The 70235-nt window shown below is 40.8% G+C and overlaps 5 protein-coding genes across 22 annotated transcripts in view; 2 read left to right on the forward strand and 3 right to left on the reverse strand.

Moving 5' to 3' along the window:
* Window positions 1-5191, forward strand: part of R3HDM1 (R3H domain containing 1) — an 82310-nt gene extending 77119 nt beyond the window's left edge. For 16 of the 18 annotated variants that reach the window (XM_015634617.2, XM_015634610.2, XM_033515883.1 and 13 more), the window contains one exon: window positions 1-5191. This exon is cut by the window's left edge and continues 49 nt beyond it. In XM_015634617.2, coding sequence (XP_015490103.1) covers window positions 1-301 — 301 coding nt within the window. In that variant the 3' untranslated portion in view covers window positions 302-5191. The other 2 variants (XM_015634623.2, XM_015634621.2) reach the window with 2 other exon arrangements.
* Window positions 5192-8313: 3122 nt separating this feature from the next.
* On the forward strand, window positions 8314-22911 carry UBXN4 (UBX domain protein 4). The gene is made up of 13 exons (XM_015635235.3): window positions 8314-8443; window positions 13853-13955; window positions 14814-14842; window positions 15683-15801; window positions 16392-16557; window positions 16999-17101; window positions 18640-18694; window positions 18824-18988; window positions 19770-19897; window positions 20617-20719; window positions 21055-21186; window positions 21508-21716; window positions 22281-22911. Exons 1-13 carry the CDS (start codon window positions 8365-8367, stop codon window positions 22417-22419), a joined length of 1530 nt encoding a protein of 509 aa, XP_015490721.1. The 5' UTR covers window positions 8314-8364; the 3' UTR covers window positions 22420-22911.
* Window positions 22451-40211, reverse strand: LCT (lactase). Its single transcript, XM_015635233.2, has 17 exons — window positions 39536-40211; window positions 38556-38635; window positions 37241-37324; window positions 36455-36557; window positions 36020-36095; window positions 34598-35285; window positions 33561-34206; window positions 30715-32277; window positions 30113-30381; window positions 29676-29966; window positions 28657-28855; window positions 27817-28019; window positions 27349-27458; window positions 26688-26822; window positions 25549-25772; window positions 24435-24671; window positions 22451-23691 (listed from the first exon to the last, which is right to left on the reverse strand). Exons 1-17 carry the CDS (start codon window positions 40209-40211, stop codon window positions 23480-23482), a joined length of 5796 nt encoding a protein of 1931 aa, XP_015490719.1. The 3' UTR covers window positions 22451-23479.
* Window positions 40212-41898: 1687 nt separating this feature from the next.
* MCM6 (minichromosome maintenance complex component 6) lies at window positions 41899-54943 on the reverse strand. Its single transcript, XM_015635534.2, has 17 exons — window positions 54779-54943; window positions 53782-53928; window positions 53122-53232; window positions 52399-52648; window positions 51576-51741; window positions 51347-51492; window positions 50322-50472; window positions 49782-49923; window positions 49359-49500; window positions 49110-49217; window positions 48371-48526; window positions 47201-47329; window positions 46210-46371; window positions 44999-45134; window positions 44563-44730; window positions 43554-43693; window positions 41899-42914 (listed from the first exon to the last, which is right to left on the reverse strand). Exons 1-17 carry the CDS (start codon window positions 54889-54891, stop codon window positions 42801-42803), a joined length of 2481 nt encoding a protein of 826 aa, XP_015491020.1. The 5' UTR covers window positions 54892-54943; the 3' UTR covers window positions 41899-42800.
* Window positions 54944-58943: 4000 nt separating this feature from the next.
* Window positions 58944-70235, reverse strand: part of DARS1 (aspartyl-tRNA synthetase 1) — a 37017-nt gene continuing 25725 nt past the window's right edge. The window contains exons 8-16 of the mRNA XM_015635154.3: window positions 66829-66940; window positions 65277-65411; window positions 64248-64395; window positions 63181-63327; window positions 62143-62185; window positions 61434-61514; window positions 60863-60974; window positions 60385-60456; window positions 58944-59580 (exon numbers count right to left, since the gene is read on the reverse strand). Of these exons, the coding sequence (XP_015490640.1) occupies window positions 59489-59580; window positions 60385-60456; window positions 60863-60974; window positions 61434-61514; window positions 62143-62185; window positions 63181-63327; window positions 64248-64395; window positions 65277-65411; window positions 66829-66940 (942 nt within the window). The 3' untranslated portion in view covers window positions 58944-59488. The remainder of the gene's footprint in view (window positions 59581-60384; window positions 60457-60862; window positions 60975-61433; window positions 61515-62142; window positions 62186-63180; window positions 63328-64247; window positions 64396-65276; window positions 65412-66828; window positions 66941-70235) is intronic.

The following is a 70235-nucleotide window of genomic DNA, read 5'->3' on the forward strand; positions in this document are numbered from 1 at the left end:
TATGGAAGCAGAGAAACTCTTTGGAGAACTGTTGAAAGTGGGTGCCAAGATCCGGTGGCTGCGGGATTCCCAGTGCCTGCAGGCGCAGCAGCAGCGGCGGTTCTGCGGGGACGGCGGCACGGAGCCCTCCCGCGCCGGGGACCTGGCGTCCACCTACACGGTTCTGGCCACCTTCCCCAGCATGGCGGCCGCGCAGAGCGCGCTCAAGAGACAGAGCAGTACCTCAGTGAGCAAGTTCCGCCTGAGAACCAGCAAGAAGCACTACGACTTCCACGTCCTGGAGAGGGCCAGCTCGCAGTAGCAGTTACACCGCTGGACACTCGGCCTTTGCTACTTCCATGTCCTCCCTCCTCGATTGGTTTGATGTCATGGGGTTTCTGTTCTCTTCATAGAGACTCCTGGGATGTTTTGTCACATGACATTTGCCATTGAAGAATAAATAACCCAGTGAATCCAGCAAGATGAAAAAAATTTACAGAGTTAATCCCAGACAATAGCAAGGAATCATCTTTGCGACAGGCAGCTTTCTGTAAGGAATGCTGCTGAAATGCCCCCTACTTTTATAGTAGTTTTGTTTTATATTTTTGAAATCTTGTATCAGATCCAAAGTTCTATTGTACAGCAGATGTTCATAAAAATCCATATGCAGATTTGTATTTTATAATCCCTTTTCACAGCCAGCACACAGCTATCCATTCCAAGGCAGGAACCTGAGGATTGGTGGAGGGGAAAAGAGAACCATTCTTAAGGAATTATATTAATTTTCTAGCAAACTACCCAAGATCTTCAAGTTAACCTGTTCTTTGTCCCTTCTGTGAGTTTTTTTTTTTCTTCTTTTTCTGTTGTTTTTTCTTTTTTTAAAGAAAAAGAGATTATCATTTTAGTAACTGACTCCTTAGGTGGTCCTTGTATTTTGCAATACATTCAAACAATGTCAAAAGAGATTACAATTTTGTACCCTTGAAGAATTTGCTTCTGATCCAGCAAGCTTAATAATTACTAGAAGGGGATTATGAATAGGTTACAAAAAATGTTCACTGTATCACATTTTAATATTTCTTTTTAACAAAAGTGTGAAGAAGCTTTATGTATCTTCATACAAGTGACAAAATGTTTGCACTTTAATTGTGTTCCCACCAGTATGGGTCTCTTTCTCTTCCTTTTCACGCTAAGATAATTGTGTTTGATAAGTGCTGGAAACCTTTTTAATGGTTTAAGTTTTCATCATTTGCAGATGCTCACTGGACATTAAAGATTCATTGCACATAAATGAAACAAAACTTTTTTCAACTTGTGTAATTTGCAAGTCTGTACAATGTGTGCTGATGCAAGCCTTTTTCAGTTCAAAAGAATAAATGTTTACAAACACAAACTTTTTCAGTGCACTTGTTTAAGCTTCTAGAAGTTTTCTGAAACCTGGATGAACTCATATTAATGGCTGGCATTGTTTCAAATGTGAGAAAGGAACTTAAACCCACAAATATTAGAACTTCCTAAAAAACCACCTGCTGTTCCTCCTATGGCATTTATGTTATCCAGCCCTTCATAATATTTAAATGTTTCTGTATAAAAGTAAAAAACAGAAATTAATCAGATGTTGTAAGGGAATGTTTCTGATTTTTTATTTTTAGCTCAGGAACTGATTTGCTGTGTAGACAGGCAACTACTTGGTCGCTTCATAAGGCTATCATTTTGTGCATTTGTGACTGAGGAAACTCAAAGTAAACTTTGTGTTTAAACAACATTTTTCAGGGGATAAAGGTGAAGAATTAAGGTGCCTAAACCAGCATTAATTCTCATTGTTTATACAAATTTTTCTATCCATAAACACCCAAACAGTGCTGAAGTACTTGGAGGAAAACTTAGACAGCTGACCTGTCTGGGAATAATGTAGCCTAAAAAATTAGTTTTATGGGACTTGATCCTGTGAAACGCTGCAGCAACACATATTTACTAAAGGTAAACTTAGATGCTCCCCTAAAACAAAGAGGAGGATGTTCAGCTTCAAGTCCCCAGATAAAAGACAAATGTACTCATTTGAGTCTGCTTTTCTAAAAGGATGGTACTTTGCATTCAAGTTGTGCTTGACTGAGGATGTATTTCTTGCTGCTCCTTGGGCTGGACTGCTGCAGTTTACTGCACCCAAACCCAAAGTTGGTAAAAGCCCAGTTTATCAATTACTCCCTCCTCTAAACAGCACAGACACCATGACTACTGCCTGCATTCTGTGACTGGCTCCTGCTGATTCCCATGCTAGTTTAGGACTGTGGTTTAATCCTGTAAAAGCAGCTAAGAGATTAAAAAGATGTAAGGACAGGTGTTTCAGCCCAGCAAGGCAGCTGCCGCCTGTCATTAACTCATTCCACAAGATTCTTCTCAGATGTAGAAGGGTAGGCAGTAGCTGAGAGATTCCATCTATTCTGAATGAGCCCAGAACTAAATTTTGCATCACATCAAACCCTTTCCAAAGGATGTTGCATAGCTTGCTGCATTTCATAAACTGTCCTCACAATAAACAGAAAAGGTAATGGGAGGCAAGTATAGAGAATGCAGCCCTTTGGGAAGGGAGGGATACACTGGTTATGAACGAGGGACAGAAAATATTTAATTTTTACAAGGAAGTTGTAAACATGAATGCAAGTTACCCTAGAAGAAAAAGTTAAAACATAAAAGAAGCCAGTTGTGTTCTAATCCAGAAACCAATCCTTCACAGTTACTACAGGTATGCCATCCTTTCTGAGGATGTTTTATTCTGTGTTAAACAGGGACAGGTAAAGTTTTTTATCGGTGTGCTGATATGAGCCACACAGGTACAATTCACAGGACTTGAGCACTGGCAGAGGCTTCTGATGTCTACAGTGGGCAAAGTATTAAAATATTTCCACTTCACAGTTGTGTTTATTCCTGTCTTAGTGCTATTTTGTACTTTATCTAGTAAGCAAACAGGATGCAAACACAACTAGCCAAGTGAGCTTATACCTTCCTGGCCTTTATACTCTCCTGCCCCTTTCGGTTCCTTAAACCACATACGCCAGGTACTGTGTGCAAAAGCCCTGGAACTGCATTTGTTCCACAGATTTGGATCACGGTCTAGGAAGCAAATAAAAGCACTTTATGCATTAAATAGATGCACATAAAATGCATTCTCATGTTCTCAACAAATCTTTTAGTACTCCAGTGTATTTGAGCTTCCTCTCATTTACGATTAAAGCTATTTTTAAAGCAAATAATGGCAAAAGGAATTAAGTGAGGACTTCCATTGCAGCAATATAGTATGTTTTGTTTTACTGAGAGCATGTCTTAACTTTTAGAACTAAGGAAAAGCACTGGAAGAATAAGCAGAAAAACTGAACAAATGTGGCCATTATCTACTCCACCACAAGCTACTATTTCTTGATTTTAATTATTAATTAACACACATTGTAAAATCCCTCCTGAACTGTGAACACTTCATATAATTTCTGATATTACAGTCAAAAAGATAATTAAAACTTAATAAATTTAAGCCCCATACATTGAGGACTCCCCAAACCCCATAGGCCTGGATGCTGGAATTGGTTGGATCATTCCAGCACACCCTACAATATCCTCACAGCTTGCATGTGCCTGCCAGGCCGTGGCTGGTGTGTTTTGGTAAGGCATGGTTGGTTGGGAACAAGCATCTTGCATCTTCCCTTACATTCCTCCCTGAGCAAATGTGACCTGTTCTAATATGAAATATTTTGTTTTCACTCACATACACTTAGAAAAATGACATGAAAAGGAGCAGAATGTCTGTGAAGAAAGAAACCCTGCACTGTGGTGCACACAGACTGTAGTGCTTGGGTGTCTCCACCTGCAACCAACCCTTTCGTAGGACACATGATTTTCAAGATCTGGGTGTAGAGGGCAGCTCTTTGCAGATGGGGTTTTATCAAAGCACCACAGGAACTGTGTAGCTCAGTGAATCCATTATGGTACTTAGGTACACAACACACCTTTCACAGGAGATCATCTTACCTATTTCCTATCTCTGCAGGCCAGTTCCCTCTCAAGGTGGAATGAATGGTTATATTCTCATCCTATGACACTCATTTGTGCCTTAAAACTTCACACTTGACTTATCTGTTGTTTTGAATTAACCTTGTACTAGCTTGGATGCCTGAAAGGGAGTTAAAATTACAATTTTCTATAAATACTATTTAGCTCCATGATACTTTTTTTCAACATAAAATTGATGCAGGCTTTAAGTTCCTGTATTTAGCCTTGAAGCAAAGAATGTTTAGATTAAGCTTTGGAGAAAACTGACCAAAAACACTTCTAAGTTACAGGTCATGAAAAATTATTGTAGCTGGAATTTTAATACATTTCTAACAATGAAAGGAATTATTTCAATCCCTTCAATGTTCCTACATCTTGATTTTCATGAAGGTTGATGCACTGCTTCTCCTCAGTGTCCTACTCCTATTAACATTTAAAACATTTGGGATATTTTGGCTACTGATGTCAGTAAGTATAAAATTAAAGTGCACAATGTTAGTGTGGCTTCATTTTGGAAGCTTTATTTCTTGGATGTAGACCAGAACCCTTAAAAGGGCCTGATTTCCAGAACATTCTGAAAATTAAGTCCCTGTAAGTTATCTTATTCTGGAACCTAAGACTAAAGTCACCATTCACATCCAAAACCTTCAGTGTAAATTAAGTTGTCTCTTGGATTACTTGAAAATGTGTGCAATTATGTTCTTACCATGACATGTATGAGCCTCCTCTCACTCCAGTGTCTGCCTTGTATCCTCAGACTTGTAGGGCAGGAGTTTGGCCCTGACTCAGTTCAGCAGCCCTCACTGTAAGGTTTATTTTTTATCCTGCTTGCAACTGCTTGATGCTTTGCGTTGTTTGTCAAAATTTGTTGGGTTGAAAGTGGATCTTGCTAAAGACATGATTAAGCATTAAAATTTGGTCCAGGACACAAACACTTTAGTGTTTTTTTCAGTCTCACTGGTAAAGCTCATGCACTGAGTCATTATATGGGATGCATGCAGCTGTAATGGGGATTGTGCCTGCACTTGGGAAGAGAAACGGAATATCAGATGAGCCCGGTGCTGTAAACCAAAGAGCTGTAGAGGACAACTTGTGTGTCACTGGCAGTTGTATGCTTTTAAAACTGGAATAAGTTATAAAAATAAACTGTGTTGCTGTGGCTAATGCTTAACAATGAAGTTTATTTCTTAATTCAGCTCCTGTGTCCCAGTTAACTGGGAATCTGAATTAGCTGGGGATTGATGACGATCCATGGTGCTGACAGCAGTGGAATGTTTCAGACACAGGCGAGCAGAGGTGGAAGGCACGCTCGATGCTGGCTGGGGTAGGGACTGACTTCAACACCAAGGGATCTGTTACACTCGATCTCCCAAAATTACTTGACAGTTTAAAAAGAATATTTACAAGCAATATTGCACATCATACTTGAATTACAGTGGCCTCAGTTTGAACTTGACAGGGAGACACTGGCATTCTGCTTTTTTCTAATATCCTAACTTTTGCCCTAGCTGTGGGGTTAATTAGCTTTGCCCTTCTTTGGTTTTCCAATGTAGTTATTAAGAAACATCATTATTAAGTGTGCTCTGATAGTCTACCACACTGATTTATAGTCTGTGAAATACACCAGACCTTGACTCCACTGTTGCTCAGATTTGTTGACTTTTTACTGGCTTAAACTGATAACTGATTTGTTAATTAACTGTTGATTTAGGGTGAAGCAACAATGCAATTTAAAATAGGAATTCCCTAATAAAGATAATTTCCATTTTAATCCAGATGGATGTGTCCTGGTTTTGGGGAGAAAAAATTAGTCTCTTAGAATGTGAATTACTAGCTTGCATTGTTTCCCATGCCAATAACTGAAAACACAGAAGACATCCCCCTTCAAAGAACTGAATCCCAGCTATGTTCCAGCTGTCAAACTATTTTTTCTTATTTCTCAATAAAATGTTCTACTTACTAGTTATCCTTTGCTCTTCTAGAAGAAGAAGACCTCTGTTGTTTCCAGACACTTGTGCTAAAGGCTGTCAGATGAGCAGCAAAGGCACATCCAACAGCAGCAAGTCTACAGTTGGAGAATTCCACTCCTAAAACTGTAATTCTTTGAGAATGTAATAATAATAGTTCCTGAGCATGTAAGAGACTGTACACTTTCACAAAAATTACAGGTCCAGTCAACAGTAAGCCCTTCTTTTTCTTCCTTGTTTAAAGTAGTATTAAAGAGTTTGAAAATCATACTTGCAAAATAATTTTCAAAACATACAGTGCTCAACATTTCACTCACCTTTCTCGTGAAACTTGGCTTCTAACTTAGGGTTCCAAATCAGATGCAGTAAATGCAAACTAAGTTGCTGGAAATGTCAAGAGAATTAGTGCAACACATCCAAACTTATTAAAGAATTTAAGATACTCCTCAGAATCTACATGCACTTGTGTAACAGAGACATCTCTTTGTCTATCTCCAAAAACAAATTTATAGTTTGATACTATCCAACCTTTGGTATTGTCCTTAAATCTGTTTTGTATAATGAAGAAAAAAAATACAAAAATATATAAAATTTTTACAAATTCATCTCAGAACCATGTTCTGATGGTATTTCTTTATGAAACTTTCAGAGGCACGACACACATGCAAAGCTCACCCAGTGAGCAGAATTACTGTGACACGACTTCCATATGCTGCATCTTGAGAGAGTAAAACAGATCTTGTACACTGTTGACAGCACTGATTTGCTTCCTTTTCACTGTAAGTTTGTAGGATTTTTTAGTTGTTATTATCCAGTTACAAAAGGTGCAACAGTAAAAGCTTTCCAGACTGAAAGACTGTGCTTTTTGGCCTTTCAACGTTTGAGTGTCTGCCTCAGCAAGTTACCCAGTACACACAGTCACAGTCCTAGTGGTGTTTTAGAAAAGCTCAAATGCAGTGTTCTGTCCAAAATGTTATCATTAGAGCACTTGGCATCAACTGTCCTGTCCCCATTGCTGTGAAATGTCGACCAAGGAGTCCTTCTGCCGTGCTGGCTGTGCTGTGCCAGTCCCTCACAAAGCCTGGGAGCAGGGAGGATGGCCTGGCTTCACCCTCTGCCTCGTGGAGGATCACTGCACACCACATTCAACTTTTGTTCAATTTAACATAAATTTCTGTCATTTCCTCCATCACTTTCCCCCCAGTCACGCCCTTGCCTCCCTCAGGGTGAGCACTGGGGCAGGGATGGCTGTGGCCATCCTCACGGCCCCAAGTGCAGGAGGTGACCCTTTCTCTGGCAGCTGCCTCACAGAATGATGGAACTGTCAGGGCTGGAAGGGAGCTCTGGACATCACCCTGTCCAAGACAGGGTCACCTGGAGCAGGTGGCACAGGAACCTGGCCAGGTGGGTTTGGAATGTCTTCAGAGAGGGTGACTCTACACCCTCCCTGAGCAGCTATTCCAGTGCTCTGCTACCCTCAATGTAAAGTTCTTCTTCATATTGAGGGGAAATTTCTTGTACTGCCATTGCTGCTCTTCCTGTCACTGGGCACCCACCACTGAAAGGAGTCTGGCACCATCCTCTTGGTACCTGTGTTTGAGATACTTATATTCTATCTATTTATTGAGCATTACAGAATCAGAGTCAACTGGTTTAGAAAAGACCTCTGAGATCGAGTTCAAACTGACCAAACACATCAACCAGAACATGGAACAGAGTGCCACATCCAGGTTTTCTTTAAAGAGCAGAGGAACGGTGACCCCACCACCTCCCAGGGCAGCATGTTCCAATGTCTCGCTATCCTTTCTGTGAAGAGATTTTTCCTGATGTCCAAACTAAAGCCACCCTGGAGCAGATTAAGACTATGTCCTATCATTCTGTCGCTGGCTCCGTGGGAGAAAAGCTCGACTCACACCTGGCTCCACCCTCTTGTCAGGGACTTAAACAGAGCGCTAAGGTCCCCCTGAGCCTCCTTTTCGCCAGGCTGAGACACCCCCTCAGCCGCTCCTCACAAGACTTGTATAAACGAGATCCCCTCTCAGCCTTCTCTTCCCTAGGCTAAATCCGGGCAGCTCCCGCCGCCTGCCCTGACGCCCCGAGCCCGTTTCGCAGCGGGACAGCGCAGGGGGCGATGCACGGCTGCGGAAGCACTCCGTTCTCCTGCCAAGATGGCGGCGTGCTGAGGGGGGGCGGCATCCGCCACCGCCCCCCGCGCGCGATCGGGAGGGGACGGGCGGGGCGCGTGCCGCACGCGGCCGCCAATCAGGGGGCGGAGGCGCCGGGCCGAGCGCGCAGGCGCGCGGGGGGCGGTTGGCGCGGCGGCGGCGCAGGCGCGGTGCGGCTGTCGCTGAGGGCGGCGGGTGCCGGCGGTCCCACGATGTGGTTCGGCGGCTCCGTCCCCGCCGCCATCGCCGCCGCCAAGGAGCGCAGCTCCGTCTTCGTCGTGTTCGTGGCAGGTACGGTACGTCCCGGGGCCGCCCGCTGTCCCCCCGGCAGGGCCCAGCAGCGCCTTCCCAGCTGTGTCCCGCCCGCCGCCCCTCCCGCCGAGCGGGATTTGTGCTGTGTCAGCCTCAGCCCTCCGTGTCCGTGTCCGGCCCCCGCCCGCCCGCTTGTGAAGCGGAGTCGCCCGTCCGATGTGTCGCCTTCCCCTCCGTTCTGCTCTTCTGCACTCGCCGGTGCAGCTCTCCGGGCTGTTTGTTGTGTTTTGTTTCCTTTCCTCGTACCGACAGTGCGTGTTTCATAACACTGTAATTAGAACCTGTAGGAATCACATCGTCTTGTGTACGCTGCCTTCCTCTATGAAAAAAAGATGGGAAAGAGGAGGCGGTCTTGAGCTGCGCCAGGGGAGGTTTAGGTTGGACATTGGAAGGAATTTCTTCCCAGAACGAGTGATTAGACAGTGGAACAGGCTGCCCAGGGAGGTGGTGAGGTCCCTGGGAGTGTTTAAGGGAAGCCTGGACGTGGCACTCAATGCCATGGTCTGGTTTACAAGGTGGTGTTTGGTCATAGATTGGACTCGATGGCCTCAGAGGTCTTTTCCAACACGATTGAAACTGTGATATTCTGTGATTAGACCATGCTCTTTAACTTATTTTGGAGCTTCTGCGTATCTTTGTGTGTTGTTTCTTAAGATTTTACTGTTGCCTTAAGTGTTCCTGGCTTGAAGTTTTTCGGGTGCCTCATGAAGCAACAACGATGTTAAAGGTGTGACTTGATGTTGTTCCCTTAAGAACTGTTGAACTGTAGGACTCACGTGGCTTCAAGAAGTTCACTCCCAGATGGGATGTGAACAGAAAAGTGTAGTTAAATTCCTTTTGTTGACACAACTCTCCATGCGCTTGGAGAACAGCATTTTCTGCTGGATAGTAAACGTACTGATAGAAATCAAGGTCTTGTGAGACCACAGATTGGGCTGTGTTGGTGTTGGAGTAAGGGATGGGATGGAGCAGCTCTTGAAGAACCACAGCCCTTGGGAAAGAGTCACATTGCAGAATTTGGGAGGGACCCCATGCTGGAAGAGTATGAGTCCAACCCCTGAAGAGGAAGGAGCAGCGGAGACAGGGTGTGAGGATCTGACTGCAAGAAGGGTGGGGAGGAGATTTGTTTTTATTTCCCATGATCCTGCTCTGGTTTTTGATTAGTAATAAGTTAAATAATTTTTTCCCCAAGTCACATCTGTTTTGCCTGTGAAGATAACAGGTGAGTGATCTATCTCTTCCCATGAGCCTTCCTCATGAGCCGTTCTCTCCCCTGCCTGGCTGAGGAGGGCAGTGACAGAGGGACTCTGGTGGGTCTCTGAGTAGTTTCAACCTGATATATGAGGGGCAGAGAAGTGCATGTTGTAACTTATGTTCAGTATTTTTTATTAAACAAAGATTGTGTGCAAAGTGGGGCCTATTAGATGCTGATGTTGACTGGGTGGATATAGGAGTATGTAGATGTACAGGGGAGAAATAAATTTCTGGTTGCAGGGCTGTAACCTAGTTTTGTCATTGTGTGTGCTGTGAGGATTTGTTTTGTTTGTTCTTATGAGCCCTGGAAAAGGCAGAGCGTGACTTCAGCCAGGCACATCTCTGAAATGGAAGAGTTGGGAGAGTTCTGCCGACACCCGGTCCACCCTGGGCCCCGTGAGATCAGGGCAGCTGACCCATGGCAGAGCTGATCATTAAACTGTTCTGATACATGTGCTGGGAAAGGGAGTTGGGAAGCCCAAGAACTTTCTCACAGTGTGTGAAAGCAGCTGTGTTTGAAGGATGCGGGGTGCTGAAAGAATAGTCTGGTTTTGTGTTAGCAGAGATTGGGTTTGTTGTTTGGGTAGAAACACGTTTCAAACTTCACAGTGATGGTAACTTTGAGCCTTTACACTCCACACTTCCCACTGGAGACAGGCATTTGAGAACACCTGGAGAATAGGCTTTCAGCAGTGTTTGATTCTGTACACTTCATCCAGTAATATCTATGGGAAAGAAATGAATAAAGGGAAAAAAAAATAATGAGAGAAATGGAAAATGTTAGTTAACAATCATTTTGGGGTGGCCATTGTGGTGGGATAGCTGTTCTGATATGTCCATCTGTGTTTGGTTTCTGCCACCATCTGCCTGTCCCTCTCTTCCTCTCCTCTGCACTTCACTTACATTTTCTCTAGAAAATGAAGAAGTGGATTATTCTTTCTGCTTCCAGAGTATTTTCTAGTCAAGCAAGGAATAATGTGTTTATTTATCTTAAAAATGAGGTGGCATTTGTGATGGTAAGTGTACATTGTTCAAGCAAGTTTCTCCTAAAGTGTTTTTGCTTGCAGCCATAATCCCAACATTCTTGAGCTCAGTGTTTAAAACCTTCATGGCACATTCTGGTGACAGGATGGTGTAAGGGTATTAAAGATCCCATTGAACTCATGGGAAGTTGCAATAAAAGGGATTTCTCTGTTCTCCCAAGAGAGCATGAGGTGAAGCAGGTCTGCCTTAGGAAACTGGTTTGAAATATTAAGGTGAGATGTTAGAGGCTTCTGGACACACCAGGTAAGGGGCTTGTGTTGGGGGATTGATGAGTTACTTTTGGCATCAAGTAATTGCCAGCAGCAGTTTCTCTCTGTTGTTGCACAGTGAGCCTGTTCCTGACACTGAGACAGGTCTGGCAACGCAGGTGCCCCAGGGGATGGTGTGAAGTTGTGTCCAGGGAGGTGTAAGGCTGGATATCAGGAAAAGGTTCTGTCCCCAGAGGGTGTTGGGCAATGAAACAGTCCCTCAGGGAAGAGTTCAGGATGAATTTGGAAAATGGTTTTAGGTACATGGTAGGATTTTTGGGGTGTCCTGTGCAGGGCCAGGAGTTGTACTCGATGATCCTTGTGGGTCCCTTCCAACCCAGGATATATTATGATCCTATCATCATCCCCAGTACCAGTTGGTAGCTGTTCTGTAGATGATTTTACAGCCTATAGAGGTAGAAAAGCCTTTGATTCTTTGAGTCTAAAGTTAGTAGTTCATTTGATGCAAAACCTCATCTGTTCTGACTGAGGTGTTTAAAATTATTCTTTCCGAAGGTTAGACATGTTCTGATCATGAAAATACGAGGCCACTCATAAAAAGTGCTTTTCAGAGTGAAAAAATGAAGGGGTAAGAGTGTGACAATAAAAAGCTTTCAATTAAAATGTTTGTTTCTTTTTAAGAATGTTTGTAGAAACCCTCCTCCCTTTGTTCATAACATAAGTATTATTTTAATATTTTTTTTTTACAAAATGGTAATTTGTACACATAAGCTGTTAGTTATTTATGTGCAGCCAATATGTATCAAGTCACTTTCTAAGTTAAATAAGTGAAATGATGTGGAGGAGGAGGAGGAGGTGAATGGTTTAATGTCCTGGCTTCCTGGCATTTCCAGAATGGCAATCCTCTCTTACTGAGTAGTTATGAAGTGTTGGATATGGGAAAGTCAGGCTTATCTCTCTCCTGAAAGGAAAACACTTCCCTGATGACTGTGTGCTGAGGGGAATTAAAGTCTTCTGACAACCTGTAATGGTATTGAGTAAGTTCCTCATACAGGAAGTAAATTATTGCACAAAAAGAGTCTTGTCCAGTATGTGAATCACTTGAGAAATGATCTATGTTTTCCCTATGTAGATTTACCTGATCAGATTTAAGAGATGAGGAAGTGTGACTGTGAATTGTTTACAAATCATTCCACTAAGTGAAATAAAGTGATGTTTGTTTGAGAAACAAGAAACATGAGAGTTTTGGGATCTAGAATTTTGAGGCTGTTGTTCTGGCTCAGTGTTAAGCAGAATTATGAATTATGTCAAGTTCTGTTACACTTGACCTCTTGACTTTTCTGATGTTTTTCCTGTGATCTGGCAGTTTTGATTTTAGGATACAATTGCTACTACAAAACTGGAATAAATGAACCCTAACCCCTAAATGAGAAAGGGTTATCAGACAAAAAGATATATGAGAACAAGCAGCTGTTCAGTGGGCAGTTACAATATTAATCAGTGCATCATGGCACAGAGCTTTATAAAACGTGAGCTATCAGCATTTTCATTCAGTCATTCTCAGACTCTACTGTGAGCAGCCTCTGCCCTGTTCGTGTCTTTCAGCATTCTTTTTTCTCCAGCAGTTGGTTGTGTGGAAAAGTTAGTGTTAGGCAAGTATTTAGATATTTTTAGTAGCCTAATCGGATGAGCACATGTCCCTTTGCAACAGTGTGTGGTGAAGCAGCTGCCTGCCTGTGAGCATTTGGAAACAGGAGAGGAGGCTGAGCCGCTCTGGGCACAACAGCTGCATTGGCCACACTTGGAAGCACTGCACTTAAAGCAAGAGGAAAGGTTCCCACGTAAAACAAACTAAATATTTGCTTGCTTATGCAGAAGAATAATAATAGAGGTAGATACTTTCTATTTTGCTCCAGTAATGCCAGGGGAAATTAAGACACGTGGTTGAAAACCACTTTTCCAAAATTGTATTTTTGATACGTGCCCCTGTGAGAGGCCTTGTGACCAGATAGCAGCACTTCACTGGAAGATTCCAAATGTAGCTCCTGATCTTTAACAAGTCAAAAATATTGCATGGAATGGCAACTGGGATGAAACAAACAAGTGGTTTGTTGTTGTCACTGAATAATGGACTACTATACTTCCATACTTGTGACTCAGATTCTTCATCAAGACTGCAGTCCATTCCAAGCTGCTAGGAAGTAATACAGATTGAAGAAAAAGAAATGGTTGCAGGCCAGTGTACTTGTTGAAAGATGGTTAATATTAATCAGAATCTATTAACCCACACCCTCACTAAAATGGTGTTTTGGGAGATAAATGTACGATGTAAGATTGATATGTTTCATCTAATCAAAATAACACCTCTGAATCTGTGGACCCTGAACAGCTTTTCAGTTTCTCTTATCCAAGTAGTTCCTCTGCATTTATTATTCTTGTTCTCTGCTCCTCACACCTTTTCCTCCACTCCTACTGTTAATGTTCATGTCAGGAATTCAAAACTAAGTTATAAATAATCTGCAAATAAATGTTTCTTGGTTTAGGGATTTTTTTTAACACTGTCAAACGGTGAAACCTTACCTGTTGAATTACGTATTTACACGGAGTGAAGAACACAGCTTTACCTACTAGCAGCTGATGTACTAATATGTAATTAAATTTATAATGAGGGGCAATCAGAACATAGTTTTGACATGTTACTAAAGTGAACCAGCTGGAGTGAATTGTCTCCAGATTATTAAAAAAATAATTATAAACTGACTTGAAAATAATCCCCAAAGTGTTTTACAAAGGTGTTTTCAAAGGATTGAAGCAAAGCTAAAGTCAGGCAGAAACAGCAATCTGTGGTGGGTTTAACTTATGTGTGTGCTGTGTCTTGCAGGTGAAGATGAACAATCTACTGAGATGGCTGCAAGGTGGGAAGATGAGAAGGTGACTGAAGCAGCATCAGATGGTTTTGTTGCTATTAAAATTGACACCAAAAGGTTTGAGCCTATTCTATTTCTGTCTCTTAGACAATCTTTCATTGATGATGATGATGAGTGAGAGGCTTTTGAAGTCCTCACACTGATTAGGAGATAGCGTAAATACTTGGTTCCAGAGCAGAAGTGAATTCAGTACTCCTGAAGTCCCTAGAGCCTGAGAAAATGTCAAATTTTATTGTTGTGTTCTGCACATACTCATTGTGTATTTCAGACTGTATTCCAGTACGAGTAATAGAATGCTTGAAGTTGCCCTTTCTCAACTGGAAGAGACACAAAAATGCTATTAAAAATGCTGTAATAAAAATGCAAGTGCTAGAGGCAGTTCTTGGCTTGCCAAGTTACATAATGAATTAAAAACCTTTCATGAATTCAGAAAGATAAAAATCTGTAAAGCCCCAGAGAAAATGTGTTTGCCTCCATTGTAACACATAGAATGGAGACGCATTTAAGTTCCTGGGTAAATTACTCAGCTATTTTTGTTATGTTTGTGTTCCAGTCCATGTGCACAAAGTGCACTGATATTTCCCCAAATTGTATTATTTTGAAATGCTCTACAGACATGTTATTAGATTTACTACATTATTTGTGCTCAATAGACTAGATTTCTTTTTCCTGAATTGCCTCTTAGCATTGCTTTCCTTTCCTAACTCTTATGTAGTCAACTGTGATAACCAAGGATTGTCACCATGTCAACACTTTTGCAGAATGTTAATGATAAGATGCAATGCAAATTTGCTTTTAGTGTTCTCTCAAGTATTTAAATAGTTTTGTAGGACAGTTATTTTTATGATGAAAGACTTAATCTGAAGTTGTTGCAAAATGATTGCTACTCCTAAATGAATATTTTCTTTTTAACAGTGAAGCATGCCTGCAGTTTTCTCAAATTTGTATCCTTTGAGATCCGTTTAGATGCTACATTATGATTACAGATAATTGCTCTATACAAGTTAATACCCTTCTTAAGACAAATACTTACAAGCAATGCTATTGAAAATACTTATTTTGGCATAAAACTATGCAATAAACTGTGTAGTTAATAGATACCATCTGTGTATTCAACTAGCTGTCAGTTATTAGAGAAAGTGAGCAAATTGGGTTTTTTTATGTTAATTCTATGTAATTCTCTAAATAGAAAATTATCTAAAGCTTTATATAATCTAAATAACCTGTTGGTCCTACTAATCAGCATTAGAAAACAAACAAGAAATGCTTTAAATTTTCATCTGGGGCTCAGAGCTGCAGAGGAGGAGGAACAAGCTTCCAACCCAAGGATCTGGGTTTTGTCACATACACAGGTGTGAAGTCAGGTAAACCCCTGCCTGCCTTACGGAGGTCACTGCTTATGGTTCATTAATTCTTTGTGATGCTGGGAATTCTGTACCTTAACTTGGATTTCCTTCATGCTCTGGAGATTTCATTACTGTCTACTTAAAATGTTGTCTGACACTAAAACAAAATCATTCTCAAGTCAAATCATAATCAGTTGCCTGGAAAGTCGGAGAAAAATACTTTGGCCTAAAGCAGTACAAAGAAAAGAAGAAATGCTTACCAGTTGCATATAATGTTTGCCAGCATATTTTTTTTGCTTCCTCTCTTGGCCCTGGCTACTGGTGAGCAGTGGGAGATAAGGGCATTAGAAGGTCCTGTAGGAAGGAGGTCTGCTTTACCCTGTAAAGTTACTCTGATTCACCTTCTGTCATTCACCACCCTTAACTGTCACTGTGCAGATCCTGTCGTGTGCGTCCCATCCAGCTTTTTTATAGGAGACAATGGAATCCCTTTGGAAGTTATTGCTGGCAGCGTTTCTGTGGAAGAGCTTGTTACCAGAATCCATAAAGTCAAACAGGTAATGCTGACAGGCTGGATCTTCCAGATGGAGCTGGTAATGCTCTGGACAGTGAAGACCCTGGCCCTTCCTTGTGCCTTTGGGAAGTTACTGGTGAAACTGGAACCAGTGAGTTACTGGTTCTGTCCTTTCAACAATAAAATCAGCAACCTTGAATTCAGTACACAGGTTGGAAACACTGTGCACAAGTGCTGCATTAATTCTTGTTTTATTCAGATCATCTGTGTAAACCCATAGTACTGAAGAAATGTGTCAAGAACTCTAAACTGGAATGACAAAATGTGACAACTCACCTTTAAGGGGATTACTCTTCAGCTCATAACATGGTTTTGTAATATCGTTCTGTAATGTGGATTTATGAAGTTATAGACAAGTGTAGGTTGCTTTATCACTTTGATTTCAAATGCAAGACTAAAATTAGAAAAAAATATGAAATGCATGATTGTACCATACTCAACAATATGTGGTAATTCTAGTTTTATATTTTCAATAGGACTGATTCTTCAACAATAATTCAGTCTTGACCTTTTAACCTATGAAAAGTATTTGAACTTTCATAGGCTCTATTCTCTCTTTTCCCAATTTCTTAGATGCACACAGGGAAAGGGCGGCCTTTGGAAAATGGCAGTCAGGCATCTGCTCCCTGTCCCTCCTCTCGGTCTGATGGTGCTCCAGAAAGTGCAGAATCCAGAGCAGGGGTTTGTGACTCTCCTAAGGCTGTTATGCCTGAGACAATAGCATCTTCTGCTGGTAATGGTTAGTGTTCTGACACAAATGCCACCTCATTTGCTTTGGAAATGGTTTTTCTTAAGTTGTTACATGATAGTACATAAAAGGCAATATATTGAGCAGACTCACTGAGGAAGAGCTTGGGATATTCCAGAATGCTTTGCACAAGTCTGGAGGGAAGGATAACTTGTCATTCTGCATAGTTTTAATAAGTGAGGAATCTAGGGTTTATAACTCAATAAAATTGTGTATGCTCTTCTGAAAAATGATTAAATTAAAGAGTTTTTTGGCTTAGTAACCTGAAACCAAATTGTTGAGGGGGGGAGTCTTAAGTAGCAGAACCTCATATGTCCTTGAGATATCCCAGTTGCTGCAAATTGTGGCTAGCAATGAGCCTAATAACTTTTATGATAAGAAATAAATCTTTCCTTCTTTCTTATGCATTATTTTCTTGTAAACCCCTTGAAGATGAAGCAAATTCACGTCAAGCAAGCCAGGAAGCAACTAATTCTACAGATGTGCAAGCAAATGATGCTCAGCCTGTGAATGATCTTACACGCAAAGTAGAAAGGCAAGTCTTCTTTTGCAGGCTTTTTAATGAGTTGTATTTGCTTCTCAGGAAGCAGTTTTGTTGTGTTTTGGGTTGTTTGGGGTTTTTTTAACTAATACATTTAATTACAGGATTTTGCTCCTTAATCTGTTGTCATCTGGCAAATATTTAAGTAGTCTTATTTTGTATTACGTGTCTCTGACAATATTAGGGCTGATACCAAACCAGGTTTTTTAATTAATATAATTTCTCATGTACTTTGTAAGAAAGAGGTAATCTGGAAAACTCTAAGTGTTCTTTGATATAACTTCAATAGAGATGATATGTTTGCTGCAAGTTCTTGAATGAATTGAAACATTGAACTCAAAGTACTGGAAACTGGTATAATAAAATGCTAACCTAGGTTTTGTATAGAGATGTCATAGTTTCTTGCTGATTCGATGACTTCTTATAGTGTAGGGATATTGAAAAAGTCAGTGGAATCCTATTCTGAGACTCATGCTTTGATCAGTGAACAGTAATGAGTTGAGTTTAGTTTTTTGAAGTATGGTGATCAGAAACACCTGGCTCAAAATATGATTAATTCATTATTCATTGTTTTTAAATAAGGGATATTATTTCTAAACTTGTTTTTAATAATATTGATCCTATTTGAAATATCCTGTCTAAAACCATAAAACAAGTTTAGCAAATAGGAATATTCATAATGCTAAAATATATTTTAAATATTTTTATGCATATTTCAGTGTACTTCCAAAGTTATTGGAGAAGAGGTATATTTTTTAGTTACCACTGATCAGACAATGCAGTCAATATTTTAATACAATTATCAATGTTCCTTTTTAAAAAATGCATTTATCTTACATACAAATCTGGCATAATTTATCTACAGCATATTTTTTGCAAGGGGGAAGAAGAGGCCAAGCTCAGTTATGAAAACAGCTACCATACAAACATTTTTCTGACTATATGACTTTTCACATTGGGTCACGCCTGCCCTTTCCCCAGACTTCAGATATGTTGGGATTTTATTGTCAATCTGAATTGAGAAATTTACTTTGTTCTTTTAAGTCAATCTTTATTCTGAAGCATTTTTCTGGATAGCTAAGACAGATGCATGTGCATCTATGTCAGAGCTAAATATTACTTGTGTTCCCTTTTAGGAGGTGATGTGCAGAAGAAACCAGATGGCTTAAATATCTAAAACGAGATTGAGATTTAGTGTTTCTGTTGCCACAGATCATAAATAGTATTTGCTTATTGTATGTCTTCATAAGTTAGTTTAACAGTAGGAATATGTAGGATTCTTCATTTAATGAGTGGAAAAAGGACAAAAGGAATATGTTAGAACAACTCTAAAAGTGCAAAAGGAGGTGGTGAAATCACCACCACCCTTTGCATGGATGGTGCACCCGCATGGGAATGAATCATTGCTGGTACACAAAGTATTAGCACTGTGCTACAGCTCATTTTCATGTGTTCTCCTGGGCTTGCAAATGCTTCATTAACATTTGAAAATACTGCAATGATAAGACTTTTCACTTTGTTCTTAAATTTAGGTTAACAAAAAGGCTTGAAGAAAGAAGAGAGGAGAAAAGGAAAGAAGAAGAACAGGTAACACAAAAATGTAAAACCCCTTGCAGTTGTTTTTTTTATATACCCTTATTTGAAATAAAATGTTTAATTCCTTCTTAAACAAACATACTTCTGTCTTTTGTCCAATTTTTATATCTCTCTATTCAGAAAGAAATTAAGAAAGAAATTGAAAGAAGGAAAACTGGTAAAGAAATGTTGGAGTACAAAAGACGACAGGAAGAAGAATTGACCAAACGTATGTTAGAAGAAAGGAACAGAGAAAAGGCAGAAGAGAAGGCTGCTAGAGAGCGCATAAGGCAACAGATTGCAATGGTAAATTTTGCATTTTGGAAGAAAGCTTGCTGTTTCTCTCTCTCTCAGTGTACTAAAATGATAAATTTTCTCATTTGATGAAGCTTTGAAAGATTGCTCATTTTTCCATTGGGAATCCTGTGGCCTTGTATAGTAACGATTTTTGTGTTTGGGGAGTATATAGCATTTCCTGTGTATAAAATGAAACTTCTGCTTTCATCTTTACAATTCTTTTCTATCTGAACAAATATTTGTCATATTGCTTCAGCCTAGTGGAGAATTATCATATAAACATAAAAATAATTGCAATTTAGGCATGGTACTAAAAGAGAAACACAGTGAGTATTTAATTGTAGAACATACACAAGAACACTGCTCTCAAAATGACGAATAGGATTATTTTCCAAGTTAGTATATATGTGTGTGCATATATGGATGTAAATAGGTGGTAACAACTGGAATTCTTCCTCATTATTAGGTTTTGGTATAGAATACTTAGAATTGCAGTCCTGTAATTTGTCTTAAGTTTTTTGCCTTTATCTTCCCTGGAGTGTTGAGCTCACATGGGAGGATCATCTATTAACAACTGGTTGTGGGAAGTGACTCAGTGATCTTGGCTAATGACACAAGTTTGTGCAGTTTGGCAGCGATTAATTCTTCACAGTTCCACTGTCTTTTCACCATATGGTCTGTTTGTATCTGTGCAGTTGGTTCATGAGTATCGATCATAGCTGTCTGTTTTAAGGAATGTTAAGTAACAAGTTAGGTTAACAATTAAGGTTTCCCTTTGATCCTTCCACAGGATCGTGCTGAGAGGGCAGCTCGCTTTGCAAAATCGAAGGAAGAAGCAGAAGCTGCAAAAGCTGCAGCTCTTCAGGCTAAACAGGCTGAAATAGAGGCCAGAAAAGAGGCAGCTCAAAGGGAGCGAAGGTGAGTTGTAGAAGACACAAGTGTGTATCTTGGGGTGGAGAGGTAAAGAAACCTTTTTAAGAGAGTTAATGTATATCCCAATCTCTTAATCTCTTGGCAACATGTTGCTGTGTTGAGCTGTTTAAATAGTAACACTAAAGGTAGCTATTTACATGAACATTATGTTCTTTGATAGCTTTCATCCTTTTGGCATTTGTGATCATGAAACACTAACCACCTTTTCTCAAATGTTATTTTAGTTAGATAAGAGCTTTTAGTGTGTGAGCTTTGATTTAAATACCAGTATAATGGAGCTTGGTGGAGTCCTAGGTAAGGTGAGACTGCAAAAGATATTCTGGACAGAATGACTGAATAATGTCAGCGTGCTGGGCAGCTCACTGCAGATCCAGGTGCTGTGGGTCCAGGGGCTGTGTGTGTGGATGGTTTGGATTCAGCAAGGCTGGGTTGGGGCCATCAGCTGCCCGTGTCAGGGCTGTCTCCTGCTTTGCACAGCACTGCTGGTTTAAGAATTATCTGAACCTATGGGGGCCTTATATGGAGTTATGGAAGAGGTGCATTGTGACAGATCAGCAGGTGGTTTTCCACTGTGAATTCAATCTTATAACCTGGGCAGGATGACTGTCACTCTGTCCTCCATTTCAGTACTACCAAGCCTAAGGCCCAGGAGCCTTTGTCTGTAAGTGTTCATGTCCTGACTGACCCCAATACGTGTCCCACAGTGCAATAGCCAGGATTCAGTTCCGCCTCCCCGATGGATCTTCCTTCACTAACCAGTTCCCATCTGAAGCACGGCTAGAAGAAGCCAGGCAGTTTGCTGCACAGGTAAATGGGCATTTGTTTCTCAGCTATGTGCTGATTATGATTTGGTGAGCATCAAGTAGTTGTTGATGGTGGTGGAGTTGTCATCAACTCCTTTCCTTGTTGGGTATTTGAAGAAAGTTTTGGTAGCAGCCTTCTCCAGTTCCACCAGCTGCCTTTGGATTGCTGCAGTTTATCATTAGTAAGAGATAGAGAAAAATGAAAGATATTTCATATCCTGCTCTGAGGATGAGTGATAGTTTGATACAGAACTCTTGTTAAGGTATAATCAGCTAGCAAACATGCAGTTGTTTGAAAATAAAGGTATAAATAAAATGTTTTCTTTTTGTGCTTCACAGACGGTTGGTAACACTTATGGCAATTTTTCACTGGCAACAATGTTTCCCAGGAGGGAGTTTACCAAAGAAGATTATGGAAAGAAGTTAGTAGAACTCGAGCTAGCACCCAGTGCTTCAGTAGTGTTGCTGCCGGTAGGTGTTGGGTTTTGGTGTGTTTGATTTTTCAAACAGCAATACAGTAGCTGGATAGTTGCTGTTAGTCAGCCATGATAGTATTTGGCTTGAATTTGGAGATTCTTTGTCTAAACAGATTGCAAAATTATTCTAGTTTTTGTCAGAACTGATTTGGAGAAGTTTTTCTGAAGCAGATAAATGGTGGCAGAGATACTAGTCTAATGTGTAACCAAAGTTGTTCCTTTGTGTCTAATGAGCTTCAAAATGTTGTGTGAAATACTCTGTCTGCAAGAGCAGGACTTTAACACCTGACAAGTTTGCTTGGTGTGTTCATGACAGGCGGGAAGACCTGCGACTTCTGTTGTTCAGGCTTCAGGCAGTGATCTGTGGAAGTTCTTGGGCACAATCCTTTATCCCCTTTTAGCGGTTTGGAGATTCATTAGCAACTTTCTGTTTACGAGCCCACCTCCCTCACAGCCCTCTGTGAGATCAGCCCATCAGCAAGACCACTCATCTCCCTCAGCGTCGGGCAGCATCGAGCAAAGCAGGTAAGGCAAAGCGTTTAAGGCAGCTGTTTTCTCAAGCTTCTTGCTGCAATTGTTTTAATCTTGTAGTGGGGAACTGAACTTCCAGTTACACAGTAGAAAAAGCATTGTCTTGCAGTCATTTATGAATAGGGAATTCAGCTGTAACTACAAAGGTGAGCTTCACTTCAGCTGATACTGTTTGGAAGATAAAAATGTTAAAAATGAGATATCAAACTGTTATGGGATGGTTGTTCAAGTAACAGAAGCAGATGGAGTCTGGTTTTGACAGGTTTTGTATTGCCTAGAGAATGAGATCTCCCGTGTACCAGGAGAGCTGCTCAGCTGTTTCTGGTGAAGAATCTACATCTTGCTTCAATGACAGGGAAAATGAGAGTCTGCCACTCTCTCTGACTGCTAAGTGACAAATTTTCACCTGGGTATTGCTTCCCAAGGAAACAAAGGGATGAAGAAAACTATTATTGAGGATAAGAGAAGGATGGATGATTTGTGTTTATTGCATTTGCTGCTTCTCTTGTGTAATTATTACTGAGGAAACTGTCAAACCTCACTGTTTTTGCGCCCTAGGCAAGCAGTCAGGAAACGAGTAGTGGAAAAGCGGGGGGAAGACTTCAAAAAAGAAGGCAAAATATATAGACTGAGGACTCAAGATGATGGAGAAGATGAAAACAATACTTGGAATGGAAATTCTACACAACAAATGTAGTTTTGAGTAACTGCAGTTACTATCAGGCTGCTTTTTTTTTCTTTTTTTCTTTTTTTTCTTCTCTTATTTGATCTAAGTCAACTAAAGCTTCTGGACAAGTGGGGCTTATTTTACACTGACTGAATTACTTAATTCTTATTCCTGTGGTGGATTATGGAATAAAGTCACCTATGTCAGAAAAATCAAGTGGGTGTAAGTGGAAACTAGTAAAAAGACTGAAAATCTCCAACAGCTTTCATAAATATTGCCCTATGCCATAGAAAGGCACTTTTTAATCTATAAATATTCTGCTACATAAATTTAAGGGCCAGCTATGTTAATATAAAGGTCATGGTAGACAATGACTGATTAAAATGAGGGTTTCAGAAGCACTCTAAGTAGCAAATCAGGTAACTAATTTATGTTTAACTTTTTTCTTGCTTCTGCAACTGCAAGCAAAACCTTGTAGTTTTTAATTCCCTAAGCACTCAATAAACTATTTTCCAGAAAACATGACTGTCTTGTGAAGTTCCTCTGATGTTCTGGTATCACAAGGAAGCAAGCAGGGTTATGCACTGAAATTTAAAATATAGCAGACAAACATTTTGTTCCAGTTTAAATGACCTTACTGTACATGAAATAAAGGAAAAGGGGAGGGGTGAAAATCCAATCTGTACAATAGCTGCAGTATAACAGTTTTCACCAGGAGAGACACTAATTTGTCTTAAAATTCTAAGAAGCTGGAGAACTTCCAGGGGTCCTTTCAGAACTGTTGATGATGAAGCAAGGACAGATGCCAGGTGACGTTCAGAATCCTTATATGTAGACAGGAACAAGCAATTTTACTTTGATCTTTAAGAAATCAAATCAGTAATGCCCATGAACAAAAGAGACGGTTAACATAGAAAAATAACTTTCCTCTCCCTTTTTAAATTGGAAAGCAAACAACAAAATGCTGGGGAGCCATCTCTGAGGCAAGACAGAAAGCTGCAATACTGCAAGCACTAGTTTCTCTTCCTGGTGCTATAGACTGGTTTTTTTTAAGAAAAAACAAACCAAAACATTTTATGAGGTGGAAATATTACATTTTACTACTAAGTTCCATGTGTGATTGTTTATGGGATCTTTTGGACAATTTTCCATATTTGTATGCAAAAAGAGCCAAGCTCAGTGCTCCAACTGCAGAAAGAGCAAAAAGCACATAGAGTGCTATTTCTGCATCTTGGGATGTCAAATCCAATCCCAAAAAGCACACGATGTCAGCTGTTCCTGGAGTGGGGTCTGTTGGTGTCACTGAATGGGAAAAACAATGAGAAAGTGTTAGTGCAGAGCCTTGGGGAACTGTTCCATGCAGGTGTGAGTGCTGCTGTTTGCTGCATCCACCAGGCTTTTAACTGTGTTCAGTACTCTGGCAGGAGCTGTAATTCTGGGGATCAGGGATTGATACAGTTCTAGCTCAGAGTAAAGGCACAGCTGAGGCTGACAGTGCAATTCCTGATAGTAATGGTGATTCTCATTCCCAAATCCCCACATTAACACTGGTTGCTTTTCATTGCACTACTCCAGTTGAGAAGACAGAAATAGTGATAAAAGATCACTATTTCCAAAGCCATAACCAAAACAAAGATTTGGTATAAAGTATTCAAAGTATAAAGTATTCATTTTTTTTCTAAACAATCTTGTGGGAGTATTGAATCTGTGTGGTTTGGAAAATATCTTGTCAGTTCTGCCCTTCAGAACAGGGCAGTTCTGTTGGAGAAAAGTCTAATGGAATAACTTTTGCTACATTTTTAAGATAGGCATGTGTTGAGGTGCTCTTGCACAAGGTTTAGCTGCTAGTCTGATTTTGCATAGGGAAGTGACATTGACTGACTTAAAAAAATACTTAATAAATAATAGAATATTTAATACTGAATAAAAATACTTTAAAAAATACTGCAGAAAATGGTGGTGTCTCTAAAAACCTTAGACTATGGAATTTTTGGGATTAGGATTAGATGCAAACACACAAGCACCATTTCTGCTGCATCACTTACCTTCTGGCTTCTGTTCCAGACAGGGATGTGGGCCCGTTGCTGGGTCTGGAAATCCATTGCAGTTTATGATCTGTGAGTAATACTTGGCTGAGGCCTTGGGGCGCCGTGGCAAGGCAGGGTCTGAGAAATTCACATGGTAGAGGCCAAACTTCTCCTCATAACCTGCTGCCCACTCGAGGTTGTCCATCAGTGTCCACGCAGTGTAGCCCCGTAAGTCGACACCGTCGAGTACAATGGCTGCAGGCAGGAGCAGAGAGGAGAGAGAACAGGTCAGTGGTTCTGAACCCCAGAGCAGGAAGGTGCTCCAGAACATCCACACATGGCACACAGAGAGGTTCTTGCCACTTGGGACTCATTGGTTTTGTTCTCCCTATTCCCACCTCTCTCCTGCCTTGACTTGCCTCAGCTGCTTTGAGGTAGCTCAGCTGCCAAGTTAGAGCCAACAAGTAGCCAGGGTAGTTCACTCAGTGCCCAGGACTGGACACTGCTTTTCTCTGCTCCAAAAATCAAAGCTTTTGTGCAACAACCAAACATTTAGGAATAGAGAAGGAAACCCATTAAAGTGCAACCCATTGCCTAAACAAGTGTTTGTGGGGCCTTGCTGCTACAAGGCAGTAAAAGTCTAAACACCTGGCTGTTCCAGTACATCACAAAAGCAAACTGAAAAAGCCCTTTCCTGAAGTTGTTTGACCACTGCTGTAACTGAAACCAGTTTGGGGGTTGGGTTTTTAGTGTTGTTTTTAAAAAAGATGCTGTTTTTAGACACAGCAGTAGTCAAGACTAGAAGGAGTTAAGGAGTTCATCAGGTACTAATACCTTCTTTCAGGAGGTGCAGCAAATCAGGGAACCTGCAGGTTATCCCACTAAACCCAGGGTTTGTTCTTCCTTTAGATCTTCTTTCCTGGCACATTTTTGACTATCTGTGGACAGTTTTTGGCAAACCCAAAGGCTCTTTGAAATGGATTCAGTAAGCCCATGTAATCGTGTAACTTGCAAGTGTGATGGCAGTGGTCTTTCAGCTCTTTACAGCTTGCTTTACACACATCAATCTTGTGGTAAAGCCACTGCTGCTCTCTAGAGCTCTGGGTGACCAGATGTCAATAATCACTCTTACCTTTGAGTGCCTCATTAATGTAGGTGCGAAAGTAATGCATTCTCCAAGTGTCATTGAATTGAAAGGCTCCCCTCTCTGAGACCCCATTTTCAGTCACATAAATGGGAGGGTTGTTGTACTCTTCCTTTATCCACCTGAGGATCTTCCTGAATCCAAAGGGTGTCACCTTCAGCCAGAGGGAACCGGAGCTCGGCCAGCTGCGGTCAGTCACTGTGGCTACGCCCCTGTGGAGGAGGACACTGCTCAGGGCCAGTCCCAGTGCCAGGCACCTCTCTGCCCAGGGTTGAGGTGCTGCTGCTGTTGCTGCTGCTCACAAGCCTAAAAACACTTCTCATGCTTTGATTTACAATAACACTGTGTAAATCAGCTGTGCCTGACGATGTGATGTTGATTCCAAATCTTTGTATACAACACCATTTCTACTTTTCAAGGCATAATGCAGTGCTTGAGCATGCAAATTTACACTTTATATTACATGTAGATTCCTACATGTAATGAGCCCACTCTCCTACAGGGTTAAATTATAAGGGGCTGGGATCTAGCAGCAAAGGAAAGTTACAACAATTTCATCTATTCCCTGTGGAAACATTTTGGAAAGGAGACAATTTCACCTCCATGTGTGGTCCCCACCAGTACCTGAATTCTCATTAGAAAAACTAGTAAACTCCTGTTGTTTACTTTTACAAGTTGAAGAATGAAATTAGCATCTAAATAAAAAATCTTGACTTAATCTATACTTAACCATGAAGTGATTTAGCTATTTAGACTTTGAACCTACATTTATCCAATGCAGTGAGGGACCTAAACCTGTTTAACAGCAAACCAGGGTAACACCTCACAGTTTAAATGGCAGATTGAAGGCAATATGATAAATTATGATAATTTTATGATAAATAAAAACAAAGGAAATATGATAATTTTTTTTATCACCTCATGTCTAAGAGAGAGGCTGTTGCTGGACTTTTGTGAAAATAACAGGACCTCGGGTACTGCCTGGTTATATTATCCCTAGTATTGGTTTACAACAGCTTAAAACACCTATCTCACAGCTTTATTTGCTATAATTTTACACTTGTCAGTTAACCCAGGCTCCAGCTGTGCAGATTTTACTTGAACAATAATTTAACTTCATCTCTTACCTATCAGAGTCATATGACATAACACCCTTAGGATAGTTTAGGTTGTATGTTAAAACTGTGGTATAATGATTTAGACCAAAATAGTCATATGTGCCTTTAATTCTTTGTTTTTCACTTTCAGTAAATTCTGGAAGTCTGCAAGAGAAAACAGAGAATACACTTTGCACACACTCCATGGGTAATGCTGGGATCCCTGGTACCAGCACCACAAGCACAAGAAGAGAAAGTGGGAATGAAAAACAATAAATGTAACTGAGAAGAACCAATGAGTTCAGTATATAGTGTTAAGAAAAGTTAAATGAATTTACCACAGGCATCAGATAAAGTACTGTGGCTAATGCAGGGCAGTTACTGTATCACTGAGCTGACAATTTATTATCCCAAAGATGTATTAGCCAATTTAGTTTGCAAGAGAGGTAAAGACAGGGAATAGGCAAAGCCCCCCACCTGGATTGGAAATAATTGACCTTTAAGGTCCCCTCCAACACAAACCATTCTGTGATTCTCTGAAAACGTACACTAGAATTTTTCTGTAAGGATACAAATAAGCCTTTTTTACAGTAATACTGGAATAGAATCATTGAAATGTATAATTTCTGTAAGAAAAGCATGTTTCAGCACAGCCAGTGAAACAAAAGCAGGTGTGTGCCTGGGCTCTTACCGGGATTTGCTCAGGCCCTGAGCCAGACTTCGTTCCCGAATCCTTCTTTTCATCACTTCATTATAATCACCATTTTTGAAAATGGGGTGAGCAAACCAACCTAGAAAAAACTAAACCAGGAAATAAGGGAGGATAAATTATATATCAAAACATGGGATTTAGCCATTCCTCTGTCATGTGCTGCTTTATAGGTGATACCTAAATTTATATCAGGCACATGGAGATACAAAGGGATGCCCATATAACAGCAGTAAATTTAATAAGCTTTTGTCACTGCAACCATACTTTGTCTCATTTCTGTTGCATTCTTGATCAGCCCCCATAAGGGGATACATTTCCTTGCAGTGATGCCTCTGCCTCACTGTTTTATTTCAGTGAGATGCTGACCTGTGTCTGGGCACATCCAGCACGGGAAGAGGGGGTGTCACCTGGAGCAGCAGGGGGAGCTGTGACCAGGGGTCTCTGTACCTGCATGAGTCGTGTGGCAGCTTCGATATCTGCCTGGCTGTGTGGGTTGCGTGGTTCTGCCCAGTCAGAGTTGATGGTGATGGAGATGAGCCCTCCCTGCTTGGCCCGGTAGGTCTCGTTGTAAAGGTGCCAGGCCTCCGCGTGTGCCTTGATCAGGTTGTGTCCCACCACGTAGGGAGCACGTCCCGGCCGAACCGAGACACCTGCGGGGACAGGGACAGCTCAGGCAGCGGAGCAGCACTTCCCAGCCCTCTCATGGCTGCTTCCCAGGTTAACACAGCCCCATGGCACCCAGAACTGCCCCTGGTAAAGGAATGAACGAGCAACACCTGGAGCCCCACGCCCAGCCTGGAATCAGTGCCAGGCAGAGGCAGCTGAAGGAGCAGCTCCCCACGGGAAGGCTGTGCGAGCAGGATCCTGCACCGGCCCCTCCTCCCTCGGCAGCGGGACACGGACTGCCAGCCCTGGCAACAGGCTGCTGCTGCCAGTTTGGAAAGCAGAAAGCTGTGTGTTCAGGTCAGCTCACATCCCCTCTCTCTTGGTTCTACCCTGCTGCTGAGCTGGATCTTCTTTCAGCTCTAACTCATCTCCACAGTCCCTGAAGCTGGTCTGGAAATAAGGTCTGTTCCAGGCAACAAGTGTAATCCAGACTTGGAGGTGACAGGAAGAGTGAAAGAAGGACCTGTTCATCACACCACAGCAATCCAAACCCCATCTATCCACAGCACACAATTTTCCTTGTTCTACCGTTGTAAGCCCTAAGGAACTACTCTGCTGCAATATAAAATAATTGTGCTGACAGTGCCATGAGGGCTCTGAGGTTATGCCCAGCAGTCTTACCTGGTGCAGCTGTGCCAACGCCATAGCCAAGATAGGCAGTATTGTAGGGTTCATTGAGGGTTATCCAAAATTTCACTTTATCTCCCAGCCTCTGGAAAAGGACCTCAGCATATTCCTTAAATCTCTGAACTATAGCATCATTCTCCCACCCACCGAGGTCCTGCAGCGCCTGTGGGAGGTCCCAGTGATAGAGAGTTACCTGTGGGGAAGGACAGGAGGACAAAGGACTCAACCAGTCATTCTCACAGTAACTCAGATTCATTTAAGACCACAAACTGTGCTTTGATCTGCAGTTACCTGCTCCTAATGTAGTTTGATGTTGTAGTGATCACCCATGCACTCCATAAAATACATTTTTGCCAGTTTCTTTAGGGACTGCCTAATGGTGAAGATGAAGCTTTTAGCAAAAACCACCTTATGACAGCAAGAACTCCTCAGTGAAGAACTGCTCCACCTGCACTGACTCTCAGGTGAAATACAATCCACCAGAACACCTGTCTGGGCTGGTACAGGGGTATGAGGACAGCTCAGAGACACTCAACAGTGCTGAAAGAGCTGATTGATGCAGGGTTGAGGTCACCATCCATGGTATGTGACAAATAACACTGATCAGTGGAGCTTCCTGACTCCCAGAAAAAGAATAAAGTTGTATCTATCTCTAAGAAAGGCAAGAAGGAAGATCCCAGGAGTGATGTTAGTCAGTCTCACCCCAGTGTCTGAACCATGCCTGCATAGGTCCTGTGGAATCTATTTCCAAGGTGAAGGGACAAGAAGGCAGTTGGAAACAGCCAGCAGTAAGTTTACCGTGGTCTTTCTGGGTAGTAATTTCAACATACCTCTACATTCCAAGTTCATTTGCTCATGCAATACCCCATGTTTCTTCCCATAATGAATTGAAAAAACATGAAAAACAGTTTCTGTGTGAAGGAGGGTATGGATGGAAACACCCACGTTGCTCTGAGCATCAGATTTGGGGGTTGCTATTTTTTAGTTACCTGAAGTTTACTGGGTGTAGTTACCTGAGGAACAATGTTGGCTGCCAGAAGGGCATCGATCAGCCTTTCATAGTAGTTGAGTCCCTTTTCATTGATGTACCTGGTGGTCCCATCTGGGAGAACTCGGGACCAGGAGATTGAAAAGCGGTAGTGAGACACCTTGAGGCTTTTCAGCATTTCCACATCCTCCTCAATCCTGTGGTAGCTGTCACAAGCTACATCTCCAGTCGCATCCTTGCCAATTCTCAAGGGAGTGTGGGCATATTTGTCCCAAATGCTAAGTCCTTTCCCATCTGCTCTCCATCCTCCCTCAATCTGTAATTGAAAAGGGGAGAAGAATTATTAGCAAACCCAAATTGAGGTCTTGACCTAGCAAAAAATTCAGCCTGTTATTCTTTGTGGTGCCACACAATAAATTAACTGTCCACAGATACTTGAGGAGTCCATCTCAGTTTCCTGACCTGGTAAGCTGCAGTTGCTACACTCCAAAAGAAGTTCTTTGGAAACTCTCCATATAAAAATTCATCTTCCTTGGGCAGTGGGATGCCATTATTGCGGATGATTTCTGCATAGTACATAGCAGAGCGCTTTGGTGTTCTTGGCCTGTTGGGGTTGTCAAAATCAATCTGGTGCAATCCAAATCTTGGATCATAACCATCCACCCATTCAAAGTTATCCATCAGAGACCAAGCATTGTATCCTTTCAGATTAACACCATCTACCTTGTAAGCTGAAAGACCAAGAAAAAAATGGAGGAGCATCAGCAGCATAATCACACATTAAATGAACCCTAAGGAATTCACATGCAAGCACATACAGGTTCCTGTTTCATACAGGTGGCACTGGTTAACTAAGGTCATTGACAGAATCTTCATAGTTGGAGGAAACAGAGTACAGCCATGCAAAGGAGATCATAAAAACAAACACTATATTTATATTGTGTTCAGACTATTTAAAGACTGATATCAATCACTTTGAAAAAGTACTCTTCACAGGAGTTAAGTAACCAGAAATCTAGAGAGGAGACACACAACACCAACAGAACAAAAGCAAATTCTGGTACCTTTCAAAGCTTCGTCAATGTATGTTTTGTGGTAAAATATCCTGGCATTGTCATCAACATCCGATTTGGCCTTTGTCCCCACGCCATTCTCAATGATGTATATTGGGGGGTTTCCATATTCCTCTTTGATCCAGTTCAGTAGCCTCCTCAGACCCCAGGCCACAGGCCGATGGTCAGTAAGAGCTGAGGAAGGCCAGGAGCTGTCCACTGTTAATGAAACTTCCTGGTCATACTCATAGGAGAAAGGCTTCAGACGTGTTGTTGAATGGCTTACAATTTTGGAGGAGTATGTGTTGAAGCAGAAGACATCTGCTGTGCCCCGGATGTATTCGCGCTCCTCCGCTGTGAGAAGCGGCAGGCGCGACGACGGCAGGTTCTGGAGCTCACTCCTGTTCCCGACTTTCCACTTCATGACCTCGGGGTAGTCCCCGTTTTTGAAAATCGGGTGTGTGAACCAACCCACCAAAAACTGCAGGTACCTGTCAGCAGCTTCAATGTCCCTGGGGTCACTTGGTGTCTTTGGCTCAGCCCAGGTAATGAAGGGGCACAGGGCAATGACCCCTCCCTGACTCGCTCTGTATTTGTCATCGTAGGTGTGGTAGACCCTGGCATGAGCTTTCAGTAAGATGTGGGCAACCCTGTAGGGAGCAGTGCCAGGGTCCTTGACATTGGGTGGGAACAAGCCAGTGCCATAGCCCAGCCAGGCAATGATGTTGGGTTCATTGATTGTAATCCAGAACTTCACCCTGTCCCCAAAGGTCTGGAAACAGAAGTCTGCAAAGCTGTCAAACAGGTCAATCAGCTCGTTGCTCTCCCAGCCACCGATGTCCTGGAGAGCTTGTGGTAGGTCCCAGTGGTAGAGAGTGATAATTGGAGTGATGTTGTTTGCAATCAGTCCATCAATGAGACGGTTGTAGTATTCTACTCCATGGCTGTTGATTGAGTTGTTCCTTCCAGTGGGGAAAATTCGAGGCCAGGACAGTGAAAACCGATAGTTCTTTACCCCTAAGGCTCTCAGCATGTAAATATCTTCCTCCACCCTGTGGTAGCTATCACAAGCTATATCTCCATTATCATTATTGTTTACATTCCCTGGGACATGGGTGAAGTTATCCCATATGCTGGGTCCTTTGCCATCAGCATTCCAACCTCCCTCTATCTGGTAGGCAGAGGAAGACACACCCCACGTAAAATCCTCTGGGAATGTCCCATAAAAATACATGTCTCTTTCAAAGGCAGTCTGGGATGAAAACTTCTTCCAGACAACCTTTGTTGCCTTGGAGGGAACTTCTGATGCTGGTAAATTTGGCAGCTTTGATGGCACAGGTTGGTCAAACACCACTGGTGCAGAAGATCTGCCCAATGTTTGGGATGGAAAACCATTTTTTTCAATGATACCGGAATAGAAGTAAGCAGATGCCTTGGGAGTCCTTGGTCTGTTGCTGTCTTCAAAGTTGACATGATGCAGCCCAAATTTTAGGCTGTATCCCACTGGGCCTTCAAAGCCATCAAGCAGGGATCGAGCAATGTAGGACCGGACATCAACAGCATCCAGTTTCACCGCTGCCACAGAAACAACGAGACATTGTTAATTACCCACCTGAACATTTCCTAAACACACCTCAGCACAACAGAAGCATCACAGCCAAGGATATGTGTCACAAGCCAAATACTTACAAATGGTTTTAAAGTCTAGAAAAACTTCCCAAATAATTAAGAGTATCTGGCAGGAAAAGCAGTCAGCACCGTAATAGGAGCTGATGAAATGCTTAGTGGTAGAAATGTGTGAGAAAAGAAGTACTAGTCAAGAGGTGTCTTAGTACAAGACACTTGTGCCACTGGTATTCTTTCCCCTGTGTTCTTGTCACACATCTTCAAGCAGATTTCATCCATTCAGGTGTATGGTGCACTTTTAGATTTAACACTGTAATTAAACTGAAACATTTCAGGTATTTAGTGCTTGCCTAAATTCCTTGAGCACAAGAGAGCTTCTTTTAGCAGAACAGTGTACCCAATACCAGCAGAGGCAAGTCCAGCATCCCTCTTCACATTGCTTACAAAAAAGCACTAAATCTCTCTTATTCAAAAAAAGTTCACTCCCATGTGCAGTCCATCCTCTTCTGCTGAGGCATAGCAGCACTAAATTGTGTTTTCTGTAGCTCTTCCAACACTTCTAGCAGTATGTTGAGATCTAGGTCAAGCAGATCAAATGATGTATACACTGATCACAAACATATTTAGTACAGCTTATTTAATGTTTTCCTGACAGTATTGTTTAGTCTATCTAGAGAGCATCAGTCAAATCTCTATTTGAAACCTCAGCTCTCTACATTTGTCCAGAGCTTGCCACTAACACTATTTTTATGTCAAAAGATAGACATCTTTAAAAGATACAAGCATAACCTGAACATTCTCAAAATGATTTGAGGTAAAAATTTTAAGGAGCTATTTCCAGTCTGCAGTGGTTACTGCTAGTTAGATCTGATTAATTGGTAAAGGCAGTTCAGCTCAAATTTATGAGAAGTCTACAGGCAAAAGCCTGCAGGCCAATCATCTCCAGGGGAACTGGAGTGTACAGTGAACAATGTTCTCACAGAGGGACTGACCTTAGGGTCCAGGCTACATTAATCCATATATAAAAAAATGCACTCCAATATCTAAAGAGAATGGAGAACTCCACATTGGACACCAGAGGCTTAAGTATATAAAGTCACACTCATTATCCATACAACAGGCGGCTGACCTCACATCACAGTGCAAGTGGTGACGTAGCAAAGCCAACCACCATGGAAGGGTTAGAATAACCATTTGGCATGATTAAAAAAAATAATTTAATTTCTCCATACCTTTCAGGGCTTCATTAATGTACTGGCGGAAATAATCCACTCGCAGAGTATCATTGATAAGATCCCCGGCATCTTCTGTGGGCACACCATTCCCTGCTATGTATATTGGTATCTTTGACCCTGTGTATTCCTGGGATACAAACTTCAGCAGCCTTCTTAATCCCCAAGGGACCACATGGATCCAAGAAGAGGCAGCCTGTGGCCAGGAAGGATCTACATGCAAGGAGAAATTCCCAATGCTCTCGTAGCTTGGTGTGCACATCCCGTCAGTGCCGGCACTGACCAGGCGGGAAGTGTAATGGGAAAGGCCAAAGAAGTCTGCAGTCCCTTTTATCAAGGATTTCTCCTCCTCTGTAAACACAGGCAGCTGTGCAACTGTCGTGGAGCACTGCTGGTTCACTTCCTGGATCTGAGCCTTTAGGATATCTGGGTAATCACCATTAACAAATACAGGGTGAGCAAACCAGCCGAGCATGAACTGGAGGTACCTCTCAGATGCCCTCACATCCTCGGAGCTGGTTGGAGTCTTGGGTTCAGCCCAGTCCGAGTTCAGCACCAGCCCCACCTTTCCCAGTTGCTGAGAACGGTATTTGTCATTATACAGGTGCCAGACCTTGGCATGAGCCTTGAGAATTGTGTGAGCAACCTGAGAGCAGAAAGCAGAGGAAAATGTGTCACATTGCATTGCACAAAATCTCTTAAGTATTGGGTTTATTGCCACGTGAAAATGTCCTCTCCATCCAAAAGAAAAGACCTTGACAAAATAAATAATGATAGACAAGGAGTGTAGTAGGATTTGGAAAAAGCAAAAGAATCTGACTATCCATCTACATCAGCTTTCAGAACAGAAAAAATAAAATAACAACACCTGGCCTCTGTTAACTGACCCATTTTTAACAAGTGTCATAAATCCAGCAACCAAGTAATAGCTGCCTCAGAGGCCACATTACGTTTGAACATAGTTAAAGCACAGAACCATCATGGAAAACAATCCAACAAGAGTAGCTGCAGGATCTTAATTATTCCTGTGCCCCTACCTTGTAAGATGCTGCTCCTGGGTCAGTGATTCCTGGAGGATGCTCTCCGGTGCCGTAGCCAGCATAGCTGATAACCCAGGGCTCATGGAACGTAACCCAGAGCTTGACTCGATCCCCAAACTTGGAAAAGCAGAAGTCTGCATAGCTCACAAAAACATCTATGATACTTTCATTCTGCCAGCCACCAAGAGCCTGCAGAGCTTGGGGCAGGTCCCAGTGGAACAGAGTCACCATGGGCTCAATATTAGAGTCTAACAAGCGGTCAATTAAGCGGTTGTAATAATCAACTCCCTTGGAATTGATGGTCTTGTTGGTGCCAGCAGGGAAAATTCTAGACCAGGATACAGAAAATTTGTACAGCTGGGGGTGAAGACCCCTAAGCAGGTAAATGTCATAGCTGGTTTTATAGTAGCTGTCACATGCCACGTCTGCTGTTTGGTTCATGTGGACATGGGCCCCATGCCCAAACTGGTCCCAGATGCTCTCTCCTTTCCCATCCTCTGCCCAAGCTCCTTCGATGTTAAAGGCGCCCGTGGATATGCCCCAGAGGAACCCACGTGGGAAAACATCTTGCAGGAAAGAATCCCTCTCCGATTCAGACTGTTCAGCAAACATTTCACAGACTGTTTGATAGGAGGACTGAGGGGCAAGAACAGCATCTGGGTTTTCCTGTAGAGTATTTGTTTCACTGGAAATGCAATGAATAGAAGTTAAAATCTCCAAGGTGGATGCCAGTGCCATAAAACTTGCAAACACAGAGTATGAAGTTTGCTTCCCATACAAGTCACATAAGCCACATATAATTCCATTGGCATCTGATCAATCTAACCCTACTATCTCCCAGCTGGAACATGAAAGTGGAGGGCAGTGGGTAACTGCAGAACAGCTCTTTGCATGTAGAGTCTCATAATTCATTAGTTAGGTCAGAGGTGCAAACAAAAATCCTTGCAGTGAACAGCAATTTGCCATTCTACAACTGTTTCATGAGTTTCCTGCTACTGGAATCCTTAGCATCTCCCTGCACAATGACATCTCCCGTGTTTCCATAAGCTCAAATGGCTTCTCCCCTAGGAAAGCCTCTATTAGATTTGTTTATTTATAACCATTTTGCTCTTGAAAAAGAGCAGAAAGCTTGAAAAATGTACTTGTCACTATTGGCTTGAAGGTGCAATTTGGGTAACCAAGGATGAGAGAGTGGAAGAGGATTACATTATAGGATTAGTAGCAGATAGAGGATTGCAAGTAATTGGAAGAGACTGGGCTCAGCAGAAAAAACAGCCCTTTGCAGCCCTTTCAGAAACTAACAGCAGACTTTACCACTAAAATGTCTTGTCTCTCCCTGCACATAGTTTTCTAGAGGATGCTGTTTAATACTGTATCTTATTATAGTATTGTATGGTGCTACAGTGTTTTCTAGAGTACCTTGAAACATCAGATAAGTAGTCCAAGAACTCATTAACATCACACCCAATCAGATGTGCTTCTTCTTTATTAATAGCTAAAAACAAACAAATGGTAAGTGATGTAGTCTTAGATGCCATGACTGCATGTCACTACTTGTAACAAATAATTATATCTTAAAAGAAATTTTTCCTAATATCCAACCTAAACCTCCCCTTCCACAATTTGAGGCCAATGAAAAAGATGAAAAGATTTGTGAAAGATTTCTTGCTTCCCCTCCCTCAACACTCACCATCCATCTTTAATTTTCCAAGAAAATAAAAAAAAAACTATAAAAAAAACGTAAAGTTTATTTTATCTCATAGAAGCAGCTTAGATTGGATGATTTTGAATTTCCTTCTTAAGTTACCATGCAGATCTTAACTAAAAAACTCTCCTTCTTCAAACATCACTCACCTGTGACAACAGCAGCTACTGGTTTGAAAGGATGCTCTTCCATGGAAGCACAGTCAAGGACCTTTAGACTAAAAACCAAGATGTCTTTGTCCTTCCAGACATTCTGCAACCAGAAATCAGGGAGTAGTATGAAAAGAAGCATCAGCCACTTAGTAAAACAATATCTTGGCATGTTTAGCATTTTACACAAGCAGCTCCTTATCCTGCTACCCAGATGCTGGATGACTCTTTGCCTGTGAGTTTTAAGAATGCAGTTCACTACCAGAGGTTTAACATAGGTCATAATAGGTACCAGACTACAGCATCACTGATGTTGGTGCTGCCAGGAGATCTAATCCTTTAATGAACTCACCCTCAGTAACATTTCTAGCACTGCCTCTGCTGATGAGGAATGTGAAGTTTTGTAGCACTGCTGTAGAGCTCATGGTAGAGTTTAATATCTTTCAGTACTAAGGTATTGGCCAAACAGCTTATCAAACACTTAGCATGTGAGAGAGAAGGTTTTTCAGTCCCAGACAAAAGAATTCTTCCATTCCAGCTGTTAATGCATCAACAATAAGCATTGACCAAGAAGATCCTTTCCAGTATTTTCCAATAACAGTTTTTAAGTCAGAACAACAACAGAGAAATGACTACATTGCAGCTGCTTCTTAGTGTAGCTGCTGCCTGAGCTTTCACAGAAAATCAGAACTGTTTAGACATGCATGACAGCACATGAAATACTGCTCCTATTTATGGTCTGTTGTTTGCTGCTATCATTTTAACCCTGTGCATAACAGCAGTTACCTGGAATTTACTCAATTTCTTGTAGAAATCTCTTTCATTTCCACAGTGGTACTGAAGGTTAAGAGACACAAAGTCTACTGAATCCTGGAAATAAGAAAAGGAAAATGATCACACTGGAGTAAAATGGGGTTTTTTGGAAGTATTACATTAAAACTACATAAAACTGTGTGAAGTTTGATAAAGACATATTGCTGGATTAAGAAGCCATACAGTTGTTGGGGAGCCCTGGACAATATAGAGAGCACAGACTGGGTATTTTAAGGGAAGATGTGTTTTGCATACCTCCTTTTAAATAAAGTACAAATTAAACAACTAAATTAAATCCTATTTTATGAATTTAATATTAATGATTTACAGGTAATTTCTTAATTTCTGTTTATGATTTATCAGAGAAACCTTTATAACTATGTGGTTCAGGCAGGCCTTATCAATAAACCTCGGCTGAAAGTCCACTTCAGAAATCTTCAATCATTCCATACCACAAGTGTTATCCCACTAGAAGTCATCAACCTCAAGGGAACAGATTGCATTTTCTTGCTAAACCAGCTGCTGATGTTAGAAGAAAACTGATAAGCTTTCAGTTTGTTTTTCAGTCCAAGGTTCTCTTCTACTTTAGTTAGCTCATCTCAAACAACTTCTTTGCTCTCCCTACAAACCACACCTTGCTTAAATCCTTGCTATGTCACATTGCTTGACCTGGTTCTAAGTTTTGAAGGATTATGAATACAACAAAAAACCCTGCAGTGTCATCTGTGCACTATAACCTGCATCAGCATCCTCTGGGTGAGGACAGCTATGAAGAGGGAACTGGATCTTTAAGAAAGAATGTCATGGCTTTTGTAGAGATTATGTTCTCCTCATGTTGTGCTATCCCTGTGCAACTACACCACTTTTAGCACAGCTCAGTCTGGGTTTTAACATAATCAGCAAATATTTTAAATAGCAGCTAATTAGGATGATGTATCAATATCTTTGGTGGTGCATAAAGTGCACCTGCAGAGAAAATGGTAACAGGTACATTTTTTGGAGACACCTTATCATTTAGCAAGTATATTGCTAATATTGCCAATTATGAGAGCAAATTTGTTTCCATGTAGCTTAATCAGTGCCTAGCAGCCAAGAAAGGATGCTGAAACAAGTTTTAAATCAGCAGTTTCACATAATCAGACTAATCAAATAATTAAAGCATACCAAACTGGTTGACCTGCTAAAAGCTTATTTAACTTGCAACAAGTAATTTGATCCCATACATAAAAAACAAAGCTAAATCAAGGCAAATTTATATAATTTTGGAAATATTTCCTTAAGGTCTTACCCGAAGAGAAACTGAAAGCAATTCTGATGAAGCACTGTCCAAAACATGATCCATTTCCAAAGCAATGGACAGTTTTCCACCTAGAGAAAGAGGCAGTCTGTTAGTAACATACTAAGGACAAATAAATATTTCAGTTTACTGCAGTTATTTTAAAACCACTTTTAAATTGTTGAAACTGTGGAACACCAGCCACTGCTCCAGGTAGTTGATTTCATAATACTCTGATTTCAGGGGAGAACTGAAGAAGGTAGAAATTCAAAGGCACCATTCAAGAAGCCTTGTCAATAAAATGTCAGTCCACTCCCTGCATAATTATAACTAATATCTTTATTAATTTTCATGCCTTTGTGATGCTTCTACAATTTTATTATTTTTTTAATCCATTCTATGCTGAATGTTTCTGAGATGTTGGGGTGGCAGGAACTTGGAAAGACAGGAGATGCAGGAGGGAATCTGGGCAACTTTTAAGGGCTATCACCAGATAGTGGGAACTGTACAACAAAGTATTCCTAACAATTGCAAGAATTAAAAATTAATTAACAAATTAAAAATTTGGGAAAAGAAATAGTGACTCAGACAGCTCTACTGGTTGTCTGTCTGTGACAGAAAAATTCCAAGGCCAAAAAAGGCAGACCAAAGGTGGAAAAAATCCCAGGTACCCACCGTAGAAGAGGTGAAATTCTGTTGCTCTGAGTAACACAGGTAGATTTGGATTTAAGTACTGAAGATCCCAGTGTCTGCAATGAGGAAAGTCAAAGGACAATGCAGACTTCCTCACAGTTATTATTGCACAGGAGAATTCTTGTGCCTTATTTGTTTATTCATGGTTTCAGGTACATTTGAGAAAGGTTTTAGTCTTTCCTCTGTGGGTCGGGAAGAGGCACACAAAAATATCTACCGAGAGACTGCATGTAGCAGTTGCCATCTAATACTATCACAAAATATTTGTGAGTCATATTGGAAAACCCTGCTCTCCTTACCTGCTGGTGAGATTTTCTCATGGAGCGCAGCGTAAAATCCTTCATGAGCCGCAGCCACGGCCTGGACTCGTTCCTGGGGCTCACTGTAGGGCAGGCTTTGAAGGACCTCTGGCAGGTCACTGAAGGACAGCCACACATCCACCAGGTCCCCAAAGGTGTGGAAGCTGAACTCTGCGTACTCCACAAAAAGCTCGGAAAAAGCCCTGGCTCTCTTCCCGCCGGCCTGCGCGGCCACCACGCCGGGGACGCGGCCGTGGTGCAGAACCAGCACTGCTCTGAGGTTTGCAGCAGCCACAGCCTCCAGCAGCTGCCGGTAGCACCACACCTGGGCTCCATCCGCCCTCATGGCGTTCCCCTCGGGAAGAACGCGTGCCCACGGCAGGAGGAGTTTGTAGTGCGTCACCTCGCGCTCGCGCAGCTGGGAGAAGTACCGGGGCAGTTCGGAAGCCATGAGATCTGGCTGGCACAGGTAACCTCGTGCTTCAGCCATGGCAGGGCCCTGCTGGTCCTCGGGCAGGACCTGGTCCTGCAGGCCCAACCTCTCTGCCAGCTCATGGGGTAGAGGCCCAGCAATGGTGGAAAAATTCAAAAAATTCTGAGCAAACTTCCCATCTATCCCAAGGCTGAGAGAAACCAACAGAAAGAAGATGACTGTCTTACAATAAATCAGGTCCATTTCTGAACCTTGCTTCAGAAATTATTACACACTACTTATACACCAGTAGAAGTAATATTTAACTGAAATTAATCTGTTCCATAGATAAATGTTCTCTGAAATAGCTGACACTGGAATAACAGACCAGGACTTTCACTCAGTAGATAAACAGACAGATGATCACAAAAACCAGTTTCAATCAGTTGGAGAAAGGTCATGTGAAAACATTTACTGAGATGCTCATTTTTCCCTTTAAGTATCAGTTGACATTTGCTAATATTGCCTCCCAGTTAGAGGAAGATGAAATAAGCAGATAAACCTTCCCTCTCCTTTTGGCCTTTTTCAGCCCTAGAAGAATCCCAACACAGCACTGGATGCAGAAACCAACAAAAGCAAGTTATCTGCATGGCTGGGGTTGGGTCCACCACAGCTCAGGGTGTAACAGGGCAGCAGGAGGCATGCTTGTGCTCTAATCCTGGGTGGATAAAGGAAATCTGAGATGTGGCACCTCACCCAGCTGGAAAAGTGACTCGTGTGAATTCAAGCAGCAGCAACAGTGTGCTTCCTCCTGCCCAATAATATCCAGGAACCTGTATCTCATCTCTTTGCTTTCTAAAGCACTTCCTCCTTCAGCCCTGAAAACGCTGCTCTCCCAGAAGGGTGGCACATTCAGGTCACCCACCTGAAGGGTGCTGCTGAAGGGCAGAGCTAACTTGGCTCTTCTGCATTCCAATATGGCAAAACTGAAGAGCTGAGAACATTTTTAAACCAACTAAACACAAAATTCTACATACCTATGAAATGTAGAATGTATGAAATGTTGGGTCTATCTCAGAGTTCATTTCCTTTAATAACCAGAATTTTGTCTAAAGCGTACCTGCAATCATCTGGGCAAGTTATTGCTGTCAAGCAATATTATCTTGAAGTTAGAGCAGAAGACATTCCTCAACATTACTGTTACTCAAACCTTACCCAGGAATTGTAATAATTTCTGTACTTTGGCCCTATTTGACTCCCAGATGATTTTTTTTTTTCCTGAAGAGTTCTCTATAACATTCTGCTGAGTGCTCTGAACAAGTTACCTCCACTCTGATGTCTGAATAGCAAGTTTGAACATTAACTTTACAGCACCACCTGGTGCTTACTTTTCAGTAGAGCTGCATTAACTCAGAGAAAACCCCTTTCCTACAGAGCTGGAGAAAGAAGCAGAAAAAAATACTTTCTCCTACATGAAGAGTAATTATTTTCAAACAAAGAGTGAGAGAAGGGGAGGGGAAAACACATAGTGAAGGCCAAACATCTTCCTATCATTATTTTGAAAGTAAAGGAAAAATAAAGAATAACATGAAGGTGCTGTTGCAGGTGAGTGACTATTTTTAATGAAATGTAGTCTTTGCCAAAATGTTGCTTATGAAAGAAATGAGTGGAAAAGTTACTGCAGCTGGAATTAGTGCCCAGTGATGGGCTAGTATTGATGACAAGTATTCATGATTCTCTCCACTCCTTAGACAGAACTTTAATGATATGCTTAGTTAGACCAAGGTGTAACTCTCCAAAGGCAGGAGAGACTAACAGGAAAAGAATATTGTCTTAAAAACCATCTCCATTTCTGAGCCTCCTTCAGAAACAGTTATTTCACACTATTTCTAAATAAAATGTGTAACTTTGGTACCTTTCATGCATTACAAATGTTTCTTAGGTGCTGGTATCCAGTCAACAAGACAAATGTTCAGGTATTTTTAATTCTTAATAGATTATTTAATAATCAAGTAGTTTACAGTAAAAAACTGAGAACAGAAATCCAAGCAAAGTTTTCTTCTAGAAAGATCTACAAACAGGTTTACAAATATAGTCTTAAAAATCCCTCATAAATGGTGGCAGTTTTCAATTCACTTACAAGTCAAGACATTCATCAAGGTTGGGGTTTCTGCCCTGCTGACTTAAAGCCTTGCTTTGGACTTGGCTATTTGCAATTTTCTACTTGACATATGTAACAGAAGCCTGCACAGCTTTAGTCCATCTAAAAAGAAAGAGAAGCAATCGGTTTCTCATTGTATGTTACAGGAAGTTAAAAAAAATTCATAAAGAGCATCTGTCATCCAGGAAATTTCCTCTTCCTTAAGACATTAAGCAGTTAGATCACTATTTTTTTCAACCTCAAATTACAGCATAGAAAACAGCAATCTCACATGTAAGTAACAACAAATCCACTCCCAAACATTTAATGAGCTGTTAATAAGAAAAACAGTAAAAACATATAGCATAAAACATCTACTAAAGAAGAAAAATGTAAAATTAATCTTATTTAAAATAGAAACATCTACATAGCTTGGTGATAAAAAAAGCTATTGGATGATTCTCCTCTGCATCCAGATGATGGCACTGAAATTCAGGGCTAACAGTGGAACTAATGTACATACATTAAAGACATGTGTCATGTCTTTAAAAACTTTCCAGGTATGCTCAGTATAAATGAGAAATCACATATTACTGACCACACTCTGGCACAGTCATAGGAATTTAAGGAATTAGCCATATAGCAACCCCTGCAAGAAAAGAATGCATTTTCTAACTTGTAACCAGTCAGCTCTACAATGCCACTGTCAGCCCTCAGTCCTCCAGCAGATAGTTTGGGTTGACAACCAGATATGGATCATCATCAAAAGTCTCCTCTTCTCTGGATCCTCTCAGTCCTGTCTGGGTCAGTTCTATCAGAATGTGGTCCTGCAACAGACAGAGATTTGTGTCAAAACAAGGGCAGAGGGGTTCGTTTGTACTCTTGAAAGGCATTTTTGTATTGCTAGGGCCTCGTATTAATTAACTATTTTAATTGTGAACTCCCTCTAACAGATTGTTAACAACAGCATTTAGTGGAAATCACTGCTATGTTGTATTCTTTCTGGGAACTTTTCAGCCTAGTGCTCTCCAATCTAATGGGTTTGTGTCTTTAAAAGTGAAAAGTAGCTTATTATGTCATACCTTTTCCTCCAAACTGCCCGCATACCCCTCTGACTTAAGGCTATCCATTGAACAGAAGTGTTAATTGTATTTTTGTATCCTAATGTATAACTAATACTATAGAAATACAGAAAAACACCACACTTCTATAGTGACATAGAATAGCACTTTGAACTTTTACTTATACACATCTCTAATCTATTACAGTGTTTTTTCTGTAATTACTGTAACAGGTGTTAAACAAAGAAGACATATATACTACATCAGTCAATATAATGGAAGAAGAAAACAGATTTCTCCTTACAGGAATGTATTTTATTAAAAATGAGATGTTTTTAATATATAAGTTACAGCCCTGTACAAGTTAAAAACCCTTTTTCACTATCCACACATCTCTATACATACATAATGTGTAAGTCGGTGAATGACCCTCTCTATGATCTTCTTTTTATTTATTAGCTCTTCTTCGGATTCAATTTCAGATTCGATTTCCTTTAGATACCAATTAATAAGTTCACTCCTCTTTAGTGCTGCCTCGTCCTCTTCTGCAGAGAAAATAATTTGCATAAATACAGCAGCAGTAAACTACCACATAAACCACAGGAGAAAAGGATTTACACATTAACATTCACAATGCTGAAGAGAGAAACATGCTTTTTAAGATGCTTAGGAAATGTCAAACTTATGGGTTTTTTTCTTAAAGCACCATATTTTGCAAAGGAGAGTGTTGTGTCATGGTTTAATTGGAGATAATTAGACTGAGAATGGAAGCTTTCAGTTCTATCCTTTCAAGTGGCTTCCAAACTCCATCAGCCCTCAGCTTCAAGAAAACCAGTTCCAAGGACCCACACACCTTTTCTCTAAGTAAGGGCTAAAGAAACACCACTGTCACACAAAGCCAGGAGTCATCCTTCCACATGTACTCAGCATTTAAACAGACACTGTCATCTCCACAACCTTCCAAAAGCTTTGTAGCTTTAGTATCTGCTATGAGACAACTGCTGCATTTCATTGCAACTGAAATATTTTAGCTTCTGAAGAACTAATCCAGCCATTTGCTTAATGGCTGTGGTTGCCGGCATGCATTAAAGCTCCTGCTCCAGTTTTCACTGCTGCAGACTCTTCTAGCTTGGTTACACTATTGTATGCTACATGCAAATCCTCTTCTGGCTTTGCTCTACTGACATGCTGCTCCTCAGCTTAATGGGTTTTGATAAATGACTACGGTAACAGAGTTAGAAATTCCAAGAAGGCACCAGATGTAGTATTGTCATATGAGCATAGGTCTACACCTGACCTGTGAAATTTGTTGTCTCAACAAAAGAGAAAATCCCATGTACAACAGCAAGAAATGCACTAGCAGTTGCTCCCTGAACTCAACTTAATTGCTTCTTTGCAATTAAGAAATTCTTACCTTCCTCTGCTTTCCTGAGGTGCAGCACCAGGAGATTAGAAATCCGTCGGTACTCAGAGAAGCCCAGCCTGAGAGAAGCTTTGGGTGCAGCATCCTTGCTCACATCCTCAGAATGGCCATTGATCCCATTCACGAGACCATTGACCCCAGCTGGAGCTTCTGCCTCACCTGTTTGGACACATACCCACGTTTAAAGCTGCAATATCTTTAAGCTATTTAATACTCTGAGCCATTGGAAAGCCTTGCATTGACCAGTCAGGTGAGTTGCTGAAAGAGGCTGAAGAAGCAGGAGAGTTAAGAACAGAAGTCCAGATTTCTAGAGTTCATTAGATAAGAAACAGATGAGAAACTGAAGAGAAGCACATGCTCAGTCAAGGTAAGCTGTAAAGACTGGAAGGACTTTCCCCTTTGAAAAATTTCTCTGTAAGGAATTTACCATTGACTCCATCTTGATCCTCTCGATCCTCCATTTGCTGTTCATCATCTTGGTCTAAATTGACATCAGGAGTCTCAACTCTAATGATGGACTTATTTAAAAGCCTGAAAGCTTCCTTCACATGTTTTGGATGAACCTGAGGAAGATTTGAAAAAAACATGTATTAAATAGGCACAGGAGCTCTTCTAGTTTTCCAACAGCTCCAGAAACTCATCTCTGACTCTGACAAAGGGATTCTCTACGCATCTCACCTGATTAAGCAGTAAAGACTGCAAGTTGAATTATATCACAAGTACTCCAAGGTCATGCAAGGTTATGGAGGGAAAAGCAGCCTGATTAATCTTTCAGGGTTTAGCAATCATGTGGAGTCGATAAAATTTTTACTAAGCCAAGAACATTTGGGGGAAAGATCAGTGGAGCAAGAAACATGAAAGAAATTAGTCTGAACAGAGACAATATGAAAGAAAGAGAGATGTAATTAATGATACTATCCTCCAGAACTGAAAAGCAAAAGCTGGAAAAATCCTCTGTAGCTGAGCCATAAACTAAAAGCTATCTGTTTTTTATAAGCTGAATTTAATTTAAAAGACCCCAAAGAGTGTTCTTACACAACCAGTGAGCAAAGTTCCATCCCTGCATGTGTCACATAGCCTCTAATCAACATTTCAAAAGGCCTGCTGGGTTTGAAAGCAGGGACTAGAGGGGCAGTAATCACACTACAGTTAACAGCCAGAACACAATGTGCTTTTCAGCCATTTCAGCATTTCCAGCCACATTCAGTGGCTGATGTGAGCAGGAGCTCAGATCACACATACAGGTCCTCCTGGGGAGGTCCAGATACTTTGATGAACTTTGGCTTTTTTAGATTGTAAATGGAAGAGAGCCAAGAGATTACATGTGAAAGAACAGGAAAGAAACTGCCAACAGCCCTGTCTGACAGTAGTAGGTGACTGCCATGATTTGAGGGGTGGGAGGCTGAGAGTGCTGAAACAGCTGTGATACAAAATCATGCAAGATCTCAGTTTGGACGAACTGACCTCAGTTTTACAAGTCATCCCTTAAAAACAGTGTTTATGGTAGACAGACTCAGACTGAGTAGGACCATGACCCCAAGTTCTCCTCCTCACCCACAGGACTATGTCCAATATCAGTCAAACAGCAAATGCAGAACTGCCACACATTTCCATGAACATTTCCCAAGCCCCTGATACCTCATCACAGCAGTGCATGCGGGCCATGGCCTCAGACAGGCGGATCATGCTCTCCAGCTGCCTCACTGTGATCCTCCAGGATGACTTGGTCACCCCAGAGCCATCGCGCTGCCGCAGCCGCTTGTACTGCTCCACTATGAAGTCCTCAGACTCCTTGGATATCTGTGTGGCATCAGAGTGACAGGAGTTCCAGTGGTCAGGGTATTAGAAAGCATTTTCTTCTTGCATTAGATCCTTTGCTGTATTGGCTACTGCTTTTATCTGAAATATTCTATGCTATACACGTACTCTATGAAAGTATAATGACAATCACATTATGTTGAAATTATGTTGTAATAATGATTACACTTATCAATGATAATGACATTACAGTAAGTACATAGCATTAATTATTTCACAGCAGATCTTTATATAATTTTTATTTTTCTGTTCCACTGACTTGTTTCCAGGCATAATTTGTGTCTGTCCCTACTAGACTGTTCTGTTTATAGACTTATGAAAAATCCAACACACAGCCCCATCCAAGCTGCTACTTGGATAGAACCAAAAAAAATCTGTAGTTAGACCGGTTTCTCATGTTCTGTAGCTGACTAAACAGCAAAGAAATGGGTACAATACCCTTCTAAAATAAAGACACACAAACTGTTTAAGCAGTAAGTCAATAAAATACAAAATCTCTGCAGCAGCCATGTTGAATAACCCATGCCTGTGAGGTACAAGAAGACCATGAAGTGACCCCTCACTTGTTCTAGACCAAGGTTAAGAACTGCCATGGACTATAACAATTGTCTGGGTTTCTGGAGTTTATGAGTACCAGGCTCCAAAATACAATCTGTTTCTAGGTAATAACTTGAGTTTATGTCTCTTTCCTTGAGAAAACACTATCCCAAGTGTCTTGGCATTTGCTGGAGAAAAGTCTACTGCAGAGTGGCTGTTCTTTTGGACCTCCTCAGAACAACTATTCCACAGTTTACTTAAAAAGTAAAATTACCTTTGGTTTAAACTGTCTTGCAAAGAGCAGATACCTTCGGATATCATCCAAGGAATAGACACGGTCAACAGATTCCTCCACTCGGGAATGCAGATCCACGATCCGCCGGGCAATGGCGTAATCTACCACCTGGGATATTGGAGCTCTGTCAGGATCACTTGTACAGCATCAGCCAAAGAGCAAAACAACAGCTCTGTTCTTCCTTCCCATACCCCCTGCTCACTTGGAATCCTCAGGGCAGAGCTAGCCTTTCCAGTAGCCAAACTCTCTGCCAGGAGGTCCAGGAGAATGCCCTGGGGGTTTTTAATACAAGGAAACACAGCAGAGGAGGGATAAAAGGCAGTTTTAGGATTTATAACCTCTTGGAACTCTCCTGGGTTACGAGTTAGCCAGAGAACAGGCAGAAAGCAGCACTTTCTGCGTGGGAACTTTCTTCCTTTTCAGCCTGCTCTGTTTCTCTCACCAGTCCCTTCTCAATTAGATAATCACTCTGAGCAGAACAGTGGCTGAACCAACATTAATCTCAGGATCTCATGCATTCCCAAGGCAAATGCCACATAGACAGGTGGCAGCAGTCTCAGCCTTAGTGACCAGCCATTTGTAAAAATGACTAATGGTGTTAAGTTTGCAGGTCAAACCACTACAGGATGAAAAGACAGTGTCCTTGTATTCAGCAGAGCATGTTCAAATTTGTACTGCCAGCTTTTAGCTGCACAGACAGAGCAGAAAAGCAGGAGCAAGACACTCTCATGAGATTTGCTTCAGTTAAAACTGCAGAGGGCCACCAAAATGGTCAGAGGGCAGGAGAACATGATGTATGAGAGACCAGAAGAGCCAGGACTGCTCAGCTTGAAAGGAAAGCAACTGCTTCATTGGCTAGCATAGATGTGATGAAGCCAAACCAGATCTTGGATAAGAGGCAACCCACATGAACTGAACCATGAGAAATTCTGATTAGATATAACAGTTGTTATTTTTTGAACAAATGAGAGCTGTGACACATTGCAGGGGCCTGGAGAGAATGCAGAATCTCCATCCTTGGAGATACTCAAAACTCAACAGGTCAGGTCTTGGCAAACTGTTCTCAATGATCTGTTTGAGTGCACAGTTAGATTAGAGACCTCCGGGATCTTTTCTGACACAAACTATTCTGTAATTCCTTAAAATTACCTCATTACATTCATCTACAAGGATGAAGAAGAGATCAAAGCGGGACATGATGGGAGCTGACAGGTTGATATTTTGTTTCAGTGACTTGGATCTGTCATATCGGCCACCAACTGGGTTTGCTGCAGCCAAAATGGAGGTCCTGGCATTCAGAGTAGCCTGACAGTGGAGAAAAAAAATTAAAATAAATTAAAATAAATTTTAAAAAATCTGTATCTGTGACCATTTCCTAAACCAACTCATTGCAACCCAAATAGGTCAGCATAATGCCTTTTAGATGGAGTTCAATGAAGGTATTACAACAATCACTCCTCAAAAGCATCCAAACTCCACTAACAAGCCCTTTCTAACCAGGTTTCTGCCCTGAGACACAGTTTGATCAACACTGAAACACTGCCACACTCTTGCCAATAATAGTGAAACAAGCTCTTAAAACTGCTTTCACAAGATCCTGTTTTTCTACAAACACACACCATTCTGTAACCTTTTTTTGGGTTACTTCAAGGTTAGGCTTTTCCCATTTTCTGTTTCCTGTCCACTACTACCACTTTTTACCTCTCAGTAACATTTCTGACTTTCTTTGGGTGTGTGCCACAAAACCTTTGCAACAAGCAATCCCTGTCCTGCCACAGTGAGGCGGCTGCAGAGGTGACATGAAGATCTGGCAGGTGAAGCTACATCAGTACACGTAACAAACACTGAGGTGATGCTACAGACTACAGAGAGGAGTAGTGCAAGCTACCTTCACTCCAGCTTTAGTAATGGATATTGTCTGCTGTTCCATTGCCTCATGAATGGCTACTTGATCCCGCACATCCATCTTGTCAAATTCATCAATGCAACAAACCCCCTGCAGCGGAAGAATGAAAATAAGTGAGCCACATTCAATCACTTTTGGAACAAAAAAGCATCACTAAGACCATTTAGGGCTCTCTGTCATTAGTCAAACTTATTCCAGGGATGCAGGAACCTCTCCCCTTCCCAGACTCACGTTATCTGCCAGCATCAGTGCTCCAGCCTCAATGACAAATTCGTGGGACTCTTCATCTTTCACCACAGCCGCCGTCAGACCCGCGGCACTGGAGGCTTTGCCACTGGTGTACACAGCACGAGGACTGAACTCATCCACGTGCCTGTGGAAAAGAGTAATAAAACCTCCAGTATTTTATCTATGATATTTTCAATTGTGCAATTATGTTTTATTTTTAATATTCAACGTCGTTTGAAAATATTTGGAAATTCGTAAGTTGAGTTTGCTTTAGCCCTGTTCAAATACTTCTGCCACATCCACACAATCTCTGGGAAATACTCTCAAATATTTTACTTCCCTTTCCTATGTTTAACACAGAAAAAGTGCACATTTATAGCTCTAGTCACAACTGGACAATATTTAAATACAGAGTCTTAATCTTACTTTAGAAACTGACTCTTGGCTGTACTTGGATCACCAACAATACAAACATTGATGTCCCCACGCAATGAAGTGCCTTCTGAAGTGGTCTTGGGAACTCCTCCAAAGAGCATCAGCAGGACTCCACGTTTTACTTCATCATTACCTGCCCCAGAAAAGACATTAAACTAAACATCCAAAGAAAACACCACAATTTTCCTGTTTAAAAAAACCTTCATCCCACAAGAATTTTAGAGCATTTGGCCACAATCAACTCGGAATTCACCTGTTTGCTAAATATACACTAAAACCTGTAGGGTTCAGTAGCAGAACCTGACATCAAACTCAACCCTTTAGATTGGGCTTGCAGGCCTCAATGATTAAACACCACAAATACTCAAAAAATAGATTTTCCTCTTCTAGCACAACCAGTGCTGAGGGGGAGAGTTTGTGATAGCTGGCACAGGGCTTTCAACCTTTCCCAAAAACTACAGAAACAGCAAAAGGAATTAATATTTACACAAGTGCAATCTTCTGTCTCTGAGGCCACAAATGGATTCTTACCGTGGATAGTGGGGAAGAGGCTGGTGCACAGATTATGGTAAAGGTTCTTATCTTGGCTCATTTCAAAAACCTTTTCCCATTCTTTCACAGACATTTGGTTTTTAATGCTTTCTGCAGTCTGTTCTTCATCTCGGAGCTCTTTTCCACCAAACTAAACCAAGGAAATAAAACAGTAATAAAAGTAATAATAGAGTCATTAATGAATGTCAGCACTGCAGACACCAGAAAAACTTGCTCTGAAATCTAGATGGGAGGAACACATTCTGAAAAGCTGCCCTTAGGCTAAGTAACCTCATCACCTTGTACCTTTAAAAACCAATAGCTAATTTCCTTGCAGGCAAAATCAATGGTGCAACTTCAGTTAGTGAGGAAATCCCAAGTGAGTTGCTTGTAGAGAGATTAAAAAAAGAATAAAACCAATATGACTTCCTTTGACTAAAATTGTCTTTGTAAGCATTCTAACTGGAACTTCCAAGGTCTTTTGCTGCTCTGAAATGAGGGCCAGAAACTTCTACTCCCAGAACATATCAGATACTCTTTTTATGCTATGTGATGCTGATGCTGTTAGCAGAATGATAATTACAGTACCATGCCAAAACCCACATGCAGTCAGTACTACTTGTGCTACAGTAGCATTCCAAGATATCACTTGATAAACCAGAGGGAACAAAAAGGACCCCTGTTTTTCCTGTGACAAAATGCAGCAATAGGATTTCCTGAAAGAAAAGGAAATGCTGCAAAAATGGATTAAAGCTGAATGGAAATACATGTGCCAGTTAGCTGTTTAGAACAAACTGTAACATTGGCAAATAACCACACCTGTGAAAAATGCTATGAGCAACAAAAACAAGAAAAGAACCTTGCTATGTAAATTCAATGAGCACATAAAGACAGTCAAACCAACACAGAAAGGTGGCACGCACGCAAACTTATAGCTTTACCCATTCCTGCTCCCTAATTTGAGGGAAAACCACACAGAACAGAAATCACCAACAACTTTAAATCCCCTTTCTCTGCAAACTCACCCGTGGATTTGTTGGTGCAACGTAACAAGCCAGAAAGACGAGTTTATAGGAGAGCTCCCGGACCCCGAGGGCGCGCAGCCCCCGGATGCCTTCGCTTTCGTAGCCCTCTCTCCCTGTCACCCGCGAGCTGGTTTCTGCACGCAACCCTGCCGGTGAAACAGGAGTCAGGACAGCAGCTCCCAGCACAAGCGGGAAGGACACCTCATGGAGGTCAAGAGTAACAACAAACCTGGTGTGGAGAGCTGGGACACATCAGGCACGACAATCAGTGAGCCGGTGAAGTCACATTTATCACCTGCCTGGGCAGATTCCACGGCCTCTGCGCGCAGGATCACCTCCACGCTGCGCGGAATGCTGCCGCGCGGCAGCTCGCCCTGCGTCTCCTGGATGCGCACCTGGCAGGGAGAGAAGCTTCAACACTGAGCACATCACCAGGTATGAAACTGCTTCAAAAGCTACACTGCTAATAGATGTGCTAAACAGAATCGGACTGCTGCCATCCACATTAGTGCCTCTCACAATACAACAAACTGCCAAAAATCTGTTCACTAATCAGCATCTAAGGAGTCCTGGAGCAGCTTAAAGGATGTATGAGGGCCACTGTGATGATTATGAAAAGTAACCTGAAAATTTCAGTTAATGTGGCTGACATAAAATACAATTGTGGGATGTGAAGTGCTGAGGATTTGGAAGAGTAACCAGCAAGAGCAAAACTCTGCAGATACCAATAAGCAGCTCTTTTCATACTTGTATAAAGCAGCTACACATGATGTATTGGCAACATGAGACTAACTCTGGCTTGAATATGTGAGGTTTCAGTGGTTTACTTAGGCAGTAAATGCCACACAGCAAAACTAATAATTTCTCATTCTTAAACATAAGTATTTCAGAAACAGAAAGAAGCCTTTTGCAAAAAGTGCCTTTTCTTGAGGTCTTTTCTTGACACTGACAGAACAAAAATTAGCCATCTTCAATGTGTAGAAGTACAAACACCTTCCAAATACCACAGGAACATTACTGGTTGTCATCACCCTCCAATATCACCCCTGTACCTTTTGGAAATCAACAAATCTCGATTTGTTTGTGTCCAGCAGGAATCTCCTTCTGTTGGCACAGACTGGGTTTCTGCAGATGTTAGGCAGGGTGTATTTGAATTGCTGCTCCACATCCTTGATCACTGTCTGGCAGTCGAGGCACAGGAAGGTTCCACTGACCAGCTCTGGATGGACGGGGTGGCTACGAACCACCTGCCCACTGATGCGCAGCAGGGAGCCAATTTTTGCTGAAGTCAGTTCTCGAATTCTATTTATAACAGAAATTCATAAGGATTAAACTATTGATTTGACAATTTTAGGCCCAGGGTACTGAGATACAATATAGTTTCACTCTGACTAAAGAACTGCTGAAACAAACAAAAGAAACAAGCTTACTACAATATATTCTCACTGTATGATTTTATATAAACTGTTAGATTAATACTAAAGGTAAACTAATGCAAAAATTACATCACTGATACTTAAAAGCAATACACGCTAAATTTTTTTTGAACTAAAGAAGTTACACTTGTTTGTGAAATATGATGAATTTAAATATCTGAAAAGTACATGAAAAACTGTGTCAAAAAATCTCCTGCATAAGATCAGGAAACTTTGTTACAAGTGTACTGGCCAACAGCACACTTCACACTACATAACTAGAACATTTTCAGCATGCTTTGACACATTTTTCCCTGGTAGTAAAACAGCACAAGTTTCTGGAATTACTAATAATCTTACTTGTGTCTGGTAGGCAGGTCCTGGAATGCAACATAAAAGTCTTTGTTTGCAGGAACATTTCCGTGGTCTCTGGCAAAAGTCTTTGTTGCTCGACACAGGTATGGATAAACTCTGAAATATGGGGAAAAAAACTTCAAATTTTAGAGAAGCTATCAAATGCCTTCCCTGCTTTAGATTACATAAAGGCTTGTATCAGATTTTCAGGTTCTGGCTTTTAAAGCTATGTTGTATAACCCAAAAAACACTCTAAATATGACTATGAGATAAATGTGAAATCACTGCATAATAATGTTATTTGCACAACTGCACTGTTGTTTGAGAATAGTTTTTTTGAAGTCTCATTTTATGGCACTTTTATACTTATGTTAAGAAATATATGTTCAAAATAAGTGACCAACTTAATAATATATTGTTAGAGCATGAAATTTTAGTTTATTCTGCATTCTCATACTGACCACCTACTTCACCACAATAAATGCACTTATCTGGTTAACTCATGGTTTCCAGAGGGGAATCTACAGAGAAATTATTTTAACCAGTAAAAAAATAAAATCTTAAAAAATAAGCCTCTCCTTTTCCTACCTAAAAACAAGACATTATGGGCCTGAGACTCCAGCAAAGCTCAATTTTACCTGAAAAAAACCCCACTCTACATTTTACCTGTAAAATTCCTCCTGAATAGTGGTAGAGAGCTGCTGATTGAACTGCTCCAAATCCGCAAAGCTGACGATCAATGTGTTCCGCTCTGGCCGGATCAGTTCTTCAGCATCTCGCAAGTACTTGACCTCTCCATCGCTGTTTTGGAACCTGAAAGTGACTCAGTAAAACGTTTCACAATCACATACCAGGCAGCAATTAAACATTTCTGAATTCAGGAGAAAAGACAGAGAAAAGGATCACTCACATTCAGGCATCCCACAGTCCCTGGCAAAGCCCTTTTCCAACAATGTTTCTTATTCCACCCCCTTGCTATATCTGCCCTATCCACACTCTAGCACAGACACACCAGGTTTACATTTCATAGAGCAGGAGAGCTGTCCCAGTGCCAGACAAAATTGCTCTGCACCAGCAAACAAGGTTTTGTTTCCTCTGGGTGATGTTAATGGTTTCCTTATTAGATGCGGAAGGGCCCCTCAGGAGGCAACACGCAGGGAGCCAGATGTAATAATGTGTACATTAAACAAGCAGCAGTAAGGGTTTTCAATACAGCTGTGACAAAACTTTGTTAAAAGGGACCAAATGCACCTAAAAAATCATGTAATCATAAAATGGTTTGGTTTAGAAGGAATTTTACGATCATCTCGTTTCAACCCCCTGCTATGGGCAGGGACACCTTCCACTAGACCAGGCTGCCCAAAGCCACATCCAACCTGGCCTTGGTCACTTCCAGGACATCCCAAGTCCTCTGGGCAAAGTTTCCGCGGAAACTCTCCGAGAAGTGCTTTGCCTACCAAGAGAACAGCGTGCTGCCTTCCTATAGGTTCCTCCCGGCAGAGCCTGAGACCACAGCAGAGCTTCTCCAGCTGAACGTCAAGGGGAGGGGGCACCAGGCCCTGACAGGATGTTGCCAAATGGCGGCCCCTCCGTGAGGCGCTGCCGGCCCGCCACCCACTGTCGGCCCTGCCCGCCGCCGCCAGGCCCGGCCCCCGGCACTCACTCCTCTAGGAAGTCCAAGAACAACTTCTGGCACTTCTCAGCCACTTCATCGCGGATCTGCTGGTGCTGCGGCGCCGCGCCCGCGCCCCCCACCGCCGCCACTGCCAGATCCATCCCGATCGCTGCCGCTGGTCCGCCCGGCCCCACAGCGGTTCCCGCCACGCTGCGCACCACGTGGGCTGCGCGCCCGCCGTGCCGGCCAATCAGCGGCCGCTGTGAGGCAGAGCCCCGCCCCCTGAGGTCGTTTTCGCGCCAAAGACGAGGCGCGGGCGGGGCCGGGGGCGGGCTCTGGGGAAGCGGCGGGCAGCAACGCCCCGAGCTGCGCTGCCAGGAACAGCGAGCGGGGCCGGCTGGGGGTTTGTCGGCGAACTGCTCAGTGCTGCGGACGGCTTAGAGCTGTGCCAGAGCTGCACAGTGTTTCCCATTGAGAAACAGAGGCATAGAATGCCAAAGGGTTCTAAGGGACCTTAAAGATCATCTAGTCCCAACCAACCTGCCATGTGAGGGACACCTCCCACTCGACCATGTAGCTCAGGGCCGTATCTCCAACTTGGTATTGAAACTGTCAGGGATGGGGAATCCACAACCTCCCTGAGCAACCCGTTCTCACCATGAAGCGCCTCACCATGCTCACAGCACAGAATTTCTTCCTAATATCTCATTTAAATTCCCATTTTTCACTTTGTCTCCATTCTCTTTGTCCTGTCTTCCCTGTAGCCTCTTCAGATACTGGAAGGTTGCTATGAGCTCTCCACACAACCTTCTCTTCCCTAGGCTCAACAGCCCAAACTTTCTCAGCCTGTTTTCAGGAGGTGCTCCACTCCTTTTATCAACTTCATGGCCCTCTTGTAGACTTTCTCCAACAGTTTCATGTCCTTATGCTGGGGATGCCAGAACCACAGGCATGGCGATGTCAGCTATGGGCAGCTTCAGCACAACAGCTGCAGTAAAACTTCCACATGGCACTGCTTTGCCCAGGAAGAAATCAGCTATGGTAGCTGAAGTTAAAATGTGATGTGGCCAGGGCACTGCTGAGAAATCCCCGAGCCAGGGAATCCCCACAATGTGTGCAGGAGCCACTTGGGCAGCTGCTTGCTGAGGGGACCCACACCATGGATCATTTCCAGCTTCTGAAGAACTGGCCCAGGTGGAAAGGGTGTAAAGCACGCCAGGTGAGGGTCAGGTTACCGTCTGGACACTTGGCCCCTCATTGGCACTGTTGCAGGATGGTTGAAGGCAACATTTGCCAAGCGGTGCCATGGCTGACAGCCATTCCCGAATGGCAGCTGCTGGCACACAGCGCCTGCCAGCAGGAACCGCTTCAACATCTATGAAAAATTGCTTAGAACTGCTCTGCCACCTGCAAAGTCATTAATCTCTGCCCTAAATAGGGAATTTTGCTGTAATTAAGTAGCTAAGGGCTCTTTTTCGGTTTTGAAACACTTTCAGAAGTGCCAGCAGCCTCCTGCAGCGGTGTTTGTTCATGTTATGGTGCACTTGCCCTATAGTGAAACAGAGACTTAACTGCAAGATGGTAAGAAAACAAGAGAATTGTAGAACTAACCTGGTAGTTTTTAAAACACTTGTGGTGAGTAAATTCCATTTTTTGTGAGATCGTATTAGGAAAAATGCGCACAAATTGGTTGTGAGGCTTGTTTTAAAAGAAATAATCCATCCTAGATGATTTCTCTCTCTCAAAAAGGAAGCTAGTATTACCCAAAGAAGAAAGAGTAAATAATTAAAATTGTTTCAGTAAGTTTCTGGAACCCCAGTATGAAGGCAGCCATATGGTGCTCCACAATGGGTATTGTCAAGGCACTCTCCTCCATCCCTTGCTTTCACATGGAGTGGTGTCCAATATGCCCAGAATTGACAGGCACTGGGTAAAAGCACAAAGTTTTCCTACTTTTACTCTTCCCTTCCTCCTGCCCTGGGCCCACTGGGCAGGGAGCAAGCAGCTGTGAGGTGCTGTGCACCAGGATTATCCCAGCAGGTGTGGGCAGCCATGGGGAGCCATGCTGCACTTGGCTGCCAAAAGAACAGCCTGAGTCCTCTTTCCCACTGGGCAGATTCAAACAGCTCAGCGAACACAGATGGGTTTTCACAGGAAAACAGTCCAGATAAACTTCAGAAGCAAACTGAAGCTTTGTGCTTGTTCTGAGCAGACACACTCCCTGGCTATTCTAAAAAATGTGCTTTATAGTTTCTTAGTTTAAAAAATTACACTACTGTAATTACCATCTGTATATAATGAGAGAAAACAAAACCAAAACCATTTTACCTGGTGAAGAGAAAGCACCAATGTGGACTCCTTGTAAACTGGTAAACTTCCTGCAAGTTACTGGAAATAAAGGACAGTACAGGATTTTACTTTTCCAGAACTATTACAGCAGACTTACTACCTATCAAAAGACTCTAAAGGTCTTCCAGACCTTCATTATTTGCAGTGTTTCAAACTAAGTTCTAACACTGCAGCTCCCACTAAAGTGTCCTGTTAAGATGACATTCAGGACAAATGCATTTTGCATTTTGATTTATGATCATAATTATTTTCTCTTAGCTAAGAAAGGCTGCATTCATGAAAGCAGACAAAGGAATCGAGGCCTCCATCCTAATTCTTGTTCTTCTGCAGTTACTGTGAAGAAATCAAGCTAGAGCATGATTTTGAATAACTCCTAACAGAATTGGTATAAGCACAGTTATTACAGACATGTATGTACAAAACTTGCTGTCAGATCTAGAGAAAGAAACAGCACCCAGGATATTTCTTTTGTGGACAGGAAATTTAAGTCAGTAATTTTGCTCTTGGTTAGAAGAATGCACATCCAAAGTGGAATATATTACCAGTTCTGTATGAACAAAGGTAAGTAAATTAAATTCATTCCAGTTAGCTTAGCTAAATAAACAATAAACTGTTTTGAAACTTGGATTCATCAGTAATAAGTCTGTGACAAGGAGCTGTGTTTATAATCCACTTAGCTTTGCAAAGTACAACCGGCTACAGTGTAAGATTTTCAAGTTAATAATTTGGGGAAGATTCCACAGTAAATTAATTACAATTGACTCATAAGCAAAGCTGCTAAGTATTATTCCTTGAATTGTGTGATTTCTAAACAAAGTTTAACTTCTACATTTCCAGTACTTTACCTGACTGACCTTTAGTATGATTGTTTTCTAATGGAGAACTCTTGTCATAAGACATTAAAATTAAGTCTTGTTCCACGGCAGCTGCAAAGATGATTTGCCCTTTTGTAAAACTCTACACAATTTATACACAGCCTCACTGACCTTTCTGTAGCATAACCAATATGTAACTACCCTGACATTTAAAAATCAAGGTAACACAGACCATCCACACCATACCTCCTACTGAAAACTTGATCATGTAAAATGTTAAACAAAAATCAAGTCAGGAATTACAAATATGCATGAATATCAGAGTAACTATTGCAGTACCCAAGTCAGGAATTTAATCCTTCGCTCTTTGGCAGCAACACTTAGAAAATGTTTCAAATTTGAAAACCAACTCTCAGATGCAGTCTACAAAAGGAAGTTTCAGATACGCTGGCGCCTCTCCAAATGCAGGGAACGTTCTCTGGCTTGGGAGGAGGAGGATGATGAGAAGCAGCTTTGTGCACTGCTCCAGACTGAGGAGTTCGTGTAAGTGAATAATCAGAGAAAAAGTATGTCTAGAAAGAATTTCAGAAGCACTCTGCTTACAGAAACACTCAATTTTTCATAGTGTACAAAGTTGGGCTGTTCACAGCATTTATAAATAAAAAACCACCCTGAAATAGGTTGGCTTACATAATTTGGGGTTTTTTTCATTGGTAAAAGATGCATGAAATCCTTGTTCTGTTTGTTATCTCATAGGCTGGGTCAGGCAGGAAAACACATGACCTGCTCTCAAACTCACTATCCATTTCTTTTCTGAGAATATTATATATTCCTTGTGTATTCCATGAGCATGTGTAAATTTGAAATCATTCTCAAATAATAGCCTCTCAGGCCTATGGCTTTCATACAACTTTCACAAAAATGCAGAGAAGATAGAAAATAAATTTAAACTTTAGACAGCTATTACATCCATAAAAAAACCAAACAAAAAAAAACATTATTGATTCATTATCTTGTGAGGATACAAAGCAAAAAACCAGACAAATTTGTATCTAATTTACTTTGAGAGCTTTATTTCAACCTGTTTTAACAACTTCTTACGAAGATTTCTTGTTAAGAATGTTCCCACCTGCTTTCTTACCTGACACTCATGTAAATTATCAACTGGCTGGTCTCCAGATTTTTAAATTGCAAGCATCCAGTCACTTTATCTTGGAGCCAGTACTTCAGAATATTCAATCTTGCTGACATTAAGTTAAAAATGCAAAATGGTTATTGCATAATTTATTAAAATGTTTAGAAAAATGATACAGTTTAATGTGACACTAAAATACTAATCCAAAGTATCCCATTTTCATTAAAAATGTGCAGCTGCCAATACAAAGAGTCTTGATCTGCTAAAATATTTTCCTTTAAATAAACAAATAAGCATAAAAAAAATTACTGTGGCACTTAACAAAGGAGAATTTTTTTTTTTAATTGCATATCATAATGCTCAAATCAATCAATACACGTTCATCAGCAGCAGGGGCTATGCCTGCAGTCAGGTCCTATTTGCAGGGCAGAGCATTCCCAACTCCCAGAGCAGCTCCTGTCAGGGCGTCAGGCGTTTGGGATCCCTCGGGAACATGGAGGTCTGACGGACATTGTGCAGCCCCAGGTACAGCATGGTTACTCTCTCCAGCCCTAGAGCAGATGAAACAGCCCATCAGCACTGCCAGTCTTTGTTCAAAGCCCCAAAGGAGCTGCAGGTCCTTCCCAGCTGGGGCCAGCCTCACACAGCTGTGTGAGCACAGCCCATGATATAGGCACTTCTAATTCTTGGGGCTGTAAGCACCCCAGCCATGGTGGGTGGAACCCAGATGCACACTTGTTTTTCCATACACCTCCTATGTTAAGGTTTCAACATGGAACAGTTTGAACCCAGTGTTAATCCTCATGGCATCTGCTGTTTGGCTGGTACTTTGCCACAAGGACCATGTACTCTGAAGGAAAGATGCATCTTCAGCTTCCTTGGTGTCAGTTCTGACTGGGCCTAAATTATTTTGGATTACCTGCCAATGTTGCATGCTCCCTAACAGATGCAGAAGCAATCACTTATTTCTCCTCACTGCAAAACACCTTCATCAAATACACAGAGAGCAGTGGTTGCTGGTATGATGGTGACTTTGATAAATCCATACATAATACACTATTTTCTTGCTTCATTAAATTTTCCTCATTGGTCAAATTTGAAAGTAATGTGCCTGGCTAGTAAGGTGACACTTTATCTTGGGATAACCTTTTTAAACCGCCAGACTGTGCCATTAGTATTTTGCCTATTTATTTTATGATGATCCTTAAATTTGAGCTTCTCTCCTTATATTCTCCAGGCTAAACAGCCCCACAAATTTACCTAATAAGGTCACTATTCTGAATTTCTATACTGAACTCTGCTTGGGACTGAGCAGTGTAAGTTAAGCTCAGGCTAAACAAAAAAGAGATACTTACCTATTCCACCACCTGCGTGTGGAGGTGCACCAAACCGAAAAGAGTCAATATAAGCCTTTATTTTCTCCAAATCTAGAAAAGAAAAATATCTTTTTTTCATCTGCTTAACAAACCCCAAGCCAAACAGACAAATAACTTCAGGACTACAAGCACAACAAAGAAATTACAAACTAACAGTGGGGCTTTGCTCATTGAACATGTAGATTGTCCAGAGCTATCTAGAATTTATGACTGTAACAGTTTTGTTATATAATTTTATTAATAACTATTTATTAAAAACTATTCAACAAGATGTTGCTGGAAGACTCAGTAGTTTCTTAACACCCCACTCTAGATGGTTAAACAGAATTAGATGGATTAACAGTAAGAATGAAACAACTCTGATTTTACCACTCATATAAGAAATTCTGCCTCAAATTCTTCCTCTAAAGGACAAAAATCAAGTAATGACTTATGTTCTTTTAAATTGCCTTGTTACCAATGCCATGATGCTTGGCTCGCTCTGTCAGCAGCTGGGGGTCATGAATTCTCTGAGCTCCAGACAAGATTTCTTCCCCTCTCATGAACATATCATACGAGTTAGAGGTTTTCTGGAAACACCAAAAAGGAGTTTATTTTCTACCACAGTTCCATCATTTGTAAATATTTACCTCTCAATAACATAATTTTCTGATATCCAATGCTGTAAAAAAAGCCTAATTTCTGCTAAAATGTCTGCTGCCCTGGAAGAATGCTTTTGCCACTTTTCAGTGATGGCAACAGGGTTTGACCATGGAGATCTCTTCATAAAGCTTTCCCAGTTTTTGCTCATTTCTTTCTGATATGTTTTCACTAGTGAAGAGTAACTGAAAACATTTGACAAGTCATGTAACCCTGACCTTATCTTGTTATCATAATTTTAATTATAGCAAGGCTGGAACTAAATGATCTCTGGTCATATTAATACATTTTATCTGTATTATCAAGTTATCCCTACATGAAGTAATTTAAACTAAAAGAAAAAAAAAAAAAAAAGAAAAAACCCATTAACAACAAGGAATTTTACTTACAGGGTTGGCTGGGTCTGGCATTGTATAAAAAGGCCGCACAGCAAGAGGATATTTGTCAAGAATATAGAAGTCTGTGTCATACTGAATAAGTAATTTAGAACAGTTAGTACAAGAGAAAATTACATAAAAAACAAATTACAAGAGAAAGACAGAACCAGTGAATCTTTGCAATAGAATTTAAAAAAAATTCCCAATAGCTTCCCACAATATTGTCTAAGTTATCAATAAAAGTGGTGCATTCTTTCTCATTTTTTCAATACTTTTTCTAGTGTAAACTTCCAAATGCTGAGCAGTAAAATGTGTTGCTGTAACAGGTACTTTTTTTTCTCCCCCAAAGATCTCATCTTCTCCAATAGATTTTGCTAGACTCTGGTCTTTTTGGGTGTTTTTTAAAGTCTCCTAAGAATTGGCTTTGAAACATACTAGCTTGTTTGGTGTCCTCAGTACAACATATAATAGAAATAAATATAAAAAATTGAAAATGGTTTGAAACTGCTTATTAATGACAAAAACAAAACTGACAGTAGATGAAATACAAAGCACCAAAATGGGAATGCAGTCAATTAAAAAATGGTAATCGCCAACTCTTCACAATTTCTGCATGTTCTGAGATACTGTTAACATGTAAGCATTTACACCAACCCTATGAATTTACAATATCAAGTTTAAGATTCAGTGACAAATTTATTTACTCTAAAAGAATTGTTACCTTTTCCTTTACTAGGCGTCCCAGGAGCTTTTCATTAGGTGTGCTGAAAAAGATTATCATCATTGAAATGAAGCGATTTAAACTTGTACTTGTGATATACTTCACAAAGCCCAAAAGATTATAAATTACAGAGCTGCTACACCCTGACCCTTAGAAAATCTAGTACTTGTTTCTGACTCTTTTGGGTTGTGCATACAGAAACTGCAGAAATAAAGTATATTTATTTGTTTCTGAATATTTCTTATTGGTCCTAGAAATTCCTTAAAATAACTGGTACCTAAGAATATTCTTTCTCTCAGTGTAACTTCTTCCTAGTTACCATATTCTGATTACTAAAGAACTGTGTACTCCATTTCCTATTGCCATACATCTTGTGTATGACACAATAAGTGAAAAACACATGAACAGTCGTTGACAAAATGATTTTCCTCCATCAAACTCTTATGATGGAAACTTTATTTGATGCACAGTTGGTTTAACTTAAAATCACACGTAAGTACCCTAAAGGTGCTGGATATACTATGGGAAAGAACAGAACTGTTTTAATGAATTAAACATCTTTAGTAAAGTTTATATATAAACTGCTAATTAAACCATCTCTCAGTAAATCAATGGGAATTCATCAAGATTGTTTAATCATTTTCCTGAGAGGTGGAAGGAAGAAATGGAAGGGTGTTAAAAGAAAAACCTTAAGGCAGAAGAACCTTTTTATTATTTATCTTTTACTCTCTAGTCATGTTGTACTCAAAGACATGTTGTAATCACATGAAGGACTGCAATTGCTGGACAAACAAACACTTCTTTTCCTTCATTCTCACTTCATGTTGTGAGTTATTTTCTGTCAGATTTCAGAGTCAACGTTAAAAGATAGGATTATTTTCACATCCTCTCATTTACTTGTCAAGAGATCTGAACAAAAGTGCTGTTTATTCCTCTAAAAGCTGTGGGTCCTTATTGAGGGCTGTCAGGTGCTCAATACAAAACTGACACTTCACTACCACTTTCCCAAGAGTGACATAGTTATGTCCTGCCACGTACCTGAGATCCTCTTCATCACCCATCTCCACACCAGCCTCTCGAAGCATGGCCACACCTTCACGGTATTCCAGCCTCAGAGTTGGCTCCAAAAACTTAAATGGCTCACAAGGGAACTGTTTGCTCACTGTCTGAATTTCAGTTTGGAATCTACAGACAAAGAAACAAGAACAGAAGCCAAATACACGACAGTCAAGAACTTGCACGTAATAATGGTTTTGTGATTTTGCCACAAGAGGTCCCTCTTGCAACATAAAAACTGTATTAAAACCACTTCTGGAGAAATTCTGTAACGAATTGTTCCAACAAAGTTAATGCACCTACTTCACTGATGTTAATATTTTACTACTAGGTCTGTGAAATCCTTTTTGTAAGAAGTAATCGTCTAGGTCGAATTTTCACAGTAAAGACACTGAAATCACCCCTTTGATTTGTAGTATTTACCTAAGTTCTTTTTTGAAGTAAAATTTGGAGTAATAGCCAAATATATACCAGAAATTTCCATCTGGACAGACAAAGATTTGAATTTCTTCTGGCAAAAGTATAATTTGTAAGCAAATGGAAACCACTTCCTAAACTTCTAGCCTGGTTTTTTAATGAGTTAGACTGTGAATAATGGAAAATAATCCTTGTTGTTATCAAGGAAGAAATGCAGGCTGGTACAATCTTATTTTATTTAAGAAAACTTTCTTATATAGTAAATATTAAAATAACTTTTGAAATAGAACCATCTACCAGTAGTGGCACAAAAAGGACATTAATTAAGGATGGATTATTTCTCTTAGGAAGTCCTTTCAAGAGCAGACAGCAAGTTTCTTGGCACAAACCAGCATACTCCAGGAGATGCTAAAAGTAGTTTACTGGCCTATGGCTTGAGTGAACCTTAGAAGTCAGGCACAAAGAAATAGTTAAGAGCAAAGTGAAAATATGTTTCAAAGTTGTGTTGTAAATTAGATTACCAATGATTATCTAACAAACTGAGGATAAAAGGCTTGCCTACTTCATTCCACAGTGCAAGAGATGTCAAACAAACAAAGTTGCTCATTGAAAGAAGGAAACGTTTTTATTACCTTTCCTGAAGCCCCTTGAATATCTGCACCAGGGTATCTGCAATCTCATCTACCACTTCATGATAGTGATAATTAAAAGCCATTTCAATATCCAGACCAACAAACTCAGTCAGGTGTCTGTGGGTATTGGAGTCCTCAGCTCTAAATACTGTAAAATTAAACAACAGAATTTCTAACTGACCTGAAATCATCACTCTAGTTGAAAAAATAACAATCGTCATTAGTATTAGACAGACATGAAAACTCTCACTGAAAGGCACAAATATAACTAGCAGCCTCAGGGCATCATTTTTAACAGTGACAGCACTACTGCAGCTGTGGTGCTCAAAGGATACAAGACAGACACAATCCACAGAGAGGCAGGATCTCTGGTTAGACTAAGTCGCAAGGGGAAAAAACAGACAAGCTTTCAAGCACACAAGAACTTTCAGATTTGAAAACTGCCTTTTTCAGAGGAAGTGGACTTGTACACGTGTGTGTCTTCTGGGATGGGTACATGAGTCTAATATAAACACATCTTCCCATAAACCATGACTCATCTGTTAGTGATTAACAAGAAATTTAAGACCTTCTGAATTACTTGGAATTTGTTTGCTTTTTTTTTTTTTTTTTGTTTATACACTGTTATTGACTTGTTTTTAGCATTTAGGGATTATGTGTCTTTAAACCACTTGAGGTCTTTGAAGAAAACTATTGTATTGCCACCCAAAGAGGCCATGTTTGAATCAGATTTTGAGAAAGAGAGCATGAGACTGGAAATTATTAATTTTTTATTATTTACTGACAGGTAAAAGTAAGCTTGTTCTAAGTAATGTTGTTTGGTACATGTACAGCAACTTCTCTGTCAACTTTACTGTCAGCAGTCGCCTCAACTGAAATTTGGTTTGGCAAGTGAAACTACACCAAGTGAAACATTTCAAAGCTTTAGTGTGTGTGTGTGTGTGTGTGTGTGTTATCTCACTTGTACCACAGCTGCTAAAAGCCACCAGGGCACACTTCACACACTGCATAAAGCAAAGCTTTTCTTACCTGGCCCGACACAGAAAACCTTTTCAAAGTCAGCACATATACACATCTGCTTGTACAGCTGTGGGGACTGAGCCAGGTAGGCACTGGTTTTGAAGTAGGACACAGTAAACACATTGGCTCCTCCTTCACTGGCAGCTAGAAAGCAAGTGCTTTTATAAGGAATTATTGAAATAAAATTAAACAGTTATTAAAATACAAATGTAAAAAATCAATCAGAGGTAAAATGATAGATTATTGGTCTATCATTTAAAGATAAGAAAGAGATTTTTTTTTCAAAGTGTATTAGAGGAAAAATACATATTTGCATCCATCCATTCATGCCAAGGTAAATTTTACAGCTCAGGACTGTCACACCTTTTCTTGAAAATCTGCAAATTTAGCTGGGGTAGTTTAAAATGTTACTGTTGCAGCTGACCTTCACCTTAGAGTGAGAACAGCAGAATACATATCTGTACTAACACATCTACCTGCAGCCCCACATTTCTGTGGAAACCAATCACTGACAGTGGCTCAGGTTGCCATGGGTTCACTGCAGAACCTCAGATCAAAGAGCATATCCTGTTTTGCCAGGACCATCCTCTCTGACTGAAAGCAGAAATCTCTCTCACAGCCAATCCCAGATTTACCAAAGGACATGAGCCAAAGCTATAAAGCTTTTTCTCAGTTTGAGGCAATTTTCATAGACAGGAACAAGGATCACAAGCCTTTCCCTTACACCTACCAAAACTGCACCACTTCACCTTGCCAATTCCCAGCATGTGATGTGAGAGGTGCAGTGGCCTAACACAGGTAACTTCTAAAAACTGAATGTACATACAATACACAGTAATGTAACACATAATGTAACAACACATAATGTGTTACACACAAATGTTCTCCTCTGATTTTAAATGCAATGTATCTTAGTGGTCTCAACAAAACCTCAAAGAGCACAAACAAGATGGAAGAAAAACTTCCATCAGTACATCAAGAAACTGGACTTTTGAAAACAATACAGCAAATCAAAAGAAACAGAAACAAAGTCTTCATTTCAGACTTTAAGACTGAAGCTGTTATTCCATATTTCCAAAAAGAAAAAGGTCTACCACCTTCTGTTCTGCCACATTCTCATGGCTAAAGAAGTGACAAACTGTGCCATACAAAGGCATCATATTTTACACCATATGTTTGTTGCAACATCTTTATAATGGAATCGGCTTTTAATCTAAATTAGACTGTTTTTTTTAAATACTGAGAATGGAACAGGCAGTGCTCAACACAAAGAACACTGATTTGAAGAACAATGCATATGATCAGAATTAGACATTCATATGCATTGCGAACTACATAAATCAGGTGTGTATATATATTTTTTCTTGTCATTTTTTTAATAGCCTAAGTCAGGAGAAAAGTAAAGACCAACTCTGACACCTGCAACTTTGCTACGTTGCATCTAAGCTAGAAAGAAAATATATGTTTTTTAAATAAGAACTTACTGAATTTTTGTCATATAAGTACACTGAGAAACTATAGAAGAAGCACAACTGTAGCTGCTGGATCACATATACAGTACCTGAAATGATTTTGGGAGTCTGAATTTCCACAAATCCCTTGCGAATGAGAGTTTCTCGGAAAAGCTGACAAATACCAGACTGAAGGCAGAAGATTGCCTGACTAGTGGAGGTCTACAAGAAGAAGATAAAATAATGAATCCTATGTTAGTTTTTCCTGACTCTATTACTTCTTCTGGACAACTGAATTCCTTCCCTCAGGAATACCTGATTATTGTATCTGCCTAAACAGTGAGAAGTGCAAATCCGTAATTGTCTGTTACACAGAAGGAAACGGGAAAGGAAACCAAAGAAATTATTAATTTCAATTTATAGCATATTTAGTTATAAACGAGGCACTATGGCAAATTCTACATTAAAAATAAATACCTGATTTATGAGATGTGCTCCTGCAAATAAAGGTTTTATCAGAAGAAATTGAATAAAAGCACTAAATCTATTAAAAAGCTTTCAGCACACTGAACTAGAACAGCTGCAGGATACACAGTGCATGATAAAAGCAAAGCCATTAATAACTTACATAAGGTAGAAATGTCTGTCTGTTAAAGGCTACCAAATAGAATGTTTTTTCATGTAAAAACACAGCCACATGTTAATCATGTACAACACTGCCACAAAAACATCCAAAACCCAAGGTCTACACTTCAACATTTAAGCAGCCCATGTAACACCTGTTGATATGAACTGCAGTTCTGTCTTTTTTTCACCTTACTTTAAAAGTAAATTTAGCTGAAAGCAGAAGTAGATTTAACTGAATTGAAAATTTTGTTTATGCACATGACACAATTGAGCTGCTCATCTCAGTTAGCAAATACCTACACTAAACATTCCTGGAACACTTTTGGCCTAAAGAATGAAACAACCACTTCAGTGACTGCTGCAAAGACTGCGAGGAATCAGCACTGAAGCCATATCTGATTTTGTGCTTTCAGCATCTCAAATGTGACAGTGAGCAACCTAAAAGGGTACAAAAAGACCAACAAGTTCCTGCATACGAGCAAGAGAACAGTTCTTTACGACAACCTGCGTCACAGCACTGTTTACTTCCCTTTCTGAACAGCACCCAGCTCTTCAGTTAGGGTAAGAAAGGTCTTGTGGGATTTTTCAGACTCCTCTACCAAACCACGAAACAAAAAACCTCCAACCAAAACAAATTATATGAGCAGCCAAATTTAGACAGACAGTCAGTAGAAATGCTGAAATAAAGCTACATCCATCATCTCTGCAAAATAAAGACATCCCTTTACCAACAAACCCAAAGTGAAAACTGCAATAATACTGGAGATCTGTAGCTGTTTGGAGTTATTTGCTGTTTGAGCTGACCAATGAAATATTTCAGGTGGGTAAGTGGTTGAGACTAGTAAATAATAGCAGTTCTCACTGTCTGATAAACCACATGTCTTACAGACCACAGATGCTACTCCAAATGTTCAAAATGAAGCAAATGAGGTTTTGAGCAACAGTTACAAAAGTACCCTCAAAGTTTTTCACCTTCTTCACATTGGTCACCCAGAAACAGACATATGGTAAGACACTGCCTGAATTAAGGGCATAATTTGGCAGTACATCCAAGTACCAGGATGATTCAAAGGGATTTTTTTCTTCTTAACTATCTCCTACTTGAAAGGTGAAAAAGTTGACAACCTTAAGTCACATTTAAGTTTCTCAATAAAGTTTTTGATGAACTATACACATATAAAATTGCTAAGACAGAAGTGTAACATCAACATAAATCAGGATAGAAACAATATATGGCTATAAAATATCTTCTACCCTTGGTGTGAACCAACAGCAGTTTCATGCCAGAGCAAGTGAGAATGCAGTAGTGAGCCAAACAGCCCCAGGAAAAAGAAAACCAGTTGCTAAACCCAGTCTGAAAGCAATTACATGGTCTGACCTAAAACTGTGCACAGAAACACAGTCAGTCAATATCTAACGCAGCTCTCCAGTAGCAAAGGTTTGTCAGGCAGTAACAGCTCCAGTCCTTTGTCAGATTGCAGGGCAAGGACAAGCTGAGCTATCTATAACAATAAGTTATGCTTAGAAACAGCATTTATGAAAGCAGCCAAATTCACAGAACTGGACACTGAAGCTTTTATTTAACTGCAGACCAAAACCAAGCAGCGATTCTCCGTACTTTAAATTAGATCTGACAAGACCACTCTTCTTCCAGCAAAGGTGGCCGCGTTTCAGTGTCCATTCACTCAAAGACTGACAACATGGATAAATGTTGGGAATTTGTGATACTGATACTTCTTGTAAGAATTAAACAGACTCACGAGACATCTAAGATAAGCTCATACAGAACTGCATCTGACAATTTGCACTGGAGTCAAATCAATGACCTCAAAAGTTTTATGCGCCACTACAATTTCCAGGATTTTAAAAATGGAGAAAGAACTTTTCAGATTTAATAACATGCTTTGCACTGGTGTGATGTTCAGAACACAAAGAGAACAAATTCATTTGAAGAAAATAATTCAGTAACCGAGAGGCTGGTATATATAGCAATGTTTTTACAATGGTAAGTAACATAGTCACAATTTGAGCTTCCATATGTAGGTACAATACAGCAAGCTAAAGACTGCTGTCAAAATTAATTGATTTTTACCTTTGCCTTAAAATAAGATTTTGCCATGGCATTCTATTTGTGTAGTGTTTACTCCAATAGGAACCCTTCCACATACATATTGACAAACTCTTATCTGAGACTTTGGCAAAGACAGTCAATACTGTTTCAAGAATTAATCAGAAACAGAAACAAATTTATAACACAAATGCTGTTGCAGTTAACAATGTTAATGTTTTAACTCAGTTTTCAAAGTTAATTTTACAGAAAAATGCATTATTTTCAATAATCACCTTTGTTACAGGCAGCAGAAGAAAAGTTTAGGGAACAATACTGAAGTATGAGTTTCAGTCATATCCTCAGTCTAATTTCACCTGTGTGTTTATTATTCAGATGCCATGAAGAAAGATACTAATGACAAAACGAAGCACTGTGAGATTATAAAAATAATTATCACTTTTTGTTTGGCACAAGCTGCAGTGTCAGAACAACAGCCATGTGTGCTGCCAAATGTTTTTCAGTGGAACTGAGGGCAGTTCACACCAACGTGATCATATCTCAGTGAGGTGAGACCAATGCACAGACATGAGAACTTGTGATCTTTCTTTTTACTCTCACATCAGCTGCAGAATTTGTTCTGCTCTCCCTTTATTTTTGCTTTTCTGTTTGCCTGCTGTAGCTACCTATCTTCCATCAGGAACATTAAATACATAGTTGGCTAAATAATATAATCTGTACTCTTTTAAGTAATCTACATTATTTTAAGTCACGTAACTAATTTTGCAATTCCTCCACTATATATAGGACAAACTAAGGTTTTGTTAGGAAACAGAATTTATC

Source organism: Parus major, chromosome 7, assembly GCF_001522545.3.
Source record: "Parus major isolate Abel chromosome 7, Parus_major1.1, whole genome shotgun sequence".
NCBI lineage: Eukaryota > Metazoa > Chordata > Aves > Passeriformes > Paridae > Parus > Parus major.

What these genes read in the sequence shown, in the direction of transcription:
- UBXN4 (XM_015635235.3), top strand. Translation starts at nt 8,365, where the DNA reads ATGTGGTTCGGCGGCTCCGTCCCCGCCGCCATCGCCGCCGCCAAGGAG. An exon ending in GAATCCATAAAGTCAAACAG is followed by an intron (nt 15,802 to 16,391) that starts GTAATGCTGACA and finishes CCAATTTCTTAG; the next exon opens with ATGCACACAGGGAAAGGGCG. An exon ending in AGCATCTTCTGCTGGTAATG is followed by an intron (nt 16,558 to 16,998) that starts GTTAGTGTTCTG and finishes AACCCCTTGAAG; the next exon opens with ATGAAGCAAATTCACGTCAA.
- MCM6 (XM_015635534.2), bottom strand. Translation starts at nt 54,891, where the DNA reads ATGGATCTGGCAGTGGCGGCGGTGGGGGGCGCGGGCGCGGCGCCGCAG. An exon ending in ATTCAGGAGGAATTTTACAG is followed by an intron (nt 53,233 to 53,781) that starts GTAAAATGTAGA and finishes CCCATATTTCAG; the next exon opens with AGTTTATCCATACCTGTGTC. An exon ending in CCTCAGGAAAGCAGAGGAAG is followed by an intron (nt 43,694 to 44,562) that starts GTAAGAATTTCT and finishes TTTTCTCTGCAG; the next exon opens with AAGAGGACGAGGCAGCACTA.
- LCT (XM_015635233.2), bottom strand. Translation starts at nt 40,211, where the DNA reads ATGGACCTGATTTATTGTAAGACAGTCATCTTCTTTCTGTTGGTTTCT. An exon ending in TGCTTTCAGTTTCTCTTCGG is followed by an intron (nt 37,325 to 38,555) that starts GTAAGACCTTAA and finishes TCTTATTTCCAG; the next exon opens with GATTCAGTAGACTTTGTGTC. An exon ending in CATTGACGAAGCTTTGAAAG is followed by an intron (nt 30,382 to 30,714) that starts GTACCAGAATTT and finishes TTGGTCTTTCAG; the next exon opens with CTTACAAGGTAGATGGTGTT.